Consider the following 71522-nt stretch of genomic DNA (forward strand, 5'->3'; position numbering starts at 1 on the left):
TCACTTACAAGCTGCTAAAGGTGTATGCATGGATATCCTGCTTTCCCCCCCATCCCCTCACCACAACCCGACCCCTGTACCTTTCAGCTTTCAGATACACAAGAATTGCAACCTGGCCAGCCTGTCCCTGAAGTTGAGGAAGAGAGATGAAGAAGACACACCAGCCATGCATCTGACACCAGCTCAGAAAATGGCACTGCGCGTACTTTAGAGTGTAGTATAGAGGTAGGATCTGTGCGTGGTGAATCACTGGGCATGAGTGGGCTGCAGCAAGGCCAGGGTGAAAGGGTAGCTCAGGTGCCAGCTCCCTGGAGGACGAGTTTGCGCATGTGTTTTGCTCCACAGGGCTCAGATGATGACCTCGATGGGTGGCCTTCAGAAGAAGGGTGATGGGCATGCACACGAAAATGCCAAGTGCAATGGCAAGCCTGCCAGAGAGCCTCTTGTCAGTGTCAAGAAGCATGAAGGAGTCCGGCTCCAACATTGCACGGGGTTTTGGGCAGAGCTTGGAGCCCAGGATTTCCAGGATGAAAATGATGGACAACTCCATGAGAGACTTTGTGGACCCAAAGATGATGGGCGATTTTGCAGCTTCCATTGCAGCACAGACAGAAGCGACCCAACGTCTGAGTGCTGCAGTGGAAGCTCAGACTGCTCTCCTGCAGGCTCAGCTTGCTGCCACACAAGCTCAGACTGCTGCCATTATCACTGGGTTTAGCAGTGTGGAAAGGGGCTTGCAGGATGTCGCAGCATTCCTAGCAATCTGTCCTCCAATAGATTACTAGGATTGCTGAGGCACCGCCCCGGGGGAGTGGCAGTGGCTCCGTGGAGCAAAAACCTGCTGTCCCTCTCTCAGGATGACAGCACTTGTCCTCCCACTACTGCCACTCCGCCAGTGCCCTTGCTGCTGCCTGTCAGCCAGCCAGTCCAGACTGCTGCCGCCCAGGCTGAGGTGGTGCAGTCTACAGCCGGGCCTTCTAGGCCCAGAGCTGCTCGAGGTCGCCCTGCAAGGCCATCTGCAGTCTCCCCCACTGAAAGTCAGCAGCCTTCCACCAGCCGTGCTGCAGCCACTGAGGGAGCACTGCGTAGGAGAATTAGAGTAGGAAAAGGCACACGCAAGCCAGGCACTAAGGGAATGCACAAGGGTGATTCGTTGACTTTGGTATGGAATATTGCATGGTTTGATTCATAAATTTGGTTTGGAATGTTTGTTTTGTGGTGGCTTTTATTGTAACATTGTAGCCAAGAGGATGGTGTGATGGTCAATAACAGAGGGAAGGTAAGGTGTGGGACTGGTGGTGAATGGGGTTGCGTTCACTGGTAACGCAGTTGATTGAGTCGATCATGGACAGCCTGCCCAGAGTGTTGGTTGCCTCCTCCCTTCCTCTTCCTCCTCCTCAGCTCTTTGCCGTATACCTGATGGCAAAGGATGTGTTCTCATGATGGTGAGGTTGTGCAGCATGCAGCGGACCACGACGAATCGTGAGACACGCTCTGACGAGCACTGCAGGGCTCCTCCAGAGCGGTCCAGGCAGCGGGAGCATTGTTTAATCACCCCAATGCTCTGCTCGATCACATTCCGTGTGGCAGCATGGCTTTCATTATATGCATGCCGCCCACATGTGCTTGTGTTGCACACCGGAATCATGAGCCAGGTGGTCAGCAGGTAGCCCTTGTCGCCCAGTAGCCACCCTCTGGTTTGTCCTGGTGGCTCAAATGCAGATGGCACAGCGGACTGCCACAGAATGAAGGCATCATGACTGCTGCCAGGATACCGAGCCTTGACCTGCATGATGCATTGGGTATAGTCACACACCAGCTGGATGTTGAGGGAGGGAATCCCTTCCGGTTGTGGTGTACCTCTGAGTTCTCATGCGGCGCCCGCAAAGCAACATGTGTGTGCAGTCAATGGCACCCTGCACCGTGGGTAAGCCTGCTAGCGTTGGGAAGCCACGAGCTCGCGCCGCCTGCTTCTCTCAGGCAAGAAAGAATGAATTGTATTCATCTCTCTGCATACAGAGCCTCAGTGACCTCCCTTAGTCCAAAAAACTAGGCGCTACGGAGTCGAATTTCGTGGCCACTCAGTCCTTGCATTTGAACAGGTAGGTTTTTCTCCCCCTTTTAAATCGAATGTAAGTCAATGGCCACGAAATTCAGGGTTTGAGTGCCGGCCATTAAGGCTGGTTTTAGCACCCCCTTCTAATCATGAGCAGCAGACCATGTGTTCAGCAGCAGGAAGGAGCCCCCAGCAGCACTATTTAAAGGGATCATCAACAACTTGCAGCTGACTTGCTTTTTCATTTCTGCTGGCTCTGTCTAAGTTTTGCAACCATCTAAAGTTGGTTAATGTTGCTGAAGTCACAGGAAGTGTTGCTATAAGTGGAGAACGCCTTGGTTCTCATTTAAAGCGTCCTGCACACACCATTTGCTCACAGTCATAGGGGCTCTACTTGCAGTCCTCCTCACGCTCGAGTATGACACTCGTAAACCCAGCGACGATGGCAGCAGTCTGAGCTTGCCTGGCAGCAGGCTGAGACTGCAGGAGAGGAGTCTGCGCTTCCACTGCAGCACCTCCCCTTTAAGAGGTGCAAGCTGGCTTTAAGTGGTGCAGGCTAGCTTTAAGCGGTGCTAGCCTCACACGAGCTTGGGCCCCCTGCTGAGGCGTGCAGCCACTCAACAGTGCATTCCAGCTCTGGGCTGCACTCTGCTTTCATTTAATTTGGCAGGCATCACGAAGTGTACGAAGGTTAAGGGGTAATCTCGAAGTTTACGGCTGCCTGCATCGGACTCAATGGGCCTGGCCTAATTGCCCATCGCAATACCCACACCCAATTTCAGGGGCTTTCGAATTTAGCCCACAGTGAGTGCAGCAGCATCAATCTTTAATTTGCTTAAAGATACTTTGTCGCCTGATACCCGGACTCCAGGGGTTAAGTTACGAGGAGAGATTACACAAACTAAGGTTGTCTAAAAATTAGAGCCAGGCCTTTCAGAAGTGAAATTAGGAAACACTTCTACCCACAAAGGGTGGTATAAATTTGGCAATCCCTTCCACAAATGGCAATTGATTTTAATCTGAGATTGATAGATTTCTGTTAACCAAAGGCATTAAGGAATATGGGCCTAAGGCGGGTAGATGGAGTTAAGTCACAGATCAGCCATGATCTCATTGAATGGCGGAGCAGGCTCGAGGGGCTGAATGGCCTCCTCCTGTTCCTATGTTCCTAGGATGATCTGGATGGTGCATCAGTGCTCAGCGCTGAATTGGGGCTCTGGTCACCAAAACCACTCAGGAACCCTCTGCACTACCCCCTTCCCCCATACATTGTCAGCTGTGGCTCAGTGGCTCACACTCTCTAGGTGGGAGGGGCCAGGAGTGAGCAGGTGCTGCTGGATGCTTGATTGCTGCAGGGAGTTGGAGTGAGTTTGTAAAAAGCTGGTGGTGGGTTTTTCAGGTTTTAGGGCCTTTTTGGTCCTTAAACAGCAGCCAGCTAGCTGCTGAGGGGCCCGGAGTTGGGCCCCTTCACAGGACAATGATTCTAGGATGAATTTAATCAGGGGAGAAAATGTTGGGGGAAGGGAGAATAAAAGGCCCAAAGATTTGGACCAGGACCCCAGGAGGGTTGGAAAAGTAAAGCTGGTGGTGGATCAGTGCGAGGATAAGGAGATACGAACTTGGGATATTATCCAAGCGGTATATGAGGACTGTGGCGAGGGAAGCTGCTTTGCCTGCCGACCAAAGCCAAATGTTGAGTTCGAGGTGACGGTCAATGGCTGAGAGGAGGTGGAAAGATTTTACTAAGTTTGAAGGTTGGAGATAAGTTCTTGGAGGTATCTCTGCTATATTCTGAAGAGGTGGTGGTCCCATTCTTAAACCTGCCAGCTTATATTGAGGACGATGTGCTAATAAAAAAGTTGGAGTTGTGGGACATTAAAATTTGCTTGGTAATAAAGAGGAGATACTATCCAGGAACGCTGGTAGCAGATGGAACCTGTTATGTAAAGGTGCGGTTCCCAGGGGGGGTGGAGTCATTGCATGAAATTCGAGACAATGGAAGGAGTGCAGCACTTCCAGGTACTGCATGATAACCAAGTGAAGGTTTGTTATTGTCTTGGACATGACCATCTTGTAAGAAACTGTCCAGACTTGTAGTGTTATAACTGCGGCGAGTCTGGACACATCGCTCGGAGCTGCAAGGCAGCGAGCTGTGGGGTGTGTCACAAAGGCCCCACCCGCTGTGAGTGTGAGGCAGAAGGAAGCCCCTTGAGTGACGAGGAGATGGGAGAAGGAGCAAGAGGTGTGAGTGGAGCGGCTGGAGGAGCAGAGCAGGTGGAGAACACAGCTGGTGAATGGAAGGAGAAAAGAGCACAGGAAGAGGCAGAAAATTGCAGAGAACTGGATGGAAATGGTGGAAATCACACCAAGTATGGTGGAAAAGGACAAAGACAGCAGTGGGCAGCATGGGTCGAGGGCAGAGTCGAGCCATAATACGGTTCTGCTCTCCATAACAAATCTGGTGTCCGCGGAGGGAGAGGAGGCGGGAGCTGGGTCCGTGGTGTAAGTACTCCAAAGAAAGACTTGGGGCTGAATTTTGCCAATGTGGAGCTTTTGGAGGCGGGACTCCCACTTGTCGGGTTTCAGTCCCACCTCCATCAACTTCTGGCCAACCCACGCTATTTTCCCTTGATTGACCTTGTTAAGCCCACCCAGAAATTTTTGACAGATGAATTGTCTTTGTTTGACAGCTCTGTGAAGCTGTCAAACACTGACATTCTCTGTAGTTTGATGAGTTCTTGAACTCAAGACCTCATCAAACCTCTTTATTTTGCAGAAATGAGATGGTTGTTGCATTGGAGAATGCAGCGGCCATCTGTCATCTCTACCGCGGAGGTGCGAGACTCTCCGCATACCCACCGATTGAAGCCTGCGGGAAGAAACAAAGGTAAGTAAACTTTTACTAACACTTCCCACTTACCTCACATACTCACCTCTCCACACTTGCACTGATCACTTACCTCCACAGCGCACTTTAGCCCCCCTCCGACCCCCGCAGACCCACTGCTCACCTCGCTGACTCTGGCGGGGTTCGGAGCCTTCGGGAAGCCGCACTTGTGTGGATAAAATGGGGATAATTCTCTTATCTGCCTGTTAACTATCTGTTAACAGGCAGATAAGTGGCACTAATATCCTTCCCACCTCCAAGGAGACGGAACCCGGCGCAGGTTGGCTACCCGCCTCCTGGGGAGATGGCACGAAGGCGGGTTGGGCACCCGCCCCCAAATTCTGCCATTTTCCTGGCAGAACCTCTCCAGGGCTGGCAAGATCGTGCCCAGGGAGTCGGACATCTCGGGGAGCAGGAGGGGGCAAGACAAGGAGAGGATGCTAGAAACAGGAGCCTTAAAGGGGCAGCAGGACGGGAGCGGGGAGACAAAGACGCCAGAAGGGAGCAAGATAGGTGCAGATGCACCATTGTCCCAGAGAGAGAAGAAATGGGGAGCAAGGGTCAGCGGTGGAGATGAGGCCGAAGGGAGTGGCACTGTTGGAGAAACCATGATAACTTGAAGACTCTCTAAGGGAGATTACAGGGAGCAGGGATGGGAGGTTACAGAAGAGCTCGAAAGTAAGGAGTCAGAGGGGGACAGAGACATGATTCAGAAGGTTGTGGGTTCAAGTCCCACTCCAGGGACTTGAGCGCAAAAATCTGGGCAAACACTCCAATGCAGTGCTGAGGGAGTGCTGCACAGTTGGAGGCGTCGTCTTTCAGATGTGACATTAAATGGAGGCCCTGTCTGCCCTCTGATCCAACTAAGAGTGTAGGAGACAACAGCAAAATACTGCAGATGCTGGAAATCTGATATAACAACAGAAAGTGTTGGAAACACTCAGCAGGTTAGGCAGCATCGAGGAGAGAGAAACAGGGTCAACGTTTCAAGTCGAACCCTTCGTCAGAACTGAGAAAGGTTAGGGAGGAGAGATTTATAAGCAGCAGCAGGTAGGAGGGGAGAGAAGAACAAAGGGATGGGATGGAAGACAGGAGAGATTGAATGACAAAAGGGGTGATAGTGCAAAGCAAAAGCAGAGGTAATGGGACAAGTTAAGAAGCAAAAGCTGGCTCTAGATGATGTGTGAATGATGATGACAGCAACATTAACAGCTACCATGTGAGGAAACAAGAGAAAAAAAAAGAAAGAAATACAGGGGCCAAATTATAGTCTGAAATTGTTGAACTCGATGTTAAGCCCAGAAGGCTGTAAAGTGACTAATCGAAAGATGAGGTGCTGTTCCTCGAGCTTACGTTGAGCTTCGTTGGAACAATGTAAGAGGCCGAGGACAGAAAGGTCAGAGTGGGAATGGGGCGGTGAATTAAAGTGACAGGCGACCGGAAGCTCGGGGTCACGCTTGCGGACTGAGCGGAGGTGTTCCGCAAAGCAGTCACCCAATCTGCGTTTGGTCTCCCCAATGTAGAGGAGACCGCATCGTGAGCAGTGAATACAGTATACTAGATTGCAAGAAGTACAAGTAAATCACTGTTTCACCTGGAAGGGGTGTTTGGGGCCCTGGACAGTGGGAAGGGGGGAAGTAAATGGGCATGTGTTGCATCTCCTGCGCTTGCATGGGAAGGTGCCGGGCGAAGGGGAAGGGGTGTTGGGGGTGATAGAGGAGTGAACCAGGGTGTCGCGGAGGGAGTTGTCCCTTCGGAATGCTGAAGGGGGGGGGGAAGATGTGTTTAGTGGTGGGATCACACTGGAGGTGGCGGAAATGGCAGAGGGTGATCCGTTGAATGTGGAGGCTGGTGGGGTGAAAGGTGAGGACAAAAGGAACCCTATCGTGGTCCTGGGAGGGAGGGGAAGGAGTGAGAGCAGAAGTGCGGGAAATAGAACGGACACAGTCAAGGGCCGTGTCAACCACGGTAGAGGGGAATCCTCGGTTGAGGAAAAAGGAAGACATGTCGGAAGCATTGGTATGGAAGGTGGCATCGTGAGAGCAGATGCGGCGGAGACGGAGAAACTGGGAGAATGGAATAGAGTCCTTACAGGAAGCGGGGTTGGAGGAAGTGTAGTCCAGGTAGTTGTGGGAGTCAGTGGGCTTATTGTGGATGTTGGTCGATAACCTATCCCCAGAAATGGAGACGGAGAAGTCGAGGAAGGGAAGGGAAGAGTCAGAGATGAACCATGTGAAGGTGAGGGAAGGGTGGAAATTGGAAGCAAAGTGAATGAAATTATCTAGTTCAGGGCGAGAGCAGGAAATGGCACTGATACAGTCATCAATGCACCGGAAAAAGAGGTGAGGGAGGGGACCTGAGTAGGACTGGAACAGTGAATGTTCCACATATCCCATGAAAAGGCAGGCATAGCTAGGACCATGCGGGTTCCCAAAGTAACACCTTTTATTTGGAGGAAGTGAGTGGAGTCAAAGGAGAAGTTGTTCAATTTGAGAACAAGTTCAGCCAGATGAGGAGGGTGGTGGTGGATGGGAACTGGTTGGAAGAAGTGGAGCGCCCTCAGGCCATCCTGGTGGGGGATGGAGGTGTGGAGGAATTGGACGTCCATAGTGAAAAGGAGGCGGTTGGGGCCAGGAAACTGGAAACTGTTAAAGTGGCGGAGGGTGGAGGAAGAGTCGCGGATGTAGGTGGGAAGAGACTGGACAAGGGGAGAAAAAATAGAGTCAAGCTAGGAAGAGATAAGTTCCGTGGGGCAAGAACAGGCTGAAACGATGGTCTACCAGGGCAGTCCTGTTTGTGGATCTTGGGAAGGAGGTAGAAGCGGGCTGTGCAGGGTTGGGGAACTATGAGGTTGGCGGCCGTGGAGGGAATATCTCCAGAGGAGATGAGGTCTGTGACAGTCTTGGAAACGATTTCTTGATGTTCGGTCGTGGGGTCATGGTAAAGGGGGAGGTAGGAGGAGGTGTCGGAGAGTTGCTGTTCAGCCTCCGCACGGTAGAGGTCAGTTCACCAGTCAGCAGGTTTAATGACAATGTTAAGGTTGGATCGGAGAGAACAGAGTGCTGCAAGTTCAGAGGGAGAGGTAGGAGAACATGATTGTGTCGTTGCACCACACGTTATTGTTAATATCAAAATCCCATGGTTAGTTGACGCAATTATTCCATCATTCTTGATTACTTGTAGAGTGAGACAACCTCTGACTCTGAGGCGAGAGTGCTACCACTGAGCCAGAGCTGACACCTCCCAGCATAAGGGCAAGACCCCTTACAATGCCGCCCCAGAAGGTTCGCCACTAGTTGCTGGGTGTACTGTCGATTAAGTTACAGCATGTGGGGGCATTTCAAAGTACCCGCAGAGTTTTCTGGCCTATGTTTTTTGGTTAGGCAATGTTTGTTCCCTCCTTTAAAAGAACTGTGGATGGGCCACATTTTCACTTGCGCCAGATTTCCAGAAATACACTGAATACGTCATTTCTGGGAATATTTGTTTTCTCTGCTCTGTTTCACAGTTGTGCAACACGACTGCTGAGCTATAAAGCAGTCCCACCGGACAGCCTTAGGTTCAGTTGAGGGAGCCGCTCTCAGGGGTATCAGTCTCGACAAGGTCAGCAGTGAATCAGCGGGAGTATCTGGGTTACAAACTGTGCCAATCCGGTAAGTGATTCAGAGTATGTTAACCAGAATTTATTCAAATAGTTCATTCCTTACAGTTAATAACTTAATGACGTTCTCTCAATATTGCCCATTCTAAATTTAAATTTAATGGACTCCTTTTATTGGATTTTTATCCCTCATCTCGGTAGCTCTTCCAGTGTTTCATCATAGAATCATAGAGTGCAGAAGGAGACCATTCGGCCCATTGTGCCTGTGCCGGCTCTTTGAAAGAGCTCTCCAATTAGCCCCACTCTTTCCCCATAGCCCTGCAAATGTTTCCAGCATTTCCTGTTTTTATTTCAGATTTACACATCCGCAATATTTTGCTTTTGTGAAAGAGGTGTTCTTGATATTGATTGGTACCTGGAAGAGAATTAATTTACATCTCACTCACCCACCGCAGCAGTATTAATCAAACTTTGTGTAAAGAATGTGCATGTACATATATCCCTGAAGGCAGCAGGACAGGTAGATAAGGTGGTTAAACAGGCATCTATATATATAAATCGGTCGATCTGTCTGTCTGTCATTCTGTCTGTCTGTCATTCTGTCATTCTGTCTGTCATCACGTGTGCGTCTGTCGGGCTATGCGCTCGAAAGTTACAGGTCGTACCTACGCGCGCGTTACCTCCAAAGAAAGCTTACGCTTCCGAGATGGTTTTAAGCGTATTTACGTTTCGGCCGGGCTAAAATCGCGCCCGCGGTATCCCAAAAACCTTCATTAGCGTCTCATTATCCGCTCATTAGCGACAGAGTGACCTCGAGCTCGACCAATCGTATGCCGGGTTGCTGGCGTGTGCCGCCAGGCCAATCGGTGCGTGTGTGGCCGGGCCTTATCGTTCTGAACCGAGGTGAGTAGCCACCATCTTGCTTCCATTCTTTTTCCTGCTTTCTGCGTCTTTCTTTTCAAATATACATTTCCAGCAAAATAAAATTCAATTTATTAAATTCTTTTAAAATAAATCACTCATTTGTAAATATTTTATCTAACCTGAACATTCTTTTTCCTACCTTTGCCTGTTTTTTTCTTAGGCCTCAAAGCCTGCGCCTTTCTTGCCCAGCCAGGCCCGAGCTAGGTGATTGCGCTTCTGCTAAGCTCCTCACCCCACCCGCCGTGTCACGTTACCCAGGGCAACGGCGTCAGCCACGAGGGTCAGGGTGCGCGTGCAGCAGGAGCAGGTGAGACGCGGCGTCTCTGTTCCGCGCTCGGCGGGGGGGCGGGGCTCGGCCGCCGGCCGTCTCTCAGAGACGCAATCGGGCTCGGCGGGGGGGGGGGCGAGGCTCGGCCGCCGGCCGTCTCTCAGAGCCGCAATCGGCCTCGGCCGGGGGGGGGGGGCGTGGCTCGGCCGCCGGCCGTCTCTCAGAGCCGCAATCGGGCTCGGCCGGGGGGGGGGGGCGGGGCTCGGTCGCCGGCCGTCTCTCAGAGCCGCAATCGGGCTCGGCCGGGGGGGGGGCAGGGCTCGGCCGCCGGCCGTCTCTCAGAGCCGCAATCGGCCTCGGCCGGGGGGGGGGCGGGGCTCGGCCGCCGGCCGTCTCTCAGAGCCGCAATCGGGCTCGGCCGGGGGGGGGGGGGCGGGGCTCGGAGAGCGGGGCTCTCGGCCTGGGCCCCCACCCCCGCCCCTTCCCCCCCCGCCCCTCCCCTTCCGCCCGCCCCCTTCCCCCCTGCCGCCCCCCCTTCCCCCCGCCCCCCCGCCCCCCTTCCCCTTCCCGCCCCCCCTTCCCCCCCGCCCCCCTCCCTTCCCCCCCGCCCCTTCCCCCCCTCCCTTCCCCATCCCTTCCCCCCGCCCCTTTCCCCCCTCCCTTTCCCCCCCTCCCTTCCCTTCCCCCCGCCCCTTCCCCCCCCGCCCTCCCTTCCCCCCCGCTCTCTTCCCCCCACCCGCTCTCTCTCTTCCCCCCAGTCGCTCTCTCTCTTCCCCCCAGTCGCTCGCTCTCTACCCCCCAGTCGCTCTCTCTCTTCCCCCCCAGTCGCGCTCTCTCTCTCTCTTCTCCCCCACCCCCCCCAGTCGCTCGCTCTCTCTCTCTTCCAACAACAACATGCCCTCGAAAAAGCCTCGGCACCGCCGGGCACTTCAGCTAGTCTATATATATAAATCGGTCGATCTGTCATTCTGTCTGTCATTCTGTCTGTCATCGCCTGTGCGTCTGGCGGGCTATGCGCTCGAAAGTTACAGGGCGTACCTACGCGCGCGTTACCTCCAAAGAAAGCTTACGCTTCCGAGACGGTTTTAAGCGTATTTACGTTTCAGCCGGGCTAAAATCGTGCCCGCGGTATCCCAAAAACCTTCAACATTCCGCTCATTAGCATCTCATTATCCGCTCATTAGCGACAGAGTGACCTCGAGCTCGACCAATCGTACGCCGGGTTGCTGGCGTGTGCCGCCGGGCCAATTGGTGCGTGTGTGGCCGGGCCTTATCGTTCTGAACCGAGGTGAGTCGCCGCCATCTTGATTCCAAACTTTTCCTTTCTTTTTCCCGCTTTCTGCGTCTTTAAAAAAAAACGTTGCTTTTAAAACACATATTGTTTTTTAAAAAAATGATTTAGAAACGAATTAACTTATCTAATCTCATTAATTTTCCTACCTTTCCCCGTTTTTCCAGGTAGGCCTCGAAGCCTCGGCTTCTCCTCCGCACCCACGCCCGAGCTAGGCACCTCCCGGCCCCACTCGAAGGCTGCAGGGGCCGGCCTCAGCCCAGCGCCGCTACCTTACTAAAGGGTGCGCGCGCAGCAGGAGCTGAGACGCGGCGTCTCTCTCTGGCTCGGCCGGGGGGCGGGGCTTGCTGAGCGTCAACAGTTACCCTGGCAACCGGGCCCGCCGGCCGTCTCGCACAGCCGCAATCGGCGATCTTCACCTCGGGGGGGGGCGCGACCCTCGGGGGGGGGCGCGACCCTCGGGGGGGGGCCGCGACCCTCGGGGGGGCCCCCCACCCTCCCCGCCCCCTTCCCCCCCTTTCCCCCCCCTTCCCCCCCTCTCCCCCCCCTTCCGCCCCCTCCCTTCCCCCCCGCCATCCCTCCCCCCCGCCATCCACTCCTCTCCCCCCCGCCCTCCCCTCCCCTCCCTCCCCCCCCCGCCCTCCCCTCCCCTCCCCCCTCCCCTCCCTCCCCCCTCCCCCTCCCCCTCCCTCTCTTCCCCCCCTTTTCCCCCCCTCCCCCTCCCCATCCCCTCCCCTCCCCCTCCCCCTCCCTCTCTTCCCCCCCCTCCCTCTCTTCCCCCCAGTCGCGCTCTCTCTTCCCCCCAGTCGCCCTCTCTCTCTCTTCCAACAACAACATGCCCTCGAAAAAGCCTCGGCACCGCCGGGCACTTCAGCTAGTATGGGATAATTGCCTTCATTAGCCGAGGCATAGAATATAAGAGCAGGGAGGTTATGATGGAACTGTACAAAACGCTAGTTAGGCCTCAGCTGGGATACTGTTTGCAGTTCTGGTCGCCACACTATAGGAAGGATGTGATTGCATTAGAGAGGGTACAGAGGAGATTCACCAGGATGTTACCCGGGCTGGAGCACTTCAGCTATGAAGAGAGACTGGACAGGCTGGGGTTGTTTTCCTTAGAGCAGAGAAGGCTGAGGGGGGACCTGATTGAGATGTACAAAATTATGAGGGGTATAAATAGGGTAGATAAGAACTTTTCCCCTTAGTAGAGGGGTCAATAACCAGGAGGCATAGTTTCAAGGTAAGTGGCAGGAGGCTTAGAGGGGATTTGAGAAAAAACTTTTTCACCCAGAGGGTGGTCAGAATCTGGAACTCACTGCCTGAAAGGGTGGTAGAGGCAGGAACCCTCACAACAGTCAAGAAGCATTTAGATGAGCACTTGAAATGCCATAGCATACAAGGCTACGGACCAAGTGCTGGAAAATGGGATTAGAATGGACAGGGCTTGATGGCCGGCGCGGACACGATGGGCCGACGGGCCTCTTTCTGTGCTGTATAACTCTAAAATTGGGTGAGTAGCGCCACCTGTTAACGCCTAAAGAGGCAGTCAGTGGCTGTAGCGCCACTGGCTGCGTCTCCGGCGATATTCAGTAGGGCGCTAATGGTGGCGTTAGGCATTTGCGCTGCGCCACCACCGATGACGTCATCAGTGTGCGCAGCGCCCCATTCATGCCCCGTTCGCGATATTTGGTAGCGAACGCCGCAGTTGTGCCGCTCGCTACCCGCGCCCGGTTCACGGGGCCTTACTGTGCCGGCAGCGGCGCAAGTTAAGGTGGAGGTGCGGGGCAGCCGCTTTTTCAGCGGCCGCCTGCCAGCACCTCTGTCCCCGGCCTCCTAACCCCCCCCCCCCCGCGGCATTGCCGGCTGTTTCCCGAGAGCCCGGCACTTCTCCTTGGTGCCGGGCTCATTTGCCGGCACTCGCGATCGGGGGATCGCGCTGTTGCAGGCACCTCCCCCTTAACAGTGGGAGGAAGGCCTGCAGTAGCGCAGCGTGCCGTGCCGCAGCATGTGGCGCTGCGGTACGTTGCGCTGCGGTAATCAGTTTCAGCGCCCTAAGAGGGACGTGGAGCGCCTCGAGCCTCGCCCCGTCTCCCTCGAGGGGCAATGAAACTGAATATCTGGCGATCGGTATCACTCCGATCGCTGCGCTAAATCCTGCGCTCAGGCGACTTTTGTGCCACTTTGGCGCCCCAACCTAATTTCTAGGCCTATGAATGGTTTGGAATTCTCAACGTCCACCAAATGTACGCCCTAAAATCAGCCGCAACGCCGACTGATTTCTACTGTGATATTCCCAGAACGTTGAGTAGATTAGTCATCACCAATAAGTGCCCAGATTCACATTTGAGAAATTTTAACCCCTTTGTTACTTGTCCTCATATCACATATCGTTAAACCAGTGCGAAGTTTGGTACTGAAAACAAAAAATGCTGGAAACACTCATCAGGTCAGGCAGTATCCGTGGAGAGAGAAACAGAGTTAACGGGCTGGATTTTGCCAGCCCTGGGGAGGTGGGTTTGGAGGCGGGACTGCTGGCAAAATATCAGAATTTGGGAGCGAGTGCCCAACCCGCATCCGTACCATCTTGTCAGGAGGCGGGTAGCCGTCCCGCACTGGGACCCGTCTCCGAGTAGGTGGGAAGGGATTACAGCCATCCCTATTTTGCCCACACAAGTGCGGGCTTCCCGAAGGCTCCGAAACCCACCAGGGTCACCGAGGCGAGTAGTGGGTTTGCGGGGGTCGGAGGGGTGCAAAGGTGCGCTGTGAAGGTAAGTGATGGGTGCAAGTGTGGAGAGGTGAGTATGTGAGGTAAGTGGGAAGTGTTGGAAAAAGTTTACTTACTTTGTTTCTTCCTGCAGGCTTCAAGAGTTGGGTATGTGGAGAATCTCGCACATCCGTGGCAGAGATGTCAGATGGCCGTTGCGTTCTCCAGTGCAACAGCCATCTCATTTCTGCAAAAGAATGAGGTTTGATGAGGTCTTGAATTCAAGAACTCATCAAACTACAGAGAATGTCAGTGTTTGACAGCTTCACAGAGCTGTCAAACGATGATAATTCCTCTGTCAAAAATTTTTGACAGATGAAACGTTATACGTTGACATTCTCTGTAACCGGCTTTCCCTTAATTGACCTGCTAAAGTCGCTGGGCAGGCTTAACAAGGTCAATCAAGGGAAAATAGCGTGGGCTGGCCAGAAGTTGATGGAGGCGGGACTGAAACCCAACAAGTGGGAGTCCCGCCTCCAAAAGCTCCCCATTGGCAAAATCCAGCCCAACATTTCAGGTCAATGACCTTTCGTCAGAACTGGAAAAAGTTAGAGATATAACAGGTTCTAGCAAGTACAGAGGCAGCATAAGGGGAGAGGGGAGGAAAGAACAATGGGGAAGGTCTGTGATAGGGTGGAAGGCAGGAGAGATTAAATGACAAAAGGGGTGATGGTGCGAGGCAAGAGGAGATGGTAATGGGACAAATAAAGAAACAAAAGATGAGTCTGGCGAGGTGTAACTGGGAATAGTAGAATCAGCAACAGCCGCCATCCAAAAGAATGAGGGCAGGGTTTATGATCTGAAATTGTTGAACTCAATGTTGAGTCTGAAATGTTGTAAAGTGTCTAATCGAAAGATGAGGTGCTGTTCCTCGAGCTTCCATTGAGCTTCATTGGAACAGTGTAAGAGGTCAGAGTGGGAGTGGAGCGGAGAATTAAAGTGACAGTTGACTGGAAGCTCGGGGTCACCCTATCGGACTGAACAGAGGTGTTCCGTAAAGCAGTCACCCAATCTGCGTTTGGTCTCCCCAATGTAGAGGAGACCACATCGTGAGTAGCGAATACAGTATACTAAATTGCAAGAAGTACAAGTAAATCGCTGTTTCACCTGGAAGGGGTGTTTGGGATCCTGGACGGTAGGAAGGGAGGATTAAAAGGAAGTGGTAACAGGATACTTAGAAAATCATTGTATGATTAGGCAGAGTCAAGATGGTTTTTATGAAAGGGAAATCGTGTTTAACAAATTTATTAAAGTTTTTTGAGGAAGTAACTAGCAGGGGAGATAAAGGGGAACCAGTAGATGTAGTATATTTGGATTTCCAAAAGGCATTTGATAAGGTGTCACATAAAAGATTGTTAAGCAAGAAGAGGGCACAAGGGATTGGAGGTAATATACCAGCATGGATAAAGGATTGGGCGCCATTATCGGCCGTGCGCAAAGTTTAGCGCCTGGCGCTAATTATCGCCTCCGACAGCAAACTTGGCTTTTATCGCCCCTGGAGGCGATTGGAGCGCTAAATCAGGTGCTTCACACCTGTCTTAAGGTGCAAAGTCCAAGGAGCGAGGCGTTACCTCAGAGCGCTGGCGAAGCAAGGAAGGGCAAATCTAAATAAACCTGAAAAGTGCTGCTCAGTACTCAAAACTCCTTCACACAGCATTGAATCTCTCCAGAAGTCTCTCTCTCTCTCTCTCTCTCTCTCAGAATGCGTGGTGCAAAAATGTCACCAACAAAAAAAGGGAGGAAGCGGTCACCTTTAAATAGCGCTCCCCTAGTCCCTTTCTGACGCATAACGCTCCCCTCAGCCTGTCGTTGCTAGCGGCAGGCGGTAAGGCAGGGGGCGCCACTCAATATCCGGTCCGGGGCACTAACGGGGCATTGCGCACTCGACTGACGTCACGATCTGCCGGCGCAGGAGATCGTGGCGCTAGGAGATAGTGTTTAGCGCCGCCGCAAAATGTCTTGTTAATTTCGCAAGTGGCGCAAACATCGCCACGCCCGGGCGCTAGTTGCTTTGCGCCCCATTAGTGCCCTCTTAAGGCGCTAACGGGAGGCGCAGACAACTGAATTCTTCCCCCTATATAGAGTCATAGGGCTCAATTTTCATTGGGCCGTGGGGGCAGGATTGGAGGCATGTGGGGGGTTAAAATCACGAAATCGGGGGGCACGAACCCATCCCACCCCCAGCCCGCCTCCATGCCAGTTTCAAAGGAGGCGGATACCTGACCTGTGCTGGGACCCGCCTCCCCGAGGCGGGAAGGGATTAGTGCCAATTAACTACCTGTTAACAGGTAGTTAACAGGCAGTTTTTAGCCTAATCCCTATTTATATCCTTGAAGTGTGGGATTCTCAACAGCTCCAAACCACGTCAAGTTAGCAAGGCGGACCGTCGGGCTGAAGGGCTTGGAGGGTTCGAGATGTCTGGTGTTCAGGTGAGTGATGTGTGCATGAATGCAGAGGTAAGTGTGTTTGGTGTGTGTAAAGTGTTTAAATAAGTTTTACTTACCTTTACAGCCTTTCTTCCTTCAGGTCTCGGGAGTCCCTCATCTCACCGGCACAGAAAGCAGAATGGCCGCGAGCTGTCAAAAGTTCCAGCATTCAGCTTTCTGTTCTGGTGAGGTCTCTAAATTAGCCTGAGAGGAAGGAATTAACTTAGTGTACAGATTGTCAGTGTTTGACAGCTTCAAAGAGCTGTCAAATGCTGATATTTCATCTGTCAAAAGCTCTTGACAGATGAAATGTCAATCTGTGACATCACCTGTTGCCGGGTGGCCCTTAATTCACCTGCTGAGCCCGCTGGGCGGGCTCAACAAGGTCAATCAAGTGAAAATCGCGTGGGTTGGCCACAACTCGATGGAGGCGGGACTACAACCCCAAAAGTTGTAGTCCCGCCTCCTACAAGCCTCCGGTATCAAAATCCAGCCCATAGGGTCATAACGGCACAGAAGGAGGCCATTTGGCCCATCGAGTACATGCTGGCTCTCTGTAGAGCACTCCAGTCAGTCCCATTCCCCCGCTCTATCCCTCTAGCCCTGCAAGTTTATTTCCCTCAAGTGCCTATCCAGTCTCCCCTTGAAAACATTGAGTGTCTCCGCTTCCGCCACTTCCATCGGCAGTGAGTTCCAGGTCCTCACCACTCGCTGCGTAAAAAAGTTTTTCCTCACATCCCCTTATATCTCTTGCCCAAAACCTTAAATCTGTGTTCCCTAGTCCTTGTGCCATCAACTAAAGACTCCCAATCCCACCCCCTGCCGCGTTTTCACTATCCCCTCTGACCTTCCACTCTCTGACCCTGAACGATCAGTCCTCAGCAAAGGCCTGAGCTTCATCCCCTTACGCCCCCATGTCAATGAATTTCGAGCTCGGCACGATGTTGAGCTCTTTTTCCGCCGCCTTCGTCTCCGTGCCCACTTCTCTGGCCAGGAGTCTTCCCCCCGCACAACTGACCCTTTCTCCTGCTTGCAGAATTCCCATTCTACCTGGACCCCTCCCCCTGGCCTCTTACCCTCTCTAGATCTTTTCACCGCTAGCTGCCGCCGTGACATCGGCTGTCTCCATTTCTCTGCTCCCCTCACTCACTCCAACCTACCTCCCTCTGAACTTGCAGCACTCCATTCTCTTAGATCCAACCCTGACATTGTCATTAAACCCGCTGACAAGGGTGGTGCTGTTGTTGTTTGGCGTACTGACCTCTACCTAGCGGAAGCTGAACGCCAACTCTCCGACACCTCCTCCTACCTCCACCTGGACCATGACCCCACTACCGAACATCAAACCACCATTTCCAAGACTGTCACTGACCTCATCTCCTCTGGAGATCTTCCCCCTGCTGCCACCAACCTCATAGTTCCCCAACCCCGCACAGCCCGCTTCTACCTCCTTCCCAAGATCCACAAACAGGACTGCCCTGGTAGACCCATCGTTTCAGCCTGTTCTTGCCCTACGGAACTTATCTCTTCCTATCTTGACTCTATCTTTTCTCCCCTTGTCCAGTCTCTTCCCACCTACATCCGCGACTCTTCGGACGCCCTCCGCCACTTTAACAGTTTCCAGATTCCTGGCCCCAACCGCTTCCTTTTCACCATGGACGTACAATCCCTCTACACCTCCATCCCCCACCCGGATGGCCTGAGGGCGCTCCGCTTCTTCCTTGAACAGAGGCCCGACCAGTCCCCATCCACCACGACCCTCCTCCGCCTGGCTGAACTTGTTCTCACATTGAACAACTTCTCCTTTAACTCCACTCATTTCCTTCAAATCAAAGGTGTTGCCATGGGTACCCGCATGGGTCCTAGCTATGCCTGCCTTTTCGTGGGCTATGTGGAACAATCTTTGTTCCAGTCCTACTCGGGTCCCCTCCCTCACCTCTTTTTCCGATACATTGATGACTGTATCGGTGCCGTTTCCTGCTCTCGCCCCGAACTTGACAATTTCATTCACTTTGCCTCCAATTTCCACCCTTCCCTCACCTTCACATGGTCCATCTCTGACTCTTCCCTTCCCTTCCTCGACTTCTCCGTCTCCATCTCTGGGGATAGGTTATCGACCAATATTCACTACAAGCCCACTGACTCCCACAGCTACCTGGACTACACTTCCTCCCACCCCGCTTCCTGTAAGGACTCTATTCCATTCTCCCAGTTTCTCCGCCTCCGCCGTATCTGCTCCGACTACGCCACCTTCCACACCAGTGCTTCAGACATGTCTTCCTTTTTCCGCAACCGAGGATTCCCCTCTACCGTGGTTGACACTGCCCTCGGCCGTGTCAGTTCTTTCTCCCGCACTTCTGCCCTCACCCCTGCCCCTCCCTCCCGGAACCACGATAGGGTTCCCCTTGTCCTCACCTTTCACCCCACCAGCCTCCACATTCAACGGATCATCTTCCGGCATTTCCGCTACCTCCAAAGTGATCCCACCACCAAACGTATCTTCCCCTCCCCTCCCCTTTCAGCATTCCGCAGGGACCGCTCCCTCCGAGACACCCTAGTCCACTCCTCTATCACCCCAAACAGCCCTTCCCCTTCGCCTGGCACCTTCCTGTGCAAGCGGAGGAGATGTAACACCTGCCCCTATACATCCCCCCTTCCCACTGTCCAGGGCCCCAAACACCCCTTCCAGGTGAAACAGCGATTTACTTGTACTTCTCGCAATCTAGTATACTGTATTCGCTGCTCACGATGCGGTCTCCTCTACATTGGGGAGACCAAACGCAGATTGGGTGACCGCTTTGCGGAACACCTCCCGTTCAGTCCGTAAGGGTGACCCCGAGCTTCCGGTCGCCTGTCACTTTAATTCACCGCTCCATTCCCACTCGGACCTCATCGTCCTTGGCCTCTTGTATTGTTCCACTGAAGCTCAACATAAACTCGAGGAACAGCACCTCATCTTCCGATTAGGCACTCTGCAGCCTTCCGGACTCAATATCGAGTTCAACAATTTCAGATCATAAGCTCGGCCCCCATTTCATTTTCTCTTGTAATTGTTCCACTCCTTTCCCCCCCCCCTTTCCTTTTGTTTCTCTCTCACACCTGGCAGCTATCTTTTGCCCTGCCAGTACACTTTACACCTAATCCCAGCCTATTACCATCTCGTCTAGCTTCTAATCTCTTTTACTTCTTTTGTTTCTTTTATTCTTTTGTCCGATCGCAGCCCTGCCTTCGATCTAGTTCCTTTTCTTTCCAGTTTTGAAGAAGGGTCCAACCCGAAACGTCAACTCAAATTTCTCTCCACAGATGTTGCCTGACCTGCTGAGTTTTTCCAGCATTTTCTGTTGTTATTTCGGATTTCCAGCATCTGCAGTATTTTGCTATCGTTTTAAAGACTTGAACGACTTGCATTTATATAGCGCCTTTCATGACCACTGGATGTCTCAAAGCGCTTTACAACCAATGAAGTACCTTTTTGGAGTGTAGTCACTGTTGTAATGTGGGAAACTAGTGGGAACAGCCTTTCCCCGTCTAGCCTATCCAAACCCATCATAATCTTGTACACCTCTATCAAATCACCCCTCAACCTCCTTTGCTCTAATGAAAACAAATCTAGCTTTTCCAACCTGTCCTTGTAGCTAAGATTCCCATCCCCGGAACCATTCTAGTAAATCTCCTCTGCACCCTCGCAAGGGCCTTCACATCCTTCCGAAAGTGTGGTGACCAGAACTGGATGCAATACTCCAATTGTGGCCTAACCAGCACTTTATAAAGGTTAAGCATAACTTCTCTACTTTTGTACTCAATACCTCTATTTATGAAACCCAAGATCCCATATGCCTTGCTAACCACTCTCTCAATATGTCCTGCCACCTTCAGGGACCTATGCACATTAACTCCCAGGTCCCTCTGACCCTGCACACTCTTTAAAACTGTGCTATTAAGTGTATATCGCCTCTCCCTGTTCCTTCTGCCAAAATGCATCACCTCGCACTTTTCTGTATTAAATTCCATTTGCCACTTGTCTGCCCATTCTGCTAGCCTTTCTATGTCCTGTTGCAGTCCATTGATATCATCCTCACTGTTTGCCACACCCCCAGTTTTGGTGTCATTGGCAAATTTAGAAATTCTACTCTGTATTCCAATATCCAGGTTGTTTATATATATCAAAAAAAGCAGTGGCCCCAGCACTGACCCTTGGGGAACACCACTGTTTAATGACAAAGTTAGGGTTGGATCTGCGAGAACGGAGTGCTGCAAGTTGAGAGGGAGGGAGATTAGAGTGAGCGAGGGGAGCAGAGGAATTGAGACGGCCGATGTCACGCCAGCAGTTTTCATTGGAAAGGTCTAGAGAGGGTAAGAGAAGTTTAGTAACCTTGGTCCAATCTAACAAAATTGATTTCTCTTTTGTTGTTCCATAATTTTATTTCAGGAACTTTTCAAAAAAGGAGAAAGCCGAGGGATATTTCCAGATTAGAGCAGGCTTCACTTTGTGTGATTACCGACAAAATGAAGACCTTTATCATTCTCAGCGCCCTGCTCGCAGTCGCAAGTCCTTATACCTATGAAAAATGCGAGCTTGCCCGTGCTTTACTTGGATATGGATTGGATGGATATCATGGCTACAGTCTGGCAAACTGTGAGTTTCACGTTCTCTGCACTAGTAGAATGTAGCTGAATGTCCTCACCTCACCAGGCTCTAACCACACTGTCCTTGTGTCCTGATTCCTTTACATTATATTCAGTATGAAGTGCACCGTTTGTAGATTCTCTCGATGGTTTTAGTTGTTAAGCTCACTGCTTGGTGTGAGCTGAGACACACTGACTGGGCGGTCCTAGTTCCAGCACAGGGCTGTGCTCAACTGATCTAGCTGATGGCGCACTATGATTAGCTCAGCACCCCCAGGATTGGGGAAGGGGAGAAATGGAGTAAGCAGGGTACCTGACAATGATGGCTACCAGAGACCCCTTGCTCGAAGGTGCAAACGTCCAGCAGGAAATCTGCCCACCCTGGATGTAGAATTTGCTCCCACGCTGCAAACTCTGCAAATAACCTGGACATGTTGAAGCCTTCCTTCTACATCATCTATAAAGCCACCCTTTAATATATCTAATCTATCTCCCGAGCTAGCCCAGAACATAACACCAGGCGTTGTCTTGAGATAACTACCCTGGAGGTCCTGCTTTTTAATCGAAGAACGAACTCCTCCATCTCTCTTTGCAAGCCCAACCTTCTTATGGTTGGTTCTAGCATTAACCAGGGATTCAAGTTGCTCTGTCTTCCTTTCCAGAACCTTCTCCACCATTCTCTTATTTTGTTGTCTCTCTTTATCTCAAATTTAAAATTCTCATCATTATGTTTAAATCTCTCCATGGCTTCGCCGCTCTCTATCTCTGCAAACTCCTCCAGCCCTATAATCCCCCTGAATGCTCTTTCCTGTGACTCTAGCCTTCTGTGCACCCTCTCCTTCCTTTACCCCGCCAGTGGCAGCCATGCCTTCTGCTGCCTCGGCCCCATGCTCTGGAATTCTCTCCCTACATCTTCACCTTCATCTCTCCTTTAAGACCCTTCTTCAAACCCAATTTGTTGACTACAGCTTTTGGCCACCCTTTCTAATCTCACCTTCTCTGTGTCAGTGTTTTTCCTAATGTCTCTGTGAAGTGCCTTGGATTATGTTTTCTATGTTAAAGACACCGGAGGAGAAATTTGTGTGTTTAGCACCACACGTTAGCACCACGAGATGGCTCTAAAATGCCATTCAGCGCTCTATCGCCAACTGATGGTGGTTCCAGCAGTGCAAGCCATATTCGTGTTGACGGTAGCACCGCCTCTAAACTCGATCGCTGGGAACATTGCAGTCACGGAGGTCATGACATCAGTGAGTGTGCAACGCTCACTTGACGCCCAATCTCCCAACTTCGTTTTGGTCAATGGTCATTGGAGAAAGCAACAACAGGTTGAGGTGGTGTGCAGTAGCAGGAAGCTGGCTCCAGCGACGATATTTAAAGGGATCTTCACCAATCACTCGCACCCGACAGGGTTTTGAAGTTTGAGTGGCTGTGTGCTACTTCCTGCAACTGCAAGAATTTTCTTTAGCTATATCAAGGTTAGTTGGTATCAGGGAGTGTTGTGCAAACAAAAAACTTCCTCATCATTTTTGACAAGCTTCAAACTACAACACTTGCTAAAAGTCATGGGAGGCCGTACTGTCAGTCGGCCTCACCCTCCAGGATCTATGGCGGAGGGAGTGGAGGCAGCGAGAAAGATGGGAATATGTGCACAGAGGGAGGAGGAGGACCAACAAGCCTCTCAACAGGAGGCCTTACCCTCCGAGGGTCTTCCGACAGCACTTCTCCTACCTTCAATTAAGCGAGGAGCAGTGCAGTAGGAGGCTTCACTTCACCAAGGAGGTGGTCACAGAACGCTGCCACATCCTGCAACCAGACCTCCAGCCTCAGACCAGGGCGACCACGGCTCTCCCAGTGGCAGTCAAGGTCACCGTGGCCCTCACTTTCTTCACCAGCAGATCCTTCCAGTCTGCAGCAGGAGATATAGCGAACATCTCGCAGTTTGCTGTCCATCGCTGCATCCGGGAGGTCACTGAGGCTTCCCAATCACCAGAGAGAAACAGAACGAGTGTGCATGTGGTTTTGCCATTGACGCCATTGACTGCACCCACGTGGTTTTGTGGGCATCGCATAACAGTCCTGAGATCTTCCGTAACTACAAAGGCTACCACTCACGTAATGTGCAGTTGGTGTGTGACACACACAGTGAACCCTCAAGGTCAATGCCCGCTATCCTGGCAGCAGCCACGATGCCTCCATCCTGCGCCAGACTGGTGTGCCAGCACTCTTCCAGCCACCACGTCAAGCTTGCGGGTAGCTCATCAGAGACAAGGGCTATCCGCTCTCCACCTGGCTCATGACTCCCCTCCATAACTGGTCCGGTACTCGGATGAGCGGGTGTCCCATTTCGTGGTGGTCTGCCGCATGCTGCACAGCTTGGCCAGCATGAGGGCGCAGCCCTTGCCACCAGGGACCACCTCAGGAGGAGGACAAGGGAGGGGAGGATGAGGAGGAGGAAGATGAGGAGGAAGAGGAACAGGAGGGAGGGAGGAGGCGGCAGACAATCGGCCTTTCAGATGGGCTGTTCGTGACCGGTTCATCAGACTCCGATTCGCATGAAAGAAACCCCAGATCCCCATAGCTCACCACATCCCCATCATACCATTCCTGTCTCAAGGCATTTCACAGCATCCCTCTGGGCGCAAAGCTGAAATGAGAGACACCACAAAAGATTCCAAACACAATTAATAAATTTATCTATAAGCATTACACACATATTTACATGAATACTATTAACTAATCACCCTTGTGCAATCTCTTAGTGCCTGTCATTCGTGTGCCTTTTCCTTCTCTAGTGCGCCTACGCAGTGCTCCCTCAGTACCTTAACTCCATTTACTCAACTTGCTTCCGTAACCCTTAATACCCTTACGCAACAAAAATCTATCAATCTCAGTTTTGAAATTTTCATTTGAACCCCCCTCCCCCCAGCCTCAACAGCTTTAAGGGGGAGAGAGTTCCAGATTTCCACTATTTGTAAGAGCTCCCACAACATGCAAGTTCCGCTCCACACTGGTTTCCATTGTCACGCTATAATGAACGGATTGGTCTGAAGCCTAGTGGTTTCCTGAACTGCCAGCACTGCCCATCAATTGCAAACGGCACCAGCAGAGACTGAATGGGTCCTCAGCACAGGAATGTGTGGGGCCGTGGGCCAGAAAAGGAAAAGTGTCAGATAGTGGTTGCAAAGCCCAAATTGCTCCAGACTGACTCCGAGGAGCTTGTCCGTGAGGTGCAACGTGAGTCACATTCGCAGTGTAACTTTTTTTTCCCCTTCGTTCTAGGGGTGTGTTTGGTTCAATATGAAAGCACGTATAACACAAGAGCAATTCAACACAACAAGAGAAGTGGACGTACTTGGTCTACAGACTATGGGCTCTTTCAGATTAACAGCTACTGGTGGTGTGACGATGGTCTGACTCCGAACACACATAACGGATGTAGGAGACGTTGTAGTGGTGAGTGATTCAACACATCATTAAACAAAGGGCCATTTTTCATTCTCTCCTAGGATCCCTTTTTAATAATTGCTCGCAGGCTGAATTTGTGGAGCTGAAAAGATGGTGGTGGACCTTCTCCTTACACTGCTGCAGTTCTTGTGCTGATGGTACTCCCACAATAAAGAAAGAAAGACTTACATTTATATCGCCCCTTTCACGACCTCAGGACGTCCCAAAGAGCTTTACAGCCAATAAAGTATATTTTGAAGTGTAGTCGCTGTTGTAATGTAGGAAATTCAGTCAGCTAATTGGCGCACAGCACAAATAGCAATGTGACAATGACCAGATGTCCTGTTTTAGTGTTGTCGAATGTTGGCCAGGAACAGCACTCCCTCAGTACTGTACTGGAGAGTCATCCTAGATTATGGGCTCCCTGGTGTTGGACTCCAACTCAGAACCTTCTGACTCAGAGAGAGAGTGCTGCCACTGAGCCACAGCTGACACCTATGGTGCTCAGTGGGGAACAGGAGAGCAGATAATTAAACTCCATACCTTCAAAAGAGATGTGTTTCGTGCATTCGGTGGCACATCATCTGGGCCTACTAGCCTCGGCCTTTCTAACTCTGTCAGAATACACCTCAGGAGCATCAACAACAACTCGTATTTATATAGCGCCTTTAACGTAGTAAAACGTCCCAAGGCGTTTCACAGGAGCGATTATCAAACAAGATTTGTAACCAAGCCACAAAAAGAGATATTAAGATCGATGACCAAAAACTTGGTCAAAGGAATATGGTTCAAGGAGCGTCTTAAAGGAGGAGAGAGAGTTTTGGATGAACTCAACTTTACGGCGGGTGGAAGATGGGAGGCCGGGCAGGAGTGCGTTGGAATCGTCAAGTCTGGAGGTCACAAAAGCATGGATGAGGGTTTCAGCAGCAGATGAGCTGAGGCAGGGGCGGAGTCGGGTGATGTTACGGAGGTGGAAGTAGGCGGTCTTGGTTATGGCGCGGATATGTGGTCGGAAGCTCACTTTGGGGTCAAGTACGACACTAAGGTAGAGAACGGTCTGGTTCAGCCTCAGACGGTTGCCAGGGAGAGGGTTGGAGTCGGTAGCTAGGAAACGGAGTTTGTGGCGGGGACCAAAGACAATGGCTTCAGTCTTACCAATATTTTGTTGGAGGAAATTTCTGCTCATCCAGAACTGAATATCGGACAAGCAGTGTGACAAATCAGAGACCGTGGAGGGGTCAAGAGAGGTGGTGATGAGATAGAGCTGAGTGTCGTCAGCGTACATGTGGAACCTGATGTTGTGTTCCCAGAAATTGTCGCCAAGGGGCAGCATGTAGTCTGCCAGGATTGCTCACTATTCCAGAATCATTCTGGAATGCAAAGATAAACCCCAGCTTCTATTCTCCACTGCTAACCATCTTCTTAAACCCCTCTCCCCTGTCTCCTCCACCCTCACCTCCGACAACAAGTGTGAGGAGCTCATGGAGTACTTTGTCTCTAAGATTGAGACCATCCGTTCAGCTGCCTCTGCCATTTCCCCTTCTTTCCCTTGCCCACCGGGCCAAACCTCCCCCCTGCCCTAGCCCTAAACTCACATCTGTCTCCAGTTTCTCTCCGATCTCCCTTCATGACCTTTCCACGCTCACCTTGTCCATGAGACCCACTTTCTGCTCTCTCGACCCTATTCCCACCAAACTGCTGACCACCCAACTTCCTTTTCTGGCTCCCATGTTAGCTGACATTGTTAATGGTTCTCTCTCCTCAGCTACTGACCCCCTCTCCCACAAAAATGCCGTCATCACTCCTCTCCTCCTGGTTAGCAGTGTAAGGTGTTTGGTTTTCTCGTCCTTACAAGGGTTCTTTGACTCTGGGTTTTACAGGAACAAAATGGTAGACGACACAAAGGTTTAGGTTCAAACCAAAACTGTTAGTTTATTAAAACCAACAAAACACAGACAAAAACCTGTTGAGATTTGGCTGAAACTTACAATCACCCATATGGCCGGTCGTTACCATTGTGGATTGTAGGCCTGGCTCGGAGATGACTTGTCCCCATCCTCCTTTATCTGACTGCAGTTGCCTACACAGCGCAAACCCTTTGTAGAGTCAACTGATACTTATAATCACCCGTCCGGCTGGTCGTGGCTGACTTCGATTGCAGGCTGGGAGCTGGAGATGACCGTCTTCCCTCCCTTCTTACACCTGGCAGTTTGCTGTAGTCAGAGCTAGCTTCCGAGAGAGAGAGAGAGAGAAAGAGCGAGCTGTGGTGTGGTTCCTTCTTATAGTTCTTTTAGTCACCTGTCCCCATGCTGGGCCTCCCCCAACCAGTTTTGGTTGTCGGTTTGCTGAACTGTCTGACATTCACACCTCGTCAACCTGTAATTCAATCACCGGAGGTGTACAGAGTTGTGAGATCGAAGATAATTCCTTATCTCCTCTCCCATTTTCTGTAACGCATATTCATTGTGATTTCTATTACTGTTGATGGGCGGTTGGCTGATTGTCTGCTCGGGACTTGTGTATCTTCCATTCATGTCAGGAAGTCCATCGTGACCCCCATTGTTTCAGTTAAACTCAGAGCATTGTCCAGATGTTAATTTTTCCCATCAAAACCAATCATGATTCAAGGCTTCACAGTTGAATGTCAATGTCCTTTTCAAAGTTAATCATGAGTCAAAGCTTTCATTGTCCAGTATCAATGTGTTCTCCAAGAACTGCAGACTTTAATGACTGGCACCTTTTTTGTGCCTCGAGGTTTAACCGTTTCATGCCCTTGCCGCTGGGCCAAACAGGCTTTCAGCATTTGAAATCTACAGCAGTTTGGAGGGAATAGGGTCGAGGGAGCAGGAGGTGTGAGCATCCAACTGTTTGTTTTTAATACCACATTTTATTTTTCTTTGTAGATTTTATGAATGATAACATCGCAGATGACATTCAGTGTGTGAAAAGGATAGTACAAGACTCCCAAGGAATGAATGCCTGGTATGTTAATACCTGTTTACTGTTTTGTCTCTAAGTTTGTGTTTGAATACCATTTGCTTTTGGAAGTAATGGAGCCCTGTATGTTGATGTCTGCAAACACTGCAGCCTTGCTCTACGAACTGTCCATAGGAGCCACAGATTCAATGCACTAGAACAATCAGCCACCTTTCTCCATTGAACACCCCCCAAACATTGTTGGAGGGGAGCCGAGCTTGATTGGCTCGTTCACTGGTCAATGCCTCAAGGTCTAAACGCGACACTATGGCTTGCTATGCTTGCTTTCAGTTCTTAGCCGGTTAAGTGAATAGATCCAAGTAAAAACAAAAGAAACATGATTGATTTCTGGGATGCCCTATGAGGAGAGATTGGGCCTATACTCTCTGGAGTTTAGAAGAATGAGAGGTGATCTCATTGAAACATGTAAGATTCTGAGGGGGATTGACAGGGTAGATGCTGAGAGGTTGTTTCCCCTGGCTGGAGAGTCTAGAACTAGGGGTCACAGTCTCAGGATAAGGGGTCGGCCATTTAGGACTGAGATGAGGGGGAATTTCTTCACACAGAGGGTTGTGAATCTTTGGAATTCTCTGCCCCAGAGGGCTGTGGAGGCTGAGTCTTTGAGTACATTCAAGACAGAGATCGATAGATATTTGGACTCTAAGGGAATCAAGGGACATCAATGGGCATTGTTGAATATTACAGAATAGGGCCATGCCACATCTGACCTCTCCAGAGATTGACCTGTACCTCAATTGTTTTTCCCTGCCTTTGCTCCATATCCTTTTACAACAAAAATCTATCGATCTCAGTCTTGAAAATGTCAATTGAGCCAGCAACCACAGCCTTTTGTGGGAGAAAGTTACAGATTTTCTCTACCCTTTGTGTGAAAAAGTGCGTCCTGATTTCACTCCTGAATCGCCCTAACTCTAATTTGAATATTATGCACACTTGTTCTGGAACCACTCACCAGAATAAATAGCTTCTATTTATCTACTCTATTGAATCTCTTTATCATTTTAAATACCTCAGTTAGATCACCCCTTAATCTTCTAAATTCAATGGAGTACAAACTAAGTTTATGCCAGGAAATGGAGGGCTGAAAGGGTTTGGAGAGCGAATGTGGGGCCAATGTGGCTGAAGGTGCGACCATCAATAGTAGGAGAACTCTGAGGCACGAGGGGTGGGAAATTACAAAATAGTGGCACGCCACACCTGACCCCTCCAGAGGTGCAGCCTATGAAGTTCACCCCCCACCCACCAAGGGAGCAGCAAGGGAAAAATAACCCAGTTACACCCAAAGGAGGGTCGCAATGGGTTATTGCTTGGTTATTGGGGATGACACGCACAACTTTATACCATCTTTAATGTGCAAAAATGCTTCTCAGAGGGCTGAGGGAAGCAATGAATGTCAGGTCAGAGATTTTAGATAGGGTTTTAAGGAGTTTCTTAAAAGGGAAAGGAACATAGGAACAGAATTAGGCCATTCAGCCCCTCGGGCCTGGTCCGCCATTCAATTAGAGCATGGCTGATCTGCATCTCAATTCCTTTGCTCCATATCCCTTGATAGTCTGACACAACAATAATCTATCAATCTCAGTCTTGGACAGAGTTCCAGATTTGCATTACCCTTACGTATTAAATATGCTCCCAGATGTCATTCCTGAATGGCCTAGCTCTTAATATTAAGCCCTCTTGTTCTGCACGTCCCACGAGAGGAAATAGAAAGATAAAGAAAGAAATACTTGCATTTCTATAGTGCCTTACATGACCACCAGATGCCCAAAGCGCGTTACAGCCAAAGAAGAACTGTTTGATGTGTAATCACTGTTGTAACCCTATTCAATCCCTATATCATTTTATATCCCTCGATTAAATCACTCCCCAACCTTTTAAACTCAAGGGAATACAAGCCAAGTTTATGCAGGGAAAAGGAGAGACAGGATGGTTTGGAGAGCAAATTCTGGATGTGAAGCCAAGGTGGCTGAAACTGTGGCCACAAATAGTGGGAGGACTCTGAGGAACGAAGGGTGGGAAATGGAGTGGAAGAACTGGAAGCCAATGTAGAGCAATGACAATGGGTGTGATGGGTGAGTGGGATGGAGGAGTGGAACTTGGTACGGGATAGGATATTGGCAGCAGGGCTTTGGATGAGATGAGAGGCTGGACATTCTACAGAGAGTGTCTCACCTCCTGACTCCCCAAAGTCTTTCCACCATCTGCAAGGCACAAGTAAGGAGTGTGATGGAATACTCTCCACTTGCCTGGATGAGTGCAGCTCCAACAACACTCAAGAAGCTCGACACCATCCAGGACAAAGCCGTCCGCTTAATTGGCACCCCATCCACCACCTTAAACATTCACTCCCTCCACCACCGGCATACCGTGGCTGCAGTGTGTACCATCTACAAGATGCGCTGCAGCAACTCGCCAAGGCTTCTTCGGCAGCACTTCCCAAACACGACCTCTACCACCTAGAAGGACAAGGGCAGCAGGTGCTTGGGAACACCACCACCTCCAGGTTCCCCTCCAAGTCACATACCATCCTGATTTGGAAGTATATCGCTGATCCTTCATCGTCGCTGGGTCAAAATGTTGGAACTCCCTCCCTAACAGCTGGAATGCCTTCACCGCACGGGTGCAGCGGTTCATGAAGGCGGCTCACCGACCACCTTCTCAAGGGCAATCGGAATGGGCAATAAATGCCGGCCTTGCCAGCGATGCCCACATCCTGTGAAGGGATATAAACAAGCAAAAATCCTCACAACCCAGCATGAGTAGGGTGTGGCTCATATGGCCCTTCACACTCACTATCTTGGTTCACCCATAGTGAACGACCACTTGGTGGAGACCTGCCAGCATCATTAGAACTGTACCCCAAGCCTGGTTCAATCCTTTTAGGTAAATGCCCTTAGCCCACCAATTCCACTAAAGAAATTTGAATGTTTTGCCGGGGACTCTCGTTAGTCATTGCCAATGTTCTCTCGTGTCTGACACTCTTTTCTTTTGCAGGTATGGCTGGAAGAATCATTGCAAGAATAGAAGTCTTGCTAATTTTCTCCATGAGTGCAACTTGTAACGGCTGAAAGAGCCCATTCATTGGACCCACTTGCTGCACCGAAATCATAGCATGTGTTGCTTTTACTAGTTAACTTGACATTGCCATAAGCCCAGTAAGGGGAGTGAGAGGCTAAGCTGCATTTTCCAGAGATGTTAAATCGGTAAAAGTTATGTAATCACTTTCTGCGCATTTGATTGGTGAATGATTGGAACCCACTGTCATATATTCACCGTCTTGAAGGAACAGAAATATTGCTCTCTGATGTAGACATGATCTACACGTCCTCCCATGTCAATGTAGAGATGTAGTGCCCCGTGTGGGATTGAGAGATTCTGGCCAGGAAGGTCCTAGCTTCAGTCCTTCCACCCATGCGACGTTAACTGTCTTGGTCAGGGCAGGTAGTACTACTGTTGGCTAATGGTAGGACTTCAGTGTCCCTGAGCTAGAGAGCCTAACAATTAGCCACACTTCCCACCCCTGTTCACCATCCAGTGATCAATGCTACCAAACTCGACATGTGTACGTTAGCGCTGGGAATTTCCATGGGGTTCTCCTCATTGGCCGCCATAACTTTGGCGGAAACCCCAGATAAACCGTGTAAACAGGACTTCTGCCAATCTTCTGTCAAATGATAGAGAGAGGCCCCGTGATCATTTCTAGCCTAGCCGAGGATTGGATGAGGCTTCCCAGAGCCGAATATCCTGCCACCGTCCAGTGTCAGTGGCCAAGCAGGAAGCATGCTAATTTGTCCCCTCACACTGGGAAACAACCAGAGCCTGTGGAATTGACTCGAGCTCAAGTCACCACCATCAAGAGAGGAAGGGGTAAAATTGTTGGGGAGAGGGAGAGGAAACTGACTCACGTTGGGTATTAATTGTAAATCCATCTTTGTCAGCGCAATGTAGAATGTGTTTCATTTCTCACGAGCAAGCAGCTCTTTCCATCTGGTACAGTGAACTGCACTTCAGTCCTCTTGAGACACTTAACAACCGAGCACAGAGCAGAGGGTCAGCCAGAGCACCACTGGTGTGGTGGCCTCACCTCATTAACAAGGACATCTGCTGCTTGTAATTATTTTCAAACTGGTTAACTAACAGTTGACACAGACAAAGTCTAACTAAACTGATTGCACACTTTTGTGCAGTAGCAGGTCGAGTGAATGATATCTGTTGGACAGTGTGACTCTAGCAGGGCCTGAGGCCTACACCAAACCTCCTTCAAGATGGCGACATTAACACTGGAGCTGTTACAGTGAGAGGCTGTCATGGTAACCATTCACTTGCCCCAGCCTTGTACTAAGTCCTTTCATTGCTTATAATCCATTTTGTTGTGTATGACACATTGAATCCAAGAATAAATTCTGCTCTGTAACGCTTCTAGCTGTGATTTAAACCACAGACCTGCCACCTCGGGGCAGACATTTTTCAGCTGTACGCAATAAATAAACAAAGGCAGCAAATATCAGGACTCGAGTATCATTTTTATTTATTCATTCACAGAATGTTGGCGTCGCTGGCAAGACAGGAATTTATTTCCCATCCCTAATTGCCCCATAGAAGGTGGTGGTGAACCGCCTTCTTGAACCGCTGCAGTCCGTGTGGTGAAGATTCTCTCCCACAGTGCTGTTAGGGTGGGACCTCTTGCATTTTGAGCCAGCGGCTATAAAGGAACGGCCGATATATTTCCAAGTCAGGATGGTGTGTGACTTGGAGGGGAACTTGGAGGTGGTGGTGTTCCCACGCGCCTGCTGCCCTTGTCCTTCTAGGTGGAAGAGGTCGTGGGTTTGGGAGGTGCTGTCGAGGAAGCCTTGGCGAGTTGCTGCAGTGCATCTTGTAGATGGTGCACACTGCAGCCACGGTACGCCGGTTGTGGAGGGAGTAAATGTTTAAGGTGTTGGATGGGGCACCAATCAAGGGAGCTACTTTGTCCTGGATGGTGTCGAGCTTTCTGAGTGTTTTGGAGCTGCACTCATCCGGGTAAGTGGAGAGTATTCCATCACACTCCTGACTTGTGCCTTGTAGATGGTGGAAAGGCTTTGGGGAGTCAGGAGGGGAGACACTCGCTGCAGAATACCCAGCCTCTGACCTGCTCTTGTAGGCACAGTATTTTGTTGGTCCAGTTAAGTTTACGGTCAATGGTGATCCCCAGAATGTTAATGGTGGGGGAATTCAACGGTTGTAATGCCATTGTCAAGCGGAGATGTTTAGACTCTGTATTGTTGGAGATGGTCATTGCCTGGCACTTGTGTGGTGCTTCCCACTTATCGGTCCAAGCCTGGATGTTGTCCAGTTCTTGTTGCATGCGAGCTCAGACTGCTTCATTATTTGAGGAATTATGAATAGAACTGAACACTGCAATCATCAGCGAACATCCCCACTTCTGACCTTATGATGGAGGGAAGGTCATTGATGAAGCAGCTGAAGGTGGTTGGGCCTAGGACACTTCCCCAAGTAACTCCTGCAGCGATGTCCTGGGGCTGTGATGATTGGCCTCCAACCACCACAGCCATCTTCCTTTGTGCTAGGTATGACTCCAGCCAGTGGAGTGTTATCCCCCTGATTCCCATTGACTTCAGTTTTACTAGGGCTTCTTTATGCCACACTCAGTGAAATGCTGCCTTGATGTCAAGGGCAGTCACTCTCACCTCACCTCTGGAATTTAGCTCTTTTGTCCATGTTTGGACCGAGGCTGTAATGAGGTCAGGAGCTGAGTGGTCTTGGTGGAACCCAAACTGAGCATTGGTGAGCAGGTTATTGGTGAGTAAATACTGCTTGATAGCACTGTCGATGACACCTTCCATCACTTTGCTGATGATAGGGCGGTAATTGCCCGGATCGGATTTGTCCTACTTTTTTGTGGACAGGACATACCTGGGCAATTTTCCACTTTGTCGGGTAGATGCCAGTGTTGTAGCTGTACTGGAACAGCTTGGCTAGAGGCGCGGCTAGTTCTGGAGCACGTCAAGCCCTGTAAGAATTTTGTATGTTTCAATGAGATCACCTCTCATTCTTCTAAACTCCAGAAATATAGGCCTAGTCTACTCAATCTCTCCTCACAGGATAATCCCCCCATCCCAGGAATCAGTCTGGTGAACCTTCGTGCCACTACTCTATCACAAGTATATCCTTCCTTAGGTAAGGAGACCAAAACTGTGCACAATATTCCATGTGTGGTCTCACCAGGGCCCTATATAATTGCAGTCGACTTCTTTACTCTTATACTCAAATCCTCTTGTAATAAAGGCCAACATACCATTTGCTTTCCTAATTGCTTGCTGTACCTGCATGTTAACTTTCAGTGACTCATGTACAAGGACACCCATGTCCCTCTGAACACTAACATTACCCAATCTTTCACCATTTAAAAAATACTCAGCTTTTCTATTTTTCCTACCAAAGTGGGTAACTTCACATTTCTCAACATTATATTCCATTTGCCATGTTCATGCCCACTCACTTAGCTTGTCAAGATCCCCTTGAATCCTCCTTGCATCCTCCTCACAACTTACATTCCCACCAGCTTTGTATCATCTGCAAACTTGGACATATTGGCCTAGAAATTCAGTAGGCTTAGCGCCCCATTTGGGGCGCTGGAGGGCCAAGCGCCGGAGTTATGGCCAGTTGGCAAATTCAGTGGGGCCCTTCCGTCAGCGTTACACCGGTTGCGCTGCGCCGGCACTGATGACGTCATCGGTGTGCGCAGCGTCCCGGTTGCCGTGGTGACGGGCCCCAGCGCCGAAATTGAGTTGCGGCCGCCTCGCCCGTGGCAGCCGCAACTAAGACTTTGGCAACCGAGTCTTGCAGGAGTTAGCACCGGCGCATTAAGGTCGCGCGGCGGCCGGCCGCTTTCCCGCCGGCCGCCTGCCCGCACCTCCCTCCCCGGACTCCTCCACCGCCCCCCCCCGCGGAACAGATGCGTCTGGCCTGCAAGCCCGGCACTTGTCCGAGGTGCCGGGCTCATTTTTCTGAACATTTGAACGGCCAGCGGGCGGGTGCAGGCAGCTCCTCCTTAACTGAAGGAGGAGGCCTGCACTTCCCCAGCCTGCCGCACCGCATCGGGTGCTGCAGCGCCGGAATTGCGCCGCAATGCGGCAGTCAGCGCCCATTTCGAGGCGCTGACACCCTCTAGTAGCGCCGGCAGCCATTTGGGCACGGCGCTACTGAATTTTTGGCGTGCGCAGGGGGACTTAGCGCCGGCGCTAAATTTCCGGCGCTAAAGCCCTGGCGAACCCACAACCGAATTTCTAGGCCATTACATTTGGTCTCCTTATCCAAATCATTGATGTAGATTGTGAATAGCTGAGGCCCAAGCACTGATCCTTGCGGTACCCCACCAGTTACAGCCTGCCAACCCCAAAAATGACCTGTTTATTCCTACTCTCTGTTTTCTGTCCGTTAACCAATCCTCAATCCATGCTTAGTATATTACCCCCAATCTCATGAGCCCTAATTTTGTTTAATAACCTGTTGTGTGGCACCTTATCGAATGCCTTCTGAAAATCCAAATACACCACACACCACATCCACTGGTTCCCCCTTATCTATTCTGCTCGTTACAACCTCAAAAAGCTCTAACAGATTTGTCAAACATGATTTCATTTTCATAAATCCGTGTTGAATCTGCCCAATCCTATTATTATTTTCTAAGTGCCCTGTTACCATGTCCTTAATAATAGATTCTAGCATTTTCCCTACTACTGATGTCAGGCTAACTAGTCTGTAGTCCCACGTTTTCTCTCTCCCTCCTTTCTTAAATAGTGGGGTTGAAAGGATTATTACTAGTTTTAGCCCCTTAGGGCTACCCTGGATCAGGCGTATTCCCCAGATGTTCACTTTCAACTAAAGTTAGAGGTAGCTGAATCCTAAAGATGCTTAATTGTGTCTAAAGGTCCAGACTATCTCTTCCTAAAGGAAAGGAACGACTTGAAGATGTACCGTCCTCCAGATAGCACTTTTATTAAGTTTAGCTAGACTGTAACCTTCCAGATATTATGAGGGTCCGGAAAACTCCCCCAGAATTCTGCAACTCCTCACCAAAGTGTATACAGAGATTGAGTTCGCGAGTTTGATACTGAAGTACTATGTGAGACAATTCTAAAAATATATAGATTTATTAAAGAACCGACATGCAATTACAGTAGGTGTTTCAATCGCGACATTAATAGTTCCAAATACAAAAAACTTTTACAATCTTATTATCAGAGGTCCTTATTCTCAAATCTTAACTTCGTTACATTTTTACATTTCTCAGTCTTATTCCAGGATATCCACCAAAATCAAATACAAGTACCTTGATCCCCGAGATACAAAGAGTTGAAGATTTACAGAGCTTGCCTCTGAAGCCGAGAATCGCTTTGCCCCTTTAAGCGAATCTGTCTCCCTATTTGAAAGTTCAATTTTTATACCCTTTATCAGTGGTATTTCCTTTGAAGTTTTCTGCTGATGTAAGCTAATTATCTCTAGTCATTTTTCTGTTGACCCCTGCTATTTTTACAGTTAGATCAGCTTGTAGCATTAAGAATTATGTCTCTACCTTTAGGTGTTCAAATGTATCATAAAAACAATGTGATGGCTGGTGCATCTATTTGATGTCATTCTTACCAAGGTCTTCTGTTTATATCTTTTTACGACATGTAAATTAAGAACACCTCAACTGGGTGCACCATTGTCTTCTTAGTTACCTCAACTGGTTGTAACACAGACTCATGTCTCCATGTTTCATTTAATGCCATTTTTATGAAGGCATATGTTTCTTTAATTTATGTGATTCTTTCCGAAGTGTTGGTTTAAGACACTTTAACTGGGTGTACCATTGTGTTCTTTCCAATGCTTCAGACTTTCAGGAACCTCCAACCACCTGCTCCAATAAGGCTATTGATTCAGTGTCAACAACTTATCTTATCTCAATAGCTTGTATGCTGTTTACAGCTTCTCCATTGTTAGATTTTTAGATTTTCAAGCCCAGTATGTCATGTTGTAATAAAGTCAAAATTCTTTCATAGGATGGGTGTATTTTTCTGAATATGGCTTATTCCTTCACAAAAATTGCTACCTTCCAATCCATGGGAACCATTTTAGAAACAATGGAATTTTGAAAAATGTCAACCAATGCACCACTATCTCTATAGCCACCTCTTTCAAAACCCTAGGATGTAGGCCATCAGCTCCAGGGTATTTATTGGCTTTCAGTCCCATTAATTTCTCCAGTACATTTTTTTACTAATACTAATTTCTTCCAGTTCCTCATTCTCGCTAGACACTTGGGTCTCCACTGGAAGTTTTTCATCTTCTTCTGTGAAGACAGACACAAAGTCTGGAATTTTGCCAGCGCTCAGAGTGTGGTTTTGGAGGCGGGACTGCTGTCAAAATCGCAAAGATTGACAGGAGGGGTTAACTCTGCCTGGAGGGCGGCAACACTTGTAACAGTTGTAGATTTAGGAGAAAACAGCCGGGAGGGCAGCACGCTTTTTGTTCACGCTGAATCGTGTAGTAGGTAACACAACCAGCAGGCTGAAGGGCTGGTGCATCGTCGGCGGGGAAAGAGTCGTCGGTGTTCACGAGGGATGGGTTCTCGTGGTTCGCGAGGGATGGATCCTCGTGCGTCCTTGTGTTTTGCGGGGGTGAGTCCTCGTGGTATCCCCGCGGGGCGTGCTCCGATCTTGTGGGCCCGAACATGCTGTACCCCGCGCTTGGAGAGATGTATACTTGCTGTTGCTTTGGATGTAGAGGCGGACGATCCGTGTGGCGGTAGAAGAGTCGAATACAGAGACCGTGAGCACGTGCATGGTCTGTGCCGCATCGATGTTCTCGGCGAACAGGGCTTCTACCTGCATAAAGCATGAGGGAGACCGTGGCTCCCTGGATTGCGGTAGCGACAGCAGAACGGCTGATGCTTCCATAGCGTGCTTCGTTTGTGAAAGACGTTCACAAACCCACCAATTGTAGCGCTGGTGGATGACGGTTGCCGTTAGTCGTGCTCTACCTCTGTGACATCGTTCGTGAAAAACGGGCTCACCTCCAAGCTGCGCTTCCATTGCGAATACGTACGCAAAGACGGGGTCGCTTTTGGTGGAATCGGTGTTAGGCGGTTGCTGTTCCGTGGTTGTTCGTCGGTTGTGCGTTGGTCGTCTTGAGTGAAGACGAGGTTCAGGCGCGCGTTGCTACCGTGAAAATCGTTCACGGATACGGGTTCACCAATTGTAGCATTGGAATTGATGAGCTCCCGTACTCACGTCGTGGGGTCACCAATGTAGCGGTTCGTGTAGATCGCCACTAAATAAGAGAGTTTGACTTCGACGAACTATTAACAAGTTGTTTATTTACAGGAACAGGCTAATTACAGAAGGTAAGATAGCAGGTAAGATGGCTGACTGTAGGAGCACCGTGGTGTAGGTCTTGTCCCAGCGGGGACTCCACGAGGACTGAGTTCGCAGTCCAGTGGGGAGCGTGATGATGTCATTGCGTTTGTGTTGTGACGTCATCACGTTGCTCGCGTTTCCTGCGCTTAGGGCATCACGTGATGCGCGTCGTTGCATCGCTGGCCGTTGAGGCCGAAGTCAGGAGGCTGGGCTGTGCTGGTGCTTGCCATGGGAGCGGAAGATTGCGTCGCTCCCGTCGGCTGGCCGTTGAGGCCGAAGACGCTAGGCCGGGCTGTGCCAGCGCACGCACATCACGTCATATGTGACATGACGTCAGCGCGCTAGGGCATGTCTTAAAGGGGCAATGGCCCCAACAGGTAAGTTAAAAGGGCAACGGCCCCAAAAGGTAAGTTAAAGGGAATTATGTGTCTCAATGTAAGGGACAATCAGTGGTACCGCCACAACAGCACTTTTAATACAGAACTCAGTGTTCACTACCGCACCTCTCTGCTAGTGCAACACTGTTACTTAAATAGGGGAGGAGAGAACGGACACAACAAGGGAAAATTGACTAAAATTACAGTTCTAACAAAATTCCCCTTTATTCCCACCCCTATACCTATTCTAAGTTGCCTTGTAATGGGCCAGAAAAATATATGCTCACCAATGAACACCTACCCTGTGCCCTTGCAGTTTTAGATTCTTCACCACCCTGAAGATGGAGACACCCCAGTGTTTAAAAATAATTGCTGGTGTTCCACTCCCTTGGGCGTGCTCCTGAGTTGTAGAGGGCACGGAGGCGAGGCTGCAGAGAGAGAGAGAGATGGCTTCTTGAGAAGCTATCTTATACCCCATTTGGGGCCGAAACCTTCCCACCCAGATCCAGGTGCATCTGGGCTGAACAAAAGGGATCCAAACTGTCCCCATTGTCTGTGATGGGTTTGGATGAATTACCCATTTATCGTGATGGGTTTGTGAATGTATTCCCATTCATCGTACTGAGTTTGAATGGAGCTGTCTTGGTTTGAAAAAAAGCATGCCTTTCTATAATTGCTGAGTAAACAGCTTTGAAAGTTAGTGTAAACAAAAGTCATTGTCCTGTGGTCAAACTGAAACTGCAGTCTCAAGTGGTTAATCCTTTGTGTAAACATAGTAGCAGTTTCTGTCGATTGGCTCTGCAGGGAGGGGAACTCCCTGAACTGCCTTTGATTGGCGGTTTAGTCAGCCATCTTTGATCTTCCCTTTTCATATGTCCACAGTCTGTGTCCTGACACGAGGTCGGGCAGCCATCTTTGATTACCCCTGTTTCACAGACACACGCAAGCTGCCTTTTCAATGTCTTTTGTCTTCTGCCACGAGGTCTGACGGCCATTTTGATCCCTGGACTATTAAAGGTATATTACCCAGGTATTCTTTAATCAAAATTCAATCTTCGGAACTGTAGGAACTTTCAAAATTATTGTGAAATCCTTACAGTCCCACATTGGATACAAAACTTGCTTGTAGTATCCTGTCCAAAAGTAAGCAATAATTTCTGACCCCCCACAAACAACCTTCCCTTAATACTTATCTAAATCTATCTATGATCCCCCGACACCTCCATCTCCCCTGCCCAGAGAGAATCGCATTACGGTAGGCATCTATCGACAGAAAACAAGATTAATTAAATAATCAATACACAGAGGGGTCCAATGCCCCTGCACCACTTATATTCACAATAAGTCAAGCATGGAGGGTGTCCGATGCCCTTGTACCACTTGTAACATAATTTTAACGTGGGATTGTCACCCAGCCAACATTTCTGCTAAAAATACACATGGAAGTCAACGAGATTCCCCCTTTTTTTTTATTGCAAGGCAATTGCCTGGCACTTTATTAAATGGCACTATTCTTCAGCCATAAATGTATTTTAAATTTTCACAATCTGCAAGCATAACAATTCGTAGGCATATGCAATCTGTTCCCTTAACTCCAAACACGCAGTAAAATAATTAACAAGTTTTGTAAATTCTTAGTCTTAAATTGAATTTCCAGTCTTAATCTTAAATTGAATTTCCAGTAACAGTTTAAATGTTGTGGGCATCTGCCTCCTGCAGACCCCTTCCTTCGCGGGCTGGGAGTGCTCCTTCCTTGAACACTCATCGACACGCTGGTCCTCTGTGCCTTCCGGAACTCTGAAAAAGACTAAAAAAAATCTCGCCAGGTCCCCTGGCTCAGGGGGGGGCGGGGGGGGGGCGGTGTAATCAGGTCCCGCGACCTCGATTCACAATACAATTCCGGAAATTCTTAGTCTTAAATTGAATTTCCAGTCTTGAACATAAATTGAATTTCCAGTAACAGTTTAAATGTTGTGGGCATCTGCCTCCTGCAGACCACTTCCTTCGTGGGCTGGGAGTGCTCCTTCCTTGAGCACTCATCGACACGCTGGTCCTCTGTGCCTTCTGGAACTCTGAAAAAGACTAAATAAGCATTTTGCCAGGTCCCCTGGCTCGGGGGGGGGGGGGGGTGTAGTCATGTCCCGCGACCTCGATTCACAATACAATTCCGGAATGGTACCATACTTAAAACTTATACATTAATAATATCACTACTGAATTACAATTCAAAAAAATTAAAATTAACACGTTCTACCTTAATCCTTATACACACTACTTGAACAAAGCTATATACAAGCGGCGCCCGTCTCCGGGCGGCCAGCCTAATCCCTGGTTGGGCTGCCACAGGCTGCTCCCTGCGGCATGGCTGGACTGATTCCACCTTCTAGTCCCTCGCAGCTTATGGCTGCTGGTTGGGGACCTCTACCTTTTGGCTTCTCCCTGACTCGGGAGGCCACCCTACTCCACTGGAAAGTAGGTGACCATACTTTCTTGGGCTGGGGTACCCAAAGAGATCTCCTAGGGAGTGTCGCTAGTGGGGCTACCCCAGTGACCAGACCCTTGGCTCGGGTCACACTCCCTGCTGGCTGGGGACCTCCTCCTTTGGGTCCCTCCCTTCCCAAACCTGGGCTGGGGACAGGCAATCCCTTGCCACCGGCTGCCGGTGACTGAGAGCCTTCCCCTTCAGGTCTAAAACCTGGTTCAGGCTCCTCCCCGGAGTCCCACAAGAGAGGGGGAATTGCTCGGGCCAAGTGCTGGGGGACTTCTCCTCTCACACACGCGACTGCGCCTGCATGTGCAGTCTGTGTGTGCATACTCACTGCAGGCTGGGGATTTCTAAAATCAGGTACAATCCCAGCTGTCTGTTTCCCTGCCCCTTGCTTAAACAAACCACATTGTTTGATATAACTGGCTGCCTGCCAGTAATCCTGTTCAGAATCCATTTCTCTTACCAGGGCGGCCTTAAAGGTGGAGTCTGGGGCTTGGACTTGCTTTTGGTCCGGGGCCAAAACTATCCCCTGTGTGCCTCCCTTGTCCTGGATTACTGCTACCGGACCTGCTCTACAGGGGTCCCAGAACTCTCCTTCCCTGTTCCCCTGCTTGAATAACTTACTCTGGTCGTGAATGGCTCCTCCCCTAACACAAGCCACACCGCCTGCCTGTGCAGCCTGTGAGCTTGTATCCACTGTGGGCTGAGGATTTCTGCCCTCGGGTTCACTCCCAGCTGCCTGTTTCCCTGTGGGTCCCATTACGCTAGATGGGACCTCGTTAGACCGGGGTGAATTGGTCAGATCTTCCGAGTGGACCACCGCGCTGGAGGCTCCAGTGTCCACCGAATATCTCCCCTGCACCATCTACACCCCCATCTCAAGATAGGGCCTGCTCCCCTCAGCATTTTCGCGGGGACACAGGTCAACAGGCTGCGCTGGCTCTAGTCATTGCTGGGAGTGAGGTGGGGCAGACGGAGTCAAAGCACCGGTGGTGGCCACTACTCTCCCCTGGCCAGTCAGAAGAGACCGTAGGGACTGTAAAAATGACTCAATTGCTGCGGGAGGGAGGTCTGGCCCTGCCTTTTGGGCTGGGGCTGGGGGATTCTTTTCCTTGTCCTTCCAAGGATTTTTACTGTCTTTTCTCTAGTGACCATCTTTCCCGCACCCATAGCAATTTAACCTAGCCTGAGAGGGACGGTTCCCCTCCTGGTGCCACTCTCTCTTACTCTGGCTACCAGGTTTAACCTCATGGACTTTTCCCTTGGGATGGGGCATCTCGATACACCTCATGTTCCTGAAGGTTACTGTGAGCCAGCAGATCACTGCCTCTTCGGTGGTCTGGGGGTTTCGGGGGTCAAACCAAGCCATGACCTGGGCTTGGATCTGGGGTAGGCTGTTTGTCATGAGACACCGGAGCCATTGAGTCAATTGGACTGGGTCCAGTGCTGCTCACCCTGGCATTCCTGGGCATGCACTCTGGTAGACTGGCCACAGCCTGTCTGCGAATGCCTGCGGGGACTCCCCTGGGAGCTGCACCGTTCTTTCCACCCGAGCGAACGGGCTACCATCATTGAGTCCCATGGCCTCCAATACCTCATTCTTGAGACCCTCATAATCCCTCTGCCCCTTTTTGCACTCGCCAGATAGGGACTGGAGGAGACCACCTGTCAGGGAAAACAGCAGCATTTTTGCTTGCTCTGCCTCATCGCAGTCATTTACACAAACTGCCTGCTCTATCTCCCTGAAGTGCAGAGAGGGGTCTCCCTTTTTAGTGAGCTTGGGGATGTGGCTAACCATGTCCCTGAGCTGGTGGGTGCCATACGGCACCAGAAACTGATTCTGGATGGCCCCTGGGTCATCTTCATCAACGGGCAGACCATACATCCATTGTCGGAGGGGGTACACTGGTCCTGGTCCCGGCCTATCTAGTGGGGCCTGCTGTGCTTCCTCTACCACCTCATTCTCCACCCCCCTTTGATGCCAGAGCTCCTGAAAGCTTGGAGCCGTGGGTGGTGGTCGTGGGACCTCTGATTCCCTAACCGACCTTTCCCTGGGTGTTGCCTGTGGGACGGTTTTACTTGGGCTGCCAGTAAAATCTGGCTGACCTGCCCTCGGGCTGATCAGACATATCATCCCTGTAATGAAATCTGTTTGTCTTGATCCTGTATTCGTTTTGCACTCATGTATATTACCCTCCCCCACTGTGTATAGTTTCACTTCCTCTTTCCCGACTAACCTGGGAGGTTCCAGGTCTTGGCTCTTGGCTCCGCCCCTGACTTCTCTTACATAAAGATCCCAGGATCTGTATGACTCATTCCTGTGAACCAGTCAGCGTGTTGAGATGTTCGCTCTGATCTTAGTGATTAAAAGCCAACTTGTTTAAGTCTATAACTTCTAGTTTTGTGGTTATTGAAGGCCCATCAATTTTAATCACTAAAGAATACTAGGATGGATCGACTCCTAAAACCAGAGCGTCTGGACTTTGTAATGATATCAGCAAATAGTGATGGTATTTGCCTGTTTGATTATTATGCCTTACCAGCATATTTGCCTGTTTGATTATTTATGCCTTACCAGCAGAGGGCATGGGAGAGAGGCAGTTTAGTTTCGTTTTGGATGGATCTCTAAGATGGTGTCTCCTGTAAAGCTGTTAACTTAGTTGTAACACTTTAGATTCTTTCATCAATGTGTTGTCATTGAACCTACATAGAAAACAGTACATGGTGTCAGAAGAAGTGATTGAAAGAGATGAAGAGGAAAAATCTGAAGTTAGCAACTCGACGAGACAGTGAACGGAGTCGTGGCAAGTAAGCTACCCAGCGAAATCAGCTCTCCACATATTAGCAAGCCAAAAGAGAACATCGTTACTTACCTTTGGAGAATAGCTAAGAAGTGAAAAATGGTAGGATTACACCCACCGGTGAAGCTTCAGTTGACAGGTAATGTGGCTGAAAGTTGGAGGAGGTTCAAACAACGTTTGGAGTTGTATTTAGCAGCAATCGGAGCTGGCGAGAAAAGTGATAAAATGAAAGCGTCAGTGTTCTTACATGTCGTGGGTGATGAAGCGCTGCAGGTGTATAATAACTTCACATTCGCTGCTGAGGGAGACAAAATGAAGCTGGATAAAATAATGGAACAGTTTGAGGCCTACTGCATACCTAAACGTAACGTGATGTTTGAGAGGCACAGATTTTTCACATGTGTACAGAAAACGGGAGAGACTATTGATCAGTATGTGACTGAACTGAGAAACAGAAGCAAAATGTGTGAATTTGGGGGACTGACAGACTCGCTGATAAAAGACAGACTGGTGTGTGGTATTCCAGATAATGGTCTAAGGGAAAGACTGCTAAGAGAGCAAAATCTAGGCCTGGGAAAAGCCATAGCACTGTGTAGGGTTACAGAGACTGTGAAGTCGCAGGCAAAGGAGCTGTTCAGTGATAGTAGCTGCAACGTGGATGCAGTGAGAAAGAACGGACACAAACCGTTTAACAAAAAGAGCGCCAATGTGAAAAAAGAGGCGTGGCCAGCGAACAAAAATGAAAGGGGCAATCGAAAGTCATGTAGTCGATGTGGTACACAGCATCCACCAAAAAAGTGTCCAGCATATGGTAAAACATGCAATAGTTGCAACAAAAACAACCATTATGCCCGTTGCTGTAAGAACCAAGCGCAACAAAGCAAGGTCCATGCAGTAGATGAAAGCGAGATAGAGGAGTTCTATGTGGATGTTGTGTCTGAAAACAAAAAAGAAAAAAGAGACTGGATGTTGACACTAAAACTGAATGACATACACATTCCATTTAAATTGGATACTGGAGCACAAGTTAATGTGATATCAGAGACTGATTTTAAGAAAATTAGACCCAGACCAAAGATACATGGAACAAAAGTGAAAGTGACAGGATACTCAGGTACTGAAATACCAGTGAAAGGAAAATGCATTGTCAAAGTGACACACAAGGACAGAGAGCACACGCTAGCATTAATCGTGGTGCCAAAGGATGTGCAGGCCATACTAGGTTTAATAGCCTGTGAGAGACTGAACCTGGTAAAGAGAGTCCTCATTGTGGAAAGCGAAGGAGAGACAGTCTATGATGAACTCATGTAAGAGTACAACGACCTATTTCAGGGTCTAGGCTGCCTTCCAGGAGAACACACGATCAGAGTAGATAAAAGTATGACACCGGTCATACATCCATGCAGAAAAGTTCCGTTTGCTCTTCAAAAGCAACTGAAGGCAGAGTTGGACAAGATGGAAAGCCTGAACATGATTCAGAAGATTGATGAGCCAACTGAGTGGGTGAGTTCCCTCATCGTTGTGGACAAAAAGAATGGAAAGCTCAGAATTTGCCTGGATCCAAGAGATCTAAACAGAGCAATAAAGAGAGAGCACTTCAAGCTCCCTACGCGTGAGGAAATCATGTCACAGTTTGCAAATGCAAAGTATTTCAGCAAGTTAGATGCATCATCAGGATTTTGGCAGATGAAACTGGACGAGGCAAGTTTAAGACTGTGCACGTTCAACAGTCCATTTGGCAGATACAGATTCCTAAGGTTACCATTTGGCATTGCCTCAGCTCCTGAAGTGTATCACAAAACTATCCATATGATCTATGAGCACCTGGAGGGAGTTGATACATCAATGGATGACATCATAGTATGGGGAACCACGAGAACTGAGCATGATGAGAGACTGAAAAAAGTGCTGGAAGCAACAAGGAAAACAAACCTGAAGCTGAATAGAGAGAAATGCCAGCTCGGGGTGACAGAACTGACATTCGTGGGAGATATCCTTAGCAGTGAGGGCATCAGACCAGATCCCAGAAAGGTGTCCGCCATTGAGAATATGCCAAAGCCACAATGCAAAAAGGACATGCAGAGGTTTAATGGAATGATCAACTACATGGGTAAATTCATATCCAACCTCTCAGAAAAGATGGTGCCACTGAGACGACTAACTGAAAAGAACATAGAATGGGAATGGAGTCATGAGCATGAGAAGTCATGGAGCAATCTAAAGAAACTGCTCACAGAGGAACCAGTTCTGAGGTTTTATGACTCAGCGAGACCCATCAAGATATCATCAGATGCATCACAGAGTGGGCTCGGTGCCGTTCTTCTGCAAAAATATGACGACTGGCAACCTATTGCATATGCATCGCGCTCAATGACAGACGCGGAGACGCGATATGCTCAAATAGAAAAGGAGCTGCTCAGCATCACATATGCCTGTGAAAGATTTCACCAGTTTGTGTCAGGACAAGCAATCAGTGTAGAGACTGACCATAAGCCCTTGATTGCATTGTTCCAAAAACCACTAAATAGCTGTCTGCTTAGAATACAAAGAATGATGATCAGGCTGCAACGCTATACACTGAATGTTGCGTACACCCCGAGTAAGCTGATGTATACAGCAGACACGTTGTCCAGAGCTGTAGACCCAAGAGAGCCCGCAAACACCAAAATGGATGAAAAAGTGAACGCCTACGTGGACATGATCACAAGTGCACTGCCCATAGCAGATGCAAAAATGGAGCTCATAAAGACTGAGACAAACAAAGATGAAACACTGAGACGACTGAGGAAAAGCATCTTGGATGGATGGCCCAACATGAAGCAAGACTGCTCACCTGACATGGCAGAGTACTGGAACTGCAGGGCGGAACTATCAGTGGTCGAAGACATCATCTACAAAGGAAGTAATGGTGTGGAGATGCCGGAGTTGGACTGGGGTGGACAAATGTAAGAAGTCACACAACACCAGGTTATAGTCCAACAGCTTTATTTGAAATCAAATAAAGCTGTTGGACTATAACCTGGTGTTGTGTGACTTCTTACAAAGGAAGTAAAATAGTTATCCCAAAGAGTCTGAGAAAAGAGATGCTAAAAAGGATCCATGGAGGACATCTGGGAATCGAAAAGTGTAAGAAAAGAGCACGAGAGGTGATGTACTGGCCACGAATCAACCAAGATGTGACAAATGAGGTGTCAAACTGCACAATATGCCTGAAATATCGAGCAAGCAATCCTGTAGAACCACTAAAGCCACACCCAGCGCCAGACAGACCTTACCAGAAGGTAGGCGCTGACCTATTCATATGTCAAGGGAAGGGCTATCTTGTAGTCACAGACTATTACTCCCTGTATCCAGAGGTTTGTAGACTGTACACCACCACTGCAGATGCTGTGATAACATGTATGAAAGCCATATTCTCCAGACATGGCGTGGCAAGCGAGGTCTTCACAGAAAACGACCCCAGTTTTACAATGCAAGTTTCCGACACTTTGCCAAAGAGTGGGACCTTGTCCACACAACGTCAAGTCATCACTTTCCACAGTCCAATGGATTAATGGAAAAATCGGTCCAGACAGTGAAAAGACAGATGTACAAGGCAAAAGACAGTGGAACTGACTTCTACCAGAGCATGCTTGTATACCGCACAACGCCGCTCGAGTGTGGTGTGTCACCAGCCCAACTCCTTCTGGGACGTCTGCTAAGGTCAAACCTACCCATCCCGGAGAACCTCCTGAAAACAAAAGAGGGGGAGAAAGTGAGGAAGTTCAAAGAACAACAGAAAGAAAAGCAAAAGTACTACTATGACAGAGGAACACAAAACCTACCTTAACTCCACACTGGTGACCAAGTAAGGTTCAAAGACAAAACAAACATATGGACTCAGAAGGGAACTGTCCTGAATGAAGTCCATCCAAGATCATACACCATTCAGACAGATGAGGGTGCTGTTCTGCGGAGAAATCGTCGGGATCTTCTCATGGGACCAGCCACAGCAGGTCAAAAGACTGATACTGTTGAACAACCTGATCACACAGCAGGTCAAAAGACTGATACTGTTGAACAACCTGATCACACAGCTGAGAACCAATCATCTGAGGCAACAACTCAGATTCAAGGACAATCAATCAGAAAATCCTCAAGACACGTGAAGCCTCCTGAGAGACTCATTGAGCAAGTTTAAGGACTCTTGTTATAGAAGGAAGTAATGTTATCTTATTCTCTCTTCAAGTTCTAGTGTATTTACATATTTCATGTGAACACACAAAACAAGGTTAAAAAACCTTGATAATGATAATGATAATGTAAGTTCATTAAGTGTTACAGTTAAAATGCAGAGTAATACAAAGAAAACATGTTGTTAGATAAAAGTAAAATACTTTTGTTTTAAGAAAGGGAGATGTAATGATATCAGCAAATAGTGATGGTATTTGCCTGTTTGATTATTATGCCTTACCAGCATATTTGCCTGTTTGATTATTTATGCCTTACCAGCAGAGGGCATGGGAGAGAGGCAGTTTAGTTTCGTTTTGGATGGATCGCTAAGATGGTGTCTCCTGTAAAGCTGTTAACTCAGTTGTAACACTTTAGATTAAAAGACTTACTCTTTCATCAATGTGTCGTCATTGAACCCACATAGAAAACAGTACAGACTTGGATCCACATTCTGCTGAAGCATCAAATCAATTTGGACACTGGCTCAAATGCTTCGAACTCTTCGCGGGGGGGCTCATCTGCTAGCGAGGTAGATAAACTGAGTCTACTGACTACTCGCATAAGTCATCGGATTTATTCGTTCATCCGGGACGCCACCTCTTACACGGAGGCCATCACTATCCTGAAGGCCCAATACCAGAGGCCGGTAAACGAAGTGTACGCCAGACATCTGCTGGCTACACGCAGGCAGCGACCAGAGGAATCAATGGACGATTTCTTACAGGGCCTAAAGGACCTGGTCTGGGACTGTAACTGCAAGGCCGTGACGGCCAACGCGTACTCTGACGAATTGGTCCGCGATTCCTTCATCACGGGCCTCAAATCGAATTATATCCGGCAGAGACTGCTGGAGAAGGAGGTCCTGGACTTAAAAAAGGCAGTGGCCACTGCGCGATCGCTGGACGTGACCCAGAAAAACTCTGACTCTTATTCTTCCGGCCATGCGGCCCTCACCGCCTCGTGCGTGCCGAGGGGGCTGCCATCTTGGAATCAGCCATCTTCCCCATCCCGGTCTCAGACCAGCTCTACGCCGCCGGAGTCCCCACACAGAAGTTCACCCAGGAGTCCTACTACAGCGGCAATGTCTCGAGGCCCAAAATGCTACTTCTGCGGCCAGGCCAAGCACCCCAGACAACGATGCCCAGCGAAGGACGCTACATGCTTCAAATGTAAGAAAAAGGGGCATTTTAGCAAAGTCAGCAGGGGGAATCTGATTTCCAACTCCGTCACCGCCTTGTGCGTGCCGTGCGGGCTGCCATCTTGGGATCTGCCATCTTTTCCCGACTCAATGGCCGCCCAGGGCCCAACAGTAGCTTCGATCACGGTGGATCAATCCAGGCCACACCCGTTGACAAAATCCATGATGGACATACAGGTAAACGGGAATTTAACGAAATGTTTAATTGACTGGGAGTACCGAGAGTTTTATCCACCCTAGCCTGGTACGGCGTCACTCATTAACGGTAACCCCTACACGGAGCAGAATTGCTATGGCTGCTAAGCCCCACACTTCGGACATTTTGGGCTACTGTGTGGTAACACTGACTGTAAAAGGCACGGACTACAAGGATTTTAAACTCCTCGTGATGCCAGAACTCTGTGTTAATGTAATCATGGGCCTGGACTTCCAGTGCCACCACGAAAGTGTCACGCTAGCATATGGCGGGTCCCAGCTGCCACTCACAGTCTGTGGCCTATCAACCTTAAAAATCAGCCCGCCCTCTTTATTCGCTAATCTCGCTCCGAACTGTAGGCCCATAGCGACCAAAAATAGACGGTACAGTCTGGAAGACAGACACTTTATCAAGGCGGAAGTGGACAGACTCCTGCGGGAAGGCATTATTGAATGCAGTACCAGCCCGTGGCGTGCCCAAGTAGTCATAGTTAAAAATAGCGAAAAGAAACGGATGGTAATTGACTACAGCCAGACTGTTAATATTTATACCCAGCTGGACGCCTACCCTTTACCCCGCATATCAGAAATGGTCAACCAGATTGCGCAATACCGAGTCTTCTCGACTATCGACCTCAAATCCGCGTATCACCAGCTCCCCATTAGAACGGAGGACCGCCCATACACCGCCTTCGAGGCGATCGGGCGCCTCTACCATTTTCTCAGAGTGCCCTTCGGCGTAACAAATGGGGTCTCGGTCTTCCAACGTGAGATGGACCGCATGGTTGACGAGAATAAACTACAAGCTACCTACCCCTATCTGAACAATGTCACTATCTGCGGGCACAACCAGCAAGACCACGATCTAAATCTTGCGAGATTTTTAAAAACTGCCCTAAAGCTGAATCTAACCTACAACGAAGACAAATGTGTCTTCAACACAACCCGTCTCTGTATCCTCGGCTGTGTGGTGGAAGATGGGGCAATTGGACCGGACCCTGACCGATTACGCCCCCTAAAGGAACTGCCCCTGCCACACAATCCCAAAGCTTTAAAAAGGTGCCTGGGATTTTTTTTGTATTATGCCCAATGGGTGCCCAATTACTCTGATAAGGCCCGACCCCTCATTAAATCGACGTCCTTCCCACTATCAGCTGAAGCTCGGGAGGCTTTCACCAGTATTAAACAGGATATTGAAAGGGCTGCAGTGTGTGCAGTGGATGAATGCATTCCCTTTCAAGTTGAAAGCGATGCGTCAGACTTTGCCTTAGCTGCGACCCTCAATCAGGCTGGGAGACCTGTGGCCTTCTTCTCCCGAACCCTTCAGGGACCTGAAATCAGGCACTCTTCTGTCGAGAAGGAGGCACAGACTATAGTGGAGGCAGTGCGGCACTGGAGACACTACCTAGCCGGCAAACGTTTCACCCTGCTCACCGACCAGCGGTCGGTGGCTTTCATGTTTAATAACAAACAAAGGGGGAAAATCAAGAATGACAAAATACTCAGGTGGAGGATCGAACTATCCACGTTCGACTATGATATTATGTACAGGCCGGGAGCCCTTAATGAACCCCCAGACACCCTATCACGGGGAATGTGTGCCAGCATTCATACGGACAAATTACAGGGTCTCCACAACGACCTCTGTCACCCAGGGGTCACCCGACTATACCATTTTATAAAGTCCCACAATCTGCCCCACTCCATCGAGGAGGTCAGGGCAATGACCAGAGCCTGCCGCATCTGTGCGGAATGCAAGCCTCGTTTCTACAGGCCTGACCGTGCACACCTTATCAAAGCCACACGGCCATTCGAGCGCCTAAGTCTGGACTTCAAGGGACCCCTTCCCTCTGCCGACCGTAACGTATACTTCCTCAATATCATTGATGAATATTCTCGCTTCCCCTTCGCCATTCCCTGCCCAGACATGACCAATGCCACGGTCATCAAGTGTCTCTGTAATCTATTCTGCATGTTTGGCATGCCAAACTACATACACAGCGATAGGGGGACGTCATTCATGAGTGACGAGCTGCGCCAGTTCTTGCTCTCGAAGGGGATAGCCACTAGCAGAACCATTAGCTACAACCCCTGGGGTAATGGGCAAGTGGAAAGGGAGAATGCTACTGTTTGGAAGGCTGTCACGTTAGCCTTAAAGTCAAAAGGCCTTCCGACCTCCCGCTGGCAGGAAGTCCTCCCAGACGTGCTCCACTCCATAAGGTCTCTGTTATGTACTGCCACTAACGCTACCCCTCACGAAAAGATGTTCGTTTTCCCCCGGAAATCCACCTCGGGCATATCTCTACCCGCGTGGCTGACGTCTCCGGGGACAGTACTATTGCGGAAGCACGTGAGAGGCCATAAAACAGACCCCCTTGTGGAAAAGGTACAGCTCCTCCATGCAAACCCTCAGTACGCCTATATCGAATACTCTGACGGGCGAGAGGACACTGTTTCCATAAAAGACCTCGCTCCCTCGGGGAGCGGAGAGAACAATGGGAGACTACCCGATGAAGACCTACACTACAAAGAGACAGGCCGCCCAGAGGTATCAATACCCAACTTTAACCTGGAGGACACTGCAAATAACCTGGAAGACACTGCGGAGGCCCGGACAGCGGAGGAACCAGAATCCACTCCCCTAGAGGCACCCCAACCGGCTTTGCGCCAATCACTGAGAACTGCAAAACCTCCTGACATACTCACTTATACCAACTTTTAAGAAACATCACCCCGATGGACTAAATCTATGGAAGGGGTGAATGTAATGAAATCTGTTTGTCTTGATCCTGTATTCATTTTGCACTCATGTATATTACCCTCCCCCACTGTGTATAGTTTCACTTCCTCTTTCCCGACTAACCTGGGAGGTTCCAGGTCTTGGCTCTTGGCTCCGCCCCTGACTTCTCTTACATAAAGATCCCAGGATCTGTATGACTCATTCCTGTGAACCAGTCGGCGTGTTGAGATGTTAGCTCTGATCTTAGTGATTAAAAGCCAACTTGTTTAAGTCTATAACTTCTAGTTTTGTGGCTATTGAAGGCCCATCAATCCCCTTTGCCATCTTTAAAGCCATATTCAAGCTTTCTATCTCTGCTCTACAGGGGCCATGATCTGCTTCCTCAAACCCTTGCTCGCAGGCCAGCTTATATGATGCATTTACCTCCCTAACCTTTTCCTCCTGCTCTTTTATTTCTTATATATGAGGCGAGCGTTCTCCTCCCGCACCCTCATCTCATTGCTCTTGGCCTCTGCAACTAGGCACTTCAGGTACTCTGACTCATGCCTCGTGTGGCTTTTGCCCTCACTAAACTGGAACACCAGGCACTCTACCTTAGCCTGGTATTCTTCAACCTTCCTTTCCCTATCCCAACTCTCTGCTCTGGCTTCCCTAAGCCTGCGGGTGACTTCCCCAGCCTGCGGGAAACTAACTACAAACAAACCAGTAGGATAAAAAGAAACCCAATAACTGCTGCTCTTTCCAGACCCAAAACCACTGTCTGCCACATCGCACACCGTTGCCGACGGTCCTGCCGCGGTCGTCTTTTTGTAGGAATTAACACACTAGCGGGGTTGAGGTTATGGTTATTGTCTCTGGCCAGTCAGAAGCCTCTGAGCTGCTCCAGGGACCCCTGTGCAGTTTCAAAGTGCTCCCCTATTCCTGGTCCTGACCGCCGGACTTATTCGGTAGCGATGTAGACAGAAAAATGTGACTCGTGGTTTGGGTGCAAAACAGACCAGTATTTATTGAAACAAAAGAAAGAAACACCTTAAAAATAATCGATACAACACACCTATGCCTGGTACAGCACTTTTGCTTAACACAGTTCACTTATCGTTTACTGCAGCACTCTTTTGCTTAGTGGCTTTACTTAAATACAGCACCTTTAACTGGTGCAACACACCTTTAATACAATACACTTTGCTCACTACAGCACCTCTGTTTCGTGGCTTTTACTTAAATACAGCACTTTAATACAGCTGTTTAGTGTCCACTGAAGCACCTTTCTGCTTAGCGCAACACTGTTACTCAAATACAGCTCTTTACTTCTTACAAATCACTTAATGTTCACTACAGCACTTCCCTGCTTAGTGCAACGCTTTTATTTAAATACAGCACTTTTAATACAGAACTCAGTGATCACTACAGCACTTCTCTGCTAGTGCAACACTGTTACTTAAATAGGGGAGGAGAGAATGGACACAATGAGGGAAAATTGACTAAAATTACAGTTCTAACAAAATTCACCTTAATTCCCACCCCTATAACTATTCTAAGTTGCCTTGTAATGGGCCAGAAAAATATATGTTCACCAATGAATGCCTGCCCCGTGCCCTTGCGGTTTTAGATTCTTCACCACCCTGAAAATGGAGACACCCCAGTGTTTAAAAATAACTGCTGGAGTGGCCCTTGGACGGGCTCCTGAGTTGTAGAGGGCATGGAGGCGAGGCTGCAGAGAGAGAGAGAGATGGCTTCTTGAGAAGCTATCTTATACCCCATTTGGGGCCGAAACCTTCCCGCCCAGATCCAGGTGCATCTGGGCTGAACAAAAGGGATCCAAACTGTCCCCATTGTCTGTGATGGGTTTGGATGAATTACCCATTTATCATGATAGGTTTGTGAATGTATTCCCATTCATCGTACTGAGTTTGAATGGAGCTGTCTTGGTTTGAAAAAAAGCATGTCTTTCTATAATTGCTGAGTAAACAGCTTTGAAAGTTAGTGTAAACAAAAGTCACTGTCCTGTGGTCAAACTGAAACCACAGTCTCAAGTGGTTAATCCTTTGTGTAAACATAGTAGCAGTTTCTGTTGATTGTCTCTGCAGGGAGGGGAACTCCCTGAACTGCCTTTGATTGGCAGTTTAGTCAGCTATCTTTGATCTTCCCTTTTCATATGTCCACAGTCTGTGTCCTGACACGAAGTCGGGCAGCTATCTTTGATTACCCCTTTTTCACAGACACACGCAAGCTGCCTTTTGTCTTCTGCCACGAGGTCTGATGGCCATTTTGTTCCCTGGTCTATTAAAGGTATATTACCCAGGTATTCATTAATCAAAATTCAATCTTCGGAACTGTAGGAAATTTCAAAATTATTGCGAAATCCTTACAGGCGCTATGTTATGGCGTGAGATAGGGATGGTATGATGGGGATGTGGTGAGCTACGGGGATCTGGGGTTTCCTTCTGTGTCTTCCTCTTCCCTCTGCAAGCAAATGCTGTAAGTATGAATTGACAGAATTAAATGCTGGAAATACTCAGCCGGCAGCATCTCAACCTGAGATGTGGGCCGCAAATTTAATTCTGGAGGTGGGATGGGGGCGGGTTAGCTGGTTTCCGGGTTCCGGTCCCGCTCCAAGCTGCCTCCGCTCTGCAGACGTGATTTTACCTGCGGGCTTTTCGGCCAATTACTGTAACAGGAAGCGGGTCTGATGACGTCATTTGATGACGCGTCATCTGCTGGTTTCCTTAAAGGGACCATGCACAAATTTATTTTGACAGTTGTTCTGTCAGTGCTTGACAGCTTTGAGGTGCTGCAAACACTGGCAATTATTGCACAAAGGCGAATGCTTGCACCCAGGCTCTCCAATGACTCCCTCCATATGCTGATGGAGGGAGTCACAGTATGCAGGGAGGCTCTCTTCCCTTCCAAGGGCGGAAGAGACCTCCCCAGGACACCAACTTACCTTGCACCTTCACCCAACGCTCTCTCTCTACTTTATCACTTACCCATCTCACTAGCCACTCCTCACACTCTCCCTCATTCTACTGCAAGCATACCAACTAACACCACACAAATGTGGGCATTTGAGAGGTTTAGCCAATGTCCATGTGAAATTTCTGGTAATGTGTTGTCATACAGTGAAATATCTTTTTCCAAATGTGCCCCTTATTGGACAGATTTTAGCGCACATTGAGAAGTGTCTTACTGAGTTCCAGTGATTGTTCAGTCATAACTCCACCCTCCGCCCCGCTATAGTGATGTGTGTGCATGGAATGGCTTGGACATTAAAGGGATGCTTCACTGTGCTGGTGTGGGATGGTGTCAACCTGGCGCATCATGTGGCAGCCAGGGTTTACAGCGTCAAGTGAAGAAAGTCTGGCCATGTTGATGCCAAGGCCAGCAATGTTATCAGGGGCTAATGACCTGTGTCCAGTGCAGCATCAGGTGATGGTGGAGAAGGTTGGTGATGAGGTTGGTGATGTTGTTGGTGATGTTGGTGATTTTGGTGCTGGGACTGATCCTGGAATGATTCGAAGGACCAAGGTCTGATTTTTTCATTGGCTCCGATATTGCTGGAATAGATGGCAGCTGCAGGTGAGATGACAGAAGCAATCTGTCACTGGTGAGAGAGGTTCTCCCAATGAGGTGGCACTGGGCATAAAGTTGGATCTAAAAACTTGTAAGCTAAAGAAATCTCTATATGTATTAAAAATGCAGTAACCAACATTTTCTGCGCTCTGAGACTCACCATCTACAACACGGCATCCTTGACACCACTTCTGCAGCTGTCAGCTTTTCACAAACCTCAGAGCAGACTCAAAACACGCCAGGTTAAGCTGGCGTGTTCCCCGAACAGCGGGTAACCCATGGGGGAAAAGGTAAAATTACAAGTAAGCCTCAAAATACCCTTAAATTGGCTCTTAACAAGCTATTTAAGTACTAGAATTGTCTCTCCCGCTGCTTGGTGTCGGGTCAGTTCTGCGCTGACAGACCTGACACCTGGGAGACTTGCGTTGAGGCGGGTTGACAGCATGTTTCCCACCTGCCATCAATCTTTGCGATTTTGACAGCGGTCCTGCCTCCAAACCCTCCCTCTCAGCGCGATTAAATTCGCGACCGTGAACTCTGTTTTTCTATGCATGGATGTTGCATGACCTGCTGAGTATTCGCAGCATGATCTGTCTTCTCAAAGTCCTTTATTTACCATCCGAGGCCTTGCAAGTGTCCAGCAGCACTCCCTGCACACTTAATAAACTTTTTGCATCTATTGCAGCAAGCCACCACTTCAATACAATCAAAAAACCCCAGTCCAAAACCTTACATTCAAGCTTACCTAATGATGTGCGTGTCCCTTTAAGAGGTGCAGACATCACCACTGTCAGCCTGCTTACACGCCACGTTAACCAGCGCTAGGGTCGAAGTTCGCGTTGGTGATGTTAATCGGCATTGCACGGCAATTGACGTCACCCTGCCGCCATTTTTTCTTTCAGGGCGCTACCAGTTACCGGCAGCGCTACGGGGTACAGGAATATGGCAGCCATCGGTGGAACCGCCACCAGCTAGCATTTTATTGTCATTTCATGCGTTACTGAGTGGCAGTGAGTCGATGAATTTCTAGCCCTGTGTTTTTCAATTCTTATCAAATTGAATAACCTCACATTTTCCCACATTATACTCCATCTGCCACCTTATTAACCGTTCACTTAACCTATCTATATCCCTTTGCAGGTTCTTTGTGCCCTCATCACAGCTTACTTTCCCACCAAGCTTTGTATCATCAGCAAACTTGGATGCATTGCATTTGGTCCCTTCATCTAAGGCAATAAATTACCCCAAACCCCATGAGTCCGTAACTTGCGTATCGACCTTTTATGTGGCACCTTATCGAATGGCTTTTAGAAATCCAAATGTAATACAGAGTCACAGGGCTAAAAATTGAGTAGTGCCCCATTTGGGGCGCTTACTTCGCCGGGGCCTGGAAATATTAGTGCCCCCATGACGAAAATTGTGTAGTTGTGCCTCAAGAGGGAAACAGGGTGCTACTGGAAGCGCCCCGCATCCCTCCTGGGGTGCTGCGAGTCAATACCTCTACTGCATGTCGCGCCACGATATTGCAGGCCTTCCTCCCCTTCTTAAAGGGGAGGGGCCTTGCGCAGCGTGACCCGGGGCCCCGCTGGGCTCTTGGAGCGCAGCCGGCACTCCGCGAGGGGGGGAGCTCAGGAGGTCGGGGACGGGAGCGCAGGCAGGTGCTGGCAGGCGGCCATCCCCAGAACCATTCTGGTAAATCTCCTCTGCACCCTCACAAGAGCCTTCACATCCTTCCTAAAGTGTGGTGACCAGAACTGGACGCAATACTCCCGTTGTGGCCTAACCAGCACTTTATTAAGGTTCAGCATAACTTCTCTACTTTTGTACTCAATACCTCTATTTATGAAGCCCAAGATCCCATATGCTTTGCTAACCACTCTCTCAATATGTCCTGCCACCTTCAGGGACCTATGCACATTAACTCCCAGGTCCCTCTGTCCCTGCACACTCTTTAAAACTGTGCTATTAAGTGTATATTGCCTCTCTCTGTTCCTTCTGGCAAAATACATCACCTCACACTTCTCTGTATTAAATTCCATCTGCCACTTGTCTGCCCATTCTGCTAGCCTTTCTATGTCCTGTTGCAGTCGATTGGTATCATCCTCACTGTTTGCCATACCCCCAAGTTTTGTGTCATCGACAAATTTAGAAATTCTACTTTGTATTCCAATGTCCAGGTCATTTATATATATCAAAAAAAGCAGTGGCCCCAGCATCCTCCAGTATGAATATCGGCCATTTACCACAACTCGCTGTTTTCTGTCCTTAAGCCAATTCCTTATCCAAGCTGCCACTGACCCACCTATTCCATGAGCCTCAATTTTGTTAACCAGCCTTCTATGTGGTACTTTATCAAACGCCTTCCTAAAATCCATGTAGACACCATCCATTGTATTCCCTTCATCAATCCTCCCTGTCACTTCATCAAAAAATTAAATTAGATTAGTCAAACATGATCTGCCTTTTACAAATCCATGTTGGCTCTCCTTAATTAGCTTAAACCTTTCCAAGTGCCCGTTAATTTTTTCCCTGATTATTGTTTCTAATACTTTATCCACCTGATGTTAAACTGACCGGCCTGTAGTTACTAGGATTGTCCTTACACCCTATCTTGAACAACGGTGTCACATTTGCCACTTTCCAATCCTCAGGCAGCTCCCCGGCATCTGGGGAAGATTGGAAAATTATGGCAAGCCCTCCCGCTATCTCCTCCCCCAATTCCCTTAGCAATTTACAGTGCTATCAAGCGGCACTTACTCACCAATAACCGGCTCATTGCTGCTCAGTTTGGGTTCCGCCAAGACCACTTGACTGCTGACCTTATTACAGCCTTGGTCCAAACATGGACAAAGGAGCTGAATTCCAGAGGAGAAGTGAGAGTGACTGCCCTTGACATCAAGGCAGCATTTGACCAAGTGTGGCATGAAGGAGCCCTAGTAAAACTGAAGTCAATGGGAATCGGAGGGAAAACTCTCCATTGGCTGGAGTCATACCTAGCACAAAGGAAGATGATTGTGGTGATTGAAGGTCAATTATCACAGCCCCAGGACATTGCTGCAGGAGTTCCTCAGGGCAGTGTCAGCTGCTTCATCAATGACCTTCACTCCAACGTAAGTTCAGAAATGGGGATGTTCGCTGATGACTGCACAGTGTTCAGTGCCATTCACAACTACTCAGATAATGAAGCAGCCCATGCCCACATGCAACAAGACTTGGACGATGTTCAGGCTTGGGCTGATAAGTGGCAGGTAACACTTGCGCCACAGAAGTGCCAGGCAATGACTACCTCCAACAAGCGAGAGTCTAAACACCACCCCTTGACATTCAATGGCATTACCATCGCCGAATCCCCCACCATCAACATTCTGGGGGTCACCATTGACCAGAAACTTAACTGAACCAGCCACATAAATACGGTGGCAACAAGAGCAGGTCAGAGGCTAGGTATTCTGCGGCAAGTGTCTCACCTCCTGACTCCGCAAAGCCTTTCTACCATCTACAAGGCACAAGTAAGGAGTGCGATAGAATACTCTCCACTTACCTGGATGAGTGCAGCTCTAACAACACTCAAGAAGCTCGACACCATCCAGGATAAAGCAGCCCGCTTGATTGGCACCGCCTCTACCACCTTAAACATTCACTCCCTCCACCACCAGCATACCTTGGCTGCAGTGTGTACCATCTACAAGATTCACTGCAGCAACTCACCAAGGCTTCTTCGGCAGCACTTCCCAAACCTGCGACCTCTTCCACCTAGAAGGACAAGGGCAGCAGACGCATGGGAACACCATCACCTCCAAGTTCCCCTCCAAGTCACACATCTTCCTGACTTAGAAGTATATCGCCGATCCTTCATCGTTGCTGGGTCAAAATCCTGGAACTCCCTCCCTAACAGAACTGTGGGAGCACCTTCACCACACGGACTGCAGCGGTTCAAGAAGAATTCACCTGACATGCATCATACACCCTCTTTTTGTGTTTCATCATCTTCTCAATCTCCCTCATCATCCAAGGAGCCCTTGATTTGGTTTCCTTACCCTTCCCTCTTGTACCTAGCCTGTACTTGGAACATCTCCTCCTTAAAGATCACCCATTGTTCCGTTTCAGTTTTTCCTGTCAGTCTTTGGTTCCATTTTACCCTGGCTAGATCCTTTCGCATCCCATTGAATTTAGCCCTATTCCCAATTTAGAAGTTCCACTCTAGAATCTTCCTTGCTCCTCTCCATTGCTAATCTAAATCTTATGATACGATGATCACTTGTACCCAAGTGTTCTCCCACAGACACATGGTCGACCTGGCCCACCTCATTCCCCAGCACCAGATCCAGCAATGCCTCCTTCTTAGTTGGGCCAAGAACATACTGGTCAAGGAAATTCTCCTGAACACTTTTCAGAAATTCCTCCCCCTCCTTTCCCTTTACCCTAGTATTATCCCAGTCGATATTTGGGTAATTAAAGTCCCCCAATATTACCACTCTATAGCTCTTGCATATCTCTGCGATTTCCCTGCAGATTTGCTCCTCCACCCCCCTCTCACTATTTGGAGGCCTTTAGAATACCCCCCAATAGCATGATCATACCCTTTTTGCTCCTCAACTCTAACCAAATGGATTCTGTCCTTGTCCCCTCAAGAACATCCTCCCTTTCCAACACTACAATATCTTCCTTAATCAGCACTGCCACCCCACCTCTCTTTTTTCCTTCCCTATCTTTTCTGAACACCTTGTACCCTTGAATATTAAGTGCCCAGTCTTCACCATTGTTAAGCCACATTTCCGTTATTGCCACAACATCATATTGTCATACGACTAATAGTGCTTGTAGTTCACCAACTTTATTCACCACACTTTGTGCGTTTACGTACATGTATTCTCAACCCATTTTTGAATTTTTCATAGTCTTTCTTAGTCTGCTCCTATCTAAAATGGTACTACTTCCGCCTTTAGTACAACTTTCTTCTCTAGTACTCTTCAACACACTCACTCTTTCATGCACCTTATTCCTCTTTTGTACTCCTATATGCTGGTGGGCATCCTCCTGCCAAGCTAGTTTAAACCCTCCCCAACAGCACTAGCAAACCTCCCCATGAGAATATTGGTTCCGGCTCTGTTTAGGTGTAACCCTTCCGGCTTGTACAGGTCCCATCTTCCCCAGAAATGGTCTCAATGCCTGAGGAATCTAAAGCCCTCCCTCCTGCACCCCTTCTCCAGCTACGCATTCATCTGCTCTATCCTCCTATTCCTGTACTCACTAGCACATGGCACCGGGAGTAATCCAGAGATTATGACTGTTGTGTATGTACCTTTAAGAGAATAACTGGTCTCAGACTGCAGTACCGGCAGTGACCACCCCTGTATAAAAGGCGCTAGAGAGCCTCTGTTGGTTAGATTCGTTTATGCCTTTCACCAGTAAACATCTCTTTGTTTCTCTCCTGCTAGTCCGTGTCTCAATCATTCACGGACTTAACACTGGCGACGAGTTAGAAACGAACTTACCTGCAACTCAGCAGCAGCTCCGACGACGTGTTGAAGGTCGGAGCCAGAAGAAAGAAGGAAAAAAAAAATAGGCCATTGAAACTCGAGAAACGGGCGTCGACCGTCAATCATCGATTTCAAAACTTGCAGGAGAGACTGTCCAGAGCCAGGCTGGGTTCCTCGGTCCGTGGTTTCCCAGCTAATCGGGCTGGTGGCAGGTAGTGCTCTGATCCTTCCTGGGCTGCAACGGGGCCGGGCAGCGAGTCGGGAAGCAAGGAGAGAGAGAGAGGGTGGAGCACACAGGGCGCGGCCGGTGTTTCGAAGCTGGGCAGCGTTCGGACCTCAGAAGAGGGAGGGAAGTGTCCCAGAGGGTCCGCTCCATGACGGGAAGATAATAAAAGAAAACGAATTAATATTTAACGCGCAGGAAACCGTGGAAAGCAGCACTAACAACAGCGGGGAAGAAGGAAAAGCGCGGGAGGCGCCATTTTGTTTAATCGGAGAAGAAGGCAAAGCGCGGGAGGCGCCATTTTAGATTTGCAAGATGCCGAAGACTGGCTGTATCACTGCTTTTGATAATACATTAGAGGACTGGACCACGTATGTGGAAAGAGTCGAGGTATATTTCGAGGCAAATGAAATAGCGGAGGGGAAAAAGGCATCAATATTGCTAAACGTAATGGGCGCTAGAACGTACGGCTTATTGCGGGATCTGATTACTCCAGCCAAACCGAAGGCGAAGAGTTTTAACGAAATTGTTGCTGTTCTACAGGAGCACTTAAACCCTGCACCGCTGTTGATAGCAGAAAGATTTAAATTCCACAGGAGAACTCAGCACAAAGATGAGAGCAATGCTGAGTATCTTACGGAACTACGCAAGCTATCAAAGCACTGCCAGTTCGGTGCAGGACTGGCAGATACCCTACGGGACAAATTTGTCTGTGGACTCCTGAGTGAAGGAACACAGAAGAAGTTACTCGCAGAAAAAGAGCGGACGCTAGATAAGGCTTTCAGCGTGGCAGTATCGTATGAAGCAGCAGCCAGGGGAGCTTCAGAAATTCAACAAAAACCACAGGAATACGGTGATGCGCCATCAATTACTCAAAAGACTGAAGTTGAGCGAGTAACAATCAGGCTTTTATTAACTAAAGAATGAAGGTCTTGTCTCGAGTGGTCGACCCGTCCAGAATACTAAGGGACTGGGAGGTAGTCACTTATATACCTGGAATAGTGGGAGGAGTCAGCCGAGGCATGTCCAGACCTGTACCTAGTGGAATACACATACAGACACAGACAGGTATGACAGTGGTTTACCACATTCACCCCTTGTTTAAAAATGAGTCCGGCGGGGTGAAGTGTATTTAAAAGTTCGTGTATTGGAGTCTCTCCGGAGGTCTTGTCTGCCGCTGTGATCGACGTGGCGACGGCAGGGGTGGTGGAGCTTCCGGCGTCGCGTCCCGTGTAGGCTGGGGCCCTGGAGTGTAGTCCTCATGGGTGACGGTCCAAGGCGAGCCGGCTGCTGGGGTTGGATATCGGGTCGTGGGGGGGGGTGGTAATGGGTAGTGGGTTACAGCGGTCCCCGAGGGTGCGAGGTCTCGTATGGAGACTGTGTCCTCCCGCCCGTCCGGGTACGCAATGTAAGCGTACTGGGGGTTGGCGTGGAGGAGGTCGACCCTCTCGACCAGGGGGTCCATTTTATTGGCCCTCACGTGTCTTCTCAGTAGTACCGGCCCTGGGGACGTCAGCCATGGCGGTAACGATGTCCCCGATGTGGACTTCCTTGGGAAGACAAACATTTTCTCGTGAGGGGTGGCATTGGTGGCAGTGCAGAGAAGTGACCGAATCGAGTGGAGCGCATCGGGGAGCACCTCCTGCCAGCGGGAGGTCGGAAGGCCCCTAGACTTTAAGGCTAGTAGGGCAGCCTTCCAAACAGTTGCATTCTCTCTTTCCACCTGTCCGTTCCCCCGGGGGTTGTAACTGGTGGTCCTGCTTGTGGCAATACCACTAGCGAGCAGGTACTGGCGGAGTTCGTCGCTCATAAACGATGAGCCCCGGTCGCTATGGATATAGCTGGGGAAACCGAACAGGGTGAAGAGGCTGTTCAGACATTTAATGACCGTGGCACTGGTCATGTCCGGGCAGGGGAAAGCGAACGGGAACCGGGAGTACTCGTCAATGATGTTGAGGAAGTACACATTGCGGTCGGAGGAGGGGAGAGGCCCTTTAAAATCGACGCTCAGGCGTTCGAAAGGGCGAGTGGCTTTTATCAGGTGGGCTCTGTCTGGTCTATAAAAGTGCGGTTTGCACTCAGCGCAGACTTGGCAGTTCTTGGTCATGGTCCTGACCTCCTCAATGGAGTAAGGCAGGTTGCGGGCCTTGATGAAGTGGAAGAACCTGGTGACCCCCGGGTGGCAGAGGTCATTGTGGAGGGCCCTCAGCCTATCGATCTGCGCGCTGGCGCAGGTGCCACGCGATAGGGCATCTGGGGGTTCATTGAGCTTCCCAGGCCGGTACAAGATCTCGTAATTGTAGGTGGAAAGTTCGATTCTCCACCTCAAGATCTTGTCATTTTTGATTTTGCCCCTCTGCTTGTTGTTGAACATAAAAGCAACTGAACGCTGGTCAGTGAGCAGGGTAAATCGTTTTCCGGCCAGGTAGTGCCTCCAATGACGCACAGCCTCCACGATAGCCTGGGCCTCCTTCTCGACCGCGGAGTGTCTGGTCTCCGGGCCCTGGAGGGTTCGTGAGAAGAATGCCACAGGTCTCCCCGCCTGATTAAGGGTGGCGGCCAGAGCGAAGTCGGACGCATCGCTTTCCACCTGGAAGGGGATGGATTCGTCCACTGCGTGCATGGTGGCTTTGGCAATGTCTTCCTTGATACGGTGGAAGGCTAAGCGGGCCTCTGCCGTCACGGGAAAAGAGGTGGACTTGATCAGCGGACGGGCTTTGTCTGCATAGTAGGGGACCCACTGAGCGTAGTAGGAAAAAAACCCTAGGCACCTCTTCAGAGCTTTTAGGCAGTGGGGCAGTGGGAGTTCCATAAGGGGACGCATCCGGTCCGGGTCGGGACCGATGACCCCGTGTTCTACAACACAGCCAAGGATGGCGAGGCGGTCTGTGCGGAATATGCACTTCTCCTTGTTATATGTCAGGTTCAGGAGTTGGGCGGTGCGGAGGAATTTCTCGAGGTTTGCGTCATGGTCCTGCAAGTCATGGCCGCAGATGGTCACATTATCTAGGTAAGGGAAAGTGGCCTGCAGCTCGTTTTGATCGACCATCCGGTCCATCTCCCTTTGGAAGACGGAGACCCCGTTGGTAACGCCGAAGGGAACCCTAAGGAAGTGATAGAGGCGGCCGTTTGCCTCAAAAGCAGTATACTGGCGGTCTTCAGGGCTGATGGGGAGCTGGTGGTACGCTGATTTCAGGTCAATGGTCGAAAAGACGCGGTACTGCGCGATCTGGTTGACCATGTCAGCTATGCGGGGGAGTGGGTAGGCGTCCAGCAGGGTGTAGCGGTTTATTGTTTGGCTGTAGTCGATGACCAGGCGTTGTTTCTCGCCGGTCTTAACGACCACAACCTGGGCTCGCCAGGGGCTGGAGCTGCCCTCAATAATCCCCTCCTTCAGGAGCCGTTCCACTTCGGTTTTGATGAAAACCCTGTCCCCGGCACTGTATCGCCTGCTCTTTGTGGCGATGGGCTTACAGTCAGGGGTGAGGTTAGCAAACAGTGGGGGGGGTGGGACTCTGAGTGTGGAGAGGTTGCATCTAGTGCGCGGCGGGCAATTTGGAGGCTGCTGGCTGCGGACTGTGAGTGGGGGGAGGGGGCCACCGTACGCCATCGTAACGCTTTTGAGGTGGCACTGGAAATCCAACCCCAGTAGAACGGCAGCGCAGAGGTCGGGCAGGACCAGGAGTTTAAAATTATTGAACACAGTCCCGTCTACTACTAGTGTCACCACGCAGTAGCCGCCAATGTCCGCTGACTGGGACTCGGAGGCCATAGAAATCCGCTGGTGCGCAGGCAGGACTGGGAGAGAGCAACGCCACACCGTGTCGGGGTGGATGAAGCTCTCTGTGCTCCCGGAGTCAAAAAGGCAGTTTATTGCATGGCCGTTTACCTTAACGTCCATTTTGGACCGAGCTAACTGGTGCGGTCTCGTTTGGTCCAGCGTCACAGAGGCCAGCGTAGGGGTCGGTGTGTCGCTGCGAGTATCAGATGGGTGGGGGTTGGCGGTCTGCTGCGTCCCGGCTGGTGTCCAAGATGGCGGCGCCCATGATTCCCATGTGGCTGGAGTCGTCCAAGATGGCTGCTGCTGCGGTGGTTCGCACATGGCTGGGGAGGCCCAAGATGGCGGCTCGCACGGCCCACACGCGGCGCTGCTGGCGTTCGGGGTGGCTTTGGCCTTGCAGACGTTGGCGTAGTGTCCCTTTTTCCCGCAGCCCGAGCAGGTTGCATTCTTCGCCGGGCAGCGCGCTCTGGGGTGTTTGGCCTGGCCACAGAAGTAGCATTTCTGGCCTTGGGATACTGCTGTCTGGCTTTGGGACACTGCTGCGGTAGTTGGGCCGTTGTTGGGCTGTGGCTGGGGTGGCACGGTGCTATGGGGCTGTCCTACCGTGTCCCAGGTTGTCGTTCCCCGCGGCGTCCACGGTGCAGAGGAGTAGGCATCCATGCCCCGGAAGGCTGCGTCCAGCGTTAGTGCGATGTCGGAGGCTTTGTCGAGGGTGAGGTCACTCTGCTCCAGCAGTCGCTGTCGGGTGTAGTTGGACCTGTGGCCCGCTACGAAGGCATCCCGGATCAGTTCCTCCGTGTACTTAGTGGGCGTTACCGCCTTACACCCACAGGCCCGGCCAAGCACGGACAGTGCTTGGAGGTATTCCTCAGTCGATTCCCCAGGTTGTTGCTTGCGACTCCCCAGAAGGTGCCTAGCGTATACTTCGTTCACAGGGCGCGTGTACTGGGTCTTGAGGAGCTGGAGGGCGGCTGTGTACGAGGTCGCATCCCGGATGACTGAGTACACTCGGTGGTTCACCTTGGAGATCAGGACAGACAGTTTGTCCGCATCCGTTTCGACCGCAGTGGAGGCAGTCAGGAATGTCTCGAAGCACGTGAGCCAGTGAGCAAACTTGGTGGAAGCGTCCGCTTCCCGACTGTCCAGGTCCAGGCATGCTGGTGTGAGGATCTTCTCCATTATAAAAAATTTAGTTAATAAAATTGATGCGCCATCAATTACTCAAAAGACTGAAGTTGAGCGAGTAACAATCAGGCTTTTATTAACTAAAGAATGAAGGTCTTGTCTCGAGTGGTCGACCCGTCCAGAATACTAAGGGACTGGGAGGTAGTCACTTATATACCTGGAATAGTGGGAGGAGTCAGCCGAGGCATGTCCAGACCTGTACCTAGTGGAATACACATACAGACACAGACAGGTATGACAGTGGTTTACCACATACGGCACCCACGAAATGACACGGGGATTTACAAAATGTTATCGCTGCGGCAGAACTAACCATGACCAGAAGGACTGCTGGTTCAATGCAGACGATGCGGGAAGATTGGACACATTGCACGAGTTTGTAGGTCTGGGAAGAAGACCAGCGACAACAAAAAGGCTACTAAGGAACCGTACAAGAAAGTACAAAAGATGACGGACAGTAGTTCCGAAGACCAGACGAGCGATAGTGAATCCGAGAACAGGAGATTAAGCTGTCTCAAACTTCACAATGTAATCGCAAAAGAGGATCACCGAACCATTTGGGTCACCCTCACGATAGCAGGGTCCCAAGTTAAAATGGAATTGGAAACAGGATCAGCGCTAACCGTCATGAATCGACGAGACTATGAGCGGCTATTTTCACACATACCCTTGAGAGAGACATCCATCGTCTTGACGACGTATACGGGGCAAAAAGTATACCCCAGAGGAAAAATAAGGGTGCCTGTCGAATACAATGGCAAGAAAATACGGAAATTGTATCTCTACATACTGCCAAATGGTGGACCACCGTTATTGGGATGGGAATGGATCAGGAAGATAAACTTAGATTGGCATTCCATTCATGCAATGACGGTGGACGGTAAAAAAGATGAAGACGTCACTCCTGGACGATTGTCAACAATCTTAGCTGACGCCAAAGAGGTATTTCAACAAGAACTGGGCACGCTTAAAGGCGTAACCGCCTCGTTAAAAATAGAAGAGAATGCAGTTCCCAAGTTTTTCAAAGCAAGACCGGTACCATATGCAATTCGTCCAGCCGTTGAGGCAGAGCTGGAGAATCTGGAGAAGGCGGGCGTGTTTTCTAAGGTCGACTGGAGCGAGTGGGCGACACCCATCGTTCCTGTCATGAAGAAAACGTTAAGCAATAAGTCCGGAGAGCCAAGGAAGATTCACATCTGTGGGGATTTCAAGGTGACGGTGAACCCTGTCCTTCACACAGTACAATATCCTCTTCCAAGGATAGAAGACATCTTCGCCTCACTGTCTGGAGGGAAGCGTTTTACAAAAATTGACCTAGCACAAGCATATTTGCAGATGGAGGTTGAAGAGTCCTCTAGAAAGTATCTCACGATAAACACTCACAAAGGTCTTTACCAGTATCATCGATTGGTATTCGGAGTAGCATCGGCTCCGGCGATATGGCAAAGAGCGATGGAACAAGTCCTGCAAGGGATTCCGGGGACTCAGTGTTACTTGGACTACATCCTTGTAACAGGTGAAGATGACAGTGAACACCTTAACAACCTAGAACAGGTGCTCACTAGACTACGGGAACATGGGCTGCGAGCCAACCGCCCCAAGTGCGAATTTTTTAAGAAACAGATATCGTATTGTGGCCACGTGATTGATGAAGAGGGGTTACATAAGTCCCCTGACAAAATTGAAGGGGTTGTTAAGGCCCCAGCGCCTGAAAATGTGTCGCAACTGAGGTCATTCCTCGGGTTGGTGAATTACTATCATAAGTTTTTGCCGAATTTGTCGACAATTCTGCATCCACTGAACGCCCTGCTACGAACGGGGGTAGCATGGAAATGGAGCGATGATTGTAAACGTGCTTTTCAGAAGAGTAAGGACTTAATCACTTCGAAGGAAGTATTGGCTCACTACAACCCAGCACTGCCAATCAGGCTGGCGTGTGATGCATCTCCCTACGGCATTGGGGCGGTACTCTCACATAAATTCCTTGATGGTTTGGAGAGGCCAATAGCTTTTGCGTCACGCTCGTTAACTTCTGCCGAGTGTAACTACGCCCAGATTGACAGAGAGGCACTCAGCCTAGTGTGGGGGGTGAAGAAGTTCAATCACTATCTGCACGGTCAAAAATTTACTCTACTAACCGATCATCAACCTCTTGTCTTCATTTTCAACCCTCAGAAGGGCGTACCGACAATGACAGCACAACGGCTGCAGAGATGGTCCCTTTTCCTAGGGGCACATCAATATGACATCGAGTACAAAGGAACTAAACAGCATGGAAATGCTGATGGATTGTCATGTCTACCGTTGCCGACGGTGGAAGAAGACCTTGCAGTGGATCCAATGGAGTTATTCCACTCGACCATAGTCGAATGTCTCCCTGTGACGAATGCAAACATAGAAAAGGAAACACGGAATGACCTGACACTATCACGGGTCTATGATTTAACGGTGAAGGGGTGGCCAGCACATGGCGAACCACTGCTGCCAGCATTCTCGCCGAGAAGAGAACAGCTGTCAGTGTGCAGAGGAACCTTGATGTGTGGATCCAGAGTAGTAATTCCACCTAAGTTGACGGATAGAGTGCTCAATGAGCTTCATGAGGGTCATCTGGGTGGGGTAAAAATGAAGAGCTTAGCCAGAGCGTTTGTGTGGTGGCCGGGAATCGATAGAGAAATCGAAGAGATGACCAAGAGCTGTGCAGGATGCCAGAAAGTCCAAAACGCCCCACCACAAGCTCCTCTGCATCCATGGGAGTGGCCCTCATCTCCATGGCAAAGGGTGCACATTGATTTTGCTGGTCCCTTCATGGACTCGATGTTTTTAATTGCGGTGGATGCACATTCAAAGTGGCCAGAGGTAATAATAATGTCCTCAACCACCACGGAAAAAACTATCGCAGTTTTACGAACCATATTCGCCAGGAATGGGCTGCCTGAACAGATTTGCTCTGACAATGGACCACAGTTTGTGTCTGAAGAGTTCCGGAGGTTCTTAAAGAACAATGGTGTTAAGCATTACACATCTGCCCCATATCATCCAGCCACTAATGGATTGGCCGAGAGGTTTGTCCAAACATTCAAGAAGGCTATCAAGGCAATGTGTAATGAAGATATACCCCTACAACACAAGGTGGACAACTTCTTGTTTGCCTACCGGAATGCGACACATGCGGTTACCAACCAAACTCCAGCCATGCTGTTCTTCAATCGAAGACTACGATGCCGCTTGGATTTGGTTAAGCCAAACGTCCGAAGAGATGTGGAGAACAGGCAGTTTCAGAATATGAATGAAAGGCCAACCAGGAGTTTTAAGATAGGTCAACCAGTTTTGGCCCGGGACTACCGCACTGAGAAATGGCAGCCAGGAACGATTTGTACACGACAAGGACCTCTCATGTATACCGTGGACGTTGGGGAGAGCATTGTAAGACGCCATGCTGACCAGATTCTAGAGTCACTGGAAAACGTCAACTCCACACCACGATCTGATACACCTGGTAATGAAATCGACGTTCCAATTGCAGCTACCGCAGAACCGGTAATATTGGAAGCAGATGAAACAAACAACGACATTGATTCCGACTCAACATTGCCAGAAGAACCTGATACTCCAAAGAGGCGTTATCCAGACAGAATCAGGAAGCCTCCTCAAAGACTGAACTTATAATTGCTTAAACTTAACCAATGTATCTAGCAACAGTAATTGTGATTGTAATTCATTATCATTAGTTGCTAAATGAATGTTATGTACTGTTTATCTAAAAGGGGAGGAATTGTTGTGTATGTACCTTTAAGAGAATAACTGGTCTCAGACTGCAGTACTGGCAGTGACCACCCCTGTATAAAAGGCGCTAGAGAACCTCTGTTGGTTAGATTCGTTTATGCCTTTCACCAGTAAACATCTCTTTGTTTCTCTCCTGCTAGTCCGTGTCTCAATCATTCACGGACTTAACAATGACCCTTGAGGTCCTGCTTTTTAATCTCTTTCCTAGCTCCTTAAACTCTGCCTGCAGAACCCCATCCCTCTTTCTGCCTATGTCATTGGCACCAATATCGACAACGATCTCTGGCTGTTCACCCTCCCCCATCAGAGTGTCCTGCAGCTGCTCAGTGACATCCTTGACCCTGGCATCAGGGAGGCAACATACCATCCTGGAGTCACGTCTGCGGCCACAGAAATGCCTGTCTGCTCCCCGAACTATCGAATCCCCTACCACTATTGCTCTTCCACTCTTTTTCCTCCCCACCTGTGCAGATGAGCCACCAGTGGTGCTGTGGACTTGGCTCTGGCTGCACTCCCCAGAGGAACCATCGCCCTCACCAGTACTCAGACAGAATACTGATTGGAGAGTGCGATGCACACCGGGGACTCCTGCACTACCTGCCTGGTCCTCCTATTCTGCCTGGCGGTCACCCATTCCCTCCCTGCCTGAATACTCTTAAGCTGCGGGGTGACCACCTCCAGAAACTTGCTATCCACGTAACTCTGAGCCTCACGGATGCACCGCAGTGATGCCAGCTGCCGCTCAAGCTCTGAAACACGGATCTCGAGCTGCCGTAGCTGGTGATACTTCCTGCACATGTGGTCGTCCGGTCTACGCGAAGCGTCCAGGACATCCCACAGGTTCCCCTTTATCTATCCTGCTCGTTACTTCCTCACATGACCTCTCGTCTCCAACCCCCCTCACCTGGTCAAACAGCCTTTTCACCCCTTTATCTCCAAAATTTTTATAACTGAGAAATGAAAGAGCTCAAAAAAAATAAAAACAAAACAACTACTTGGGAAAAAAAAACGTGATGTTTTTTCTCGAATTGCCCGCAGCAGTGACCTGGAGTTAATCTTTAATTCCTGAAGACTCCAGGACAATCCTGCAGGATTGGCAGCATGGCAAGAACACTATTCGAAGAGTGCGGGAATTCTTCTGATGTCCTGGCCAGCACTGAACAGGCTGGGGCTCTTTTCTCTAGAAAAGAGAAGGCTGAGGGGTGACCTGATCGAGGTCTTTAAAATTATGAAAGGGTTTGCTAGGAAAGATGCAGAGAAGGTGTTTCCACTTGTGGGGGAGACCAGCACTAGGGGTTCATAAATATAAGACAGTCACTAATAAATCCAATAGGGAATTCAGGAGAAATGGTTAGAATGTGGAGCTCACTACCACAAGGAGCGGTTGAGAAGATTAGCATAGATGCATTTAGGGGAAAGCTAGATAAAGACATGAGGGAGAAAGGAATCGAAGTATATGCTGGTGCGGTGAGGTGAAGAGGGGTGGAAGGGGCCTCGTGTGTAGCATAAACACCGGCATAGACCTGTTGGGCCGAATGGCCTGTTTCTGTGCTGTAAATGCGAGGTACTATGTAATAATATGTAATTTATTCCTAAACCTTTATCTCATTCTTGTGGTTTAAATCACAGCTAGAAGCGTTACAGAGCAAAATTTATTCTTGGATTCACTGTGTAATACACAACAAAATGGATTATAAGCAATGAAAGAACTTAGTACACGGCTGGGGCAAGTGAATGGTTACCATGACAGCCTCTCACTGTAACAGCTCCAGTGTAAATGTCGCCATCTTGAAGGAGGTTTGGTG

The 71522-nt window shown here is 49.5% G+C and overlaps 1 protein-coding gene and 1 long non-coding RNA gene across 3 annotated transcripts in view; one reads left to right on the top strand and one right to left on the bottom strand.

Annotated features, from left to right (window-relative positions):
• Window positions 1–8488: 8488 nt before the first annotated feature.
• LOC147107901 (lysozyme C, milk isozyme-like) lies at window positions 8489–31788 on the top strand. Of its 2 annotated transcripts, none has more exons than XM_086007286.1 (5): window positions 8489–8596; window positions 20647–20853; window positions 24126–24299; window positions 27194–27272; window positions 30279–31788. In XM_086007286.1, exons 2-5 carry the CDS (start codon window positions 20724–20726, stop codon window positions 30343–30345), a joined length of 450 nt encoding a protein of 149 aa, XP_085863412.1. In that variant the 5' UTR covers window positions 8489–8596; window positions 20647–20723; the 3' UTR covers window positions 30346–31788. The 2 variants fall into 2 exon arrangements, with proteins under 2 accessions (XP_085863412.1, XP_085863413.1); XM_086007287.1 differs by having other exon boundaries at window positions 8496–8610.
• Window positions 31789–71335: 39547 nt separating this feature from the next.
• LOC147107902 (uncharacterized) overlaps window positions 71336–71522 on the bottom strand; it is a 4724-nt gene continuing 4537 nt past the window's right edge. Inside the window, exon 3 of the long non-coding RNA XR_015080932.1 lies at window positions 71336–71522. This exon is cut by the window's right edge and continues 1119 nt beyond it. This is a non-coding gene — a long non-coding RNA (uncharacterized LOC147107902).

The sequence above is a fragment of the Somniosus microcephalus genome, chromosome 14 (genome assembly GCF_052327205.1).
Source record: "Somniosus microcephalus isolate GS21.2 chromosome 14, FLI_Smic_1.0, whole genome shotgun sequence".
Classification (NCBI taxonomy): Eukaryota; Metazoa; Chordata; class Chondrichthyes; order Squaliformes; family Somniosidae; genus Somniosus; species Somniosus microcephalus.

Excerpts from the sequence above, each read along its gene's own strand:
- LOC147107901 (XM_086007286.1), top strand. The coding sequence starts at position 20,724 with ATGAAGACCTTTATCATTCTCAGCGCCCTGCTCGCAGTCGCAAGTCCT. Across the intron at positions 20,854-24,125 it reads TGGCTACAGTCTGGCAAACT|GGGTGTGTTTGGTTCAATAT; the intron begins GTGAGTTTCACG and ends CCTTCGTTCTAG. Across the intron at positions 27,273-30,278 it reads TCCCAAGGAATGAATGCCTG|GTATGGCTGGAAGAATCATT; the intron begins GTATGTTAATAC and ends TTTCTTTTGCAG.